Genomic DNA, 72,089 nt, shown 5'->3' with positions numbered 1-72,089 from the left:
GGAAAGGAGAAGAGGGAGGGAAGAGGAAACATGAGGGAATTGGATCTTCAAGAAGGGAGAAGTACGGAGAAGAAGAAAAAAAGTTACCATTTCATAATGAGAACATTTTAATACCCACTTTAAATAGTTTTAAAGAACACAATATATTGCTCTCTGTGGTTGTTCTCTGTAGTAGAGACTCATTCCTCCTCAATGAAATCTTCCAGCATCTCTGCAATCCAAGTACACCATCAGAGATGTTTTATGTGTGATGATTGTGAGCAAATCCAGGTCTCACACACCCTAGACAAGTTTTCTACCATTGAGCTATAACCCAGTCTCATTTTGACAGTTTAAAAACCTCCCTAATGTATATTTTATTGACCATTAATAGGTTAGATTTTTCTATTGTGTATTTGGAAAACTCCCATAAAATGCCATGGATGTTGTCTGAGATATGCAACATAAGGATGCTGTTTCTTATTAAATTAGCCAAAACTGGTCAGCTATCAGACTTAACCAAGGGCATCACTATCTCTGAACGTCCCCTAAGAAATAATTTTTATATTTATGAGGGAGAGACCTTGTGACTATGAATTCCTTGTTCAAATTCCCATTGTTTTAACATACAGTGCTCACTTGCCAATTTATCACATTAGTGTTCACAACCAGGTAAAAACAGAGCTGACTGGATGCTGGGTTTCAAGAAATGCAGTTAACAAAGTGTCTTTAGTATTTCACATCTCACTATAAATAAGATAATAAATAGAATGTACATTTATATATTATAATACAATATATATTTAAATTTTTAAATGAATTTTTATGTGTGTTGGGTGTTTTACCTCCATGTGATTCTGTGTACCACATGGATAAAGTGTCCACTGAAGCCAGAAGAGGACATTAGATCTCCTGGATCTCGAGTTACAGATGGTTGTGAGTCACCATAAGGGGGCTGGGAACTGAACTGGGGTCCTCTGGAAGAGAAGTCAGTGCTCTAACCACTTAACCACTTCTCCAGCCCCATATAAATAAAATTTTACTGGTTTGTATGAAAGTGTGGTTTTAAATCCTTGTTAACACTTGCCATTTTTGATCTTTTTTTCTAGCTCTTTTGATGAGTTGTAGTAGTATCTTCCAATGATTTCAATTTATATTTCCCCAATGAATAATAATATTGATGTTTTCACACACTTACTGTTGACCTAGGAATTGCTAGGGTTTGTTTATTTGTTTGTTTGTGGTTTTGAGACTGGATTTCTCTCTGTAACAGCCCTGACTCTCTTGAAACTCGCTTTGTACACACCAGGCTAGCCTTGAATTCACAGAGGTAAGATTCACTTACCTCTGCCTCCCAAGTAGTAGGATTAAAGGCATGTGCCACCACTCCCAGGAACCTAAGGACTTTTATTAGATATCAATTATTCCCTTCAATTGATTTCATGCCAGCTCTAATTGATTAGAAAGGAAAGTGAGTGGCAACCATTGGCTACTTGGGACATGACACAATGAGGGACATACATCCAACACTGATTGCCTTCTTTAATACATATTAGTTACTTATGTTTATCCATTGACAAAAGTCAATTTATCAAATCTGCCAGATTTGTGACTTATTAAATATGGCAGTTTTGAAAGGTTTTATTCCCCATCTTAATAAGCTTGTATTTAATCTTCATGTCTTCTATTAATATTGCCAGCTCCCCCAATGAGGAGATCCACACACAAACCATTGACTCACCCTCACTCTGCTCTCTTGTTTTAGGGAATCTTTCCTGGTTCCTGGAAAGATGCTTCTTTTCATCTTCTGCTTTTGCCCAGAAATTTTTGGGGTTCTTTTGTTTTGTTTTATCTACCAGTAAATTTTTCACTTATTCTGGTTTTTGAAGTTTGGGAAGTCAGAACTAAGAAAATTTACAGATTCTGTTTTTTAGCCTTGTCTGTATCCTGAAGCAGTGAATACAGAGATGATTGCCTGCCTCAGTCAGTAGTGGGAGGTGAAGAGAGAGGGGAAAGAATCATCCTCAAAGGGTTAATGTCTCAAGGTTATTCTCTACATTTTCACACATTCAGACAATGAAGGGATTGTGTTTGATTCCCTGATCCTCAAATTGGCTTATTAGTATTGTATACTCCATTGTGTCTAGTTCTTTGGGGCTCTTTTACCAAAGGGGCTCATTGCTTGCACTTGTGTTCTCTGAACAAGTGGAACTGGCTGTGCTGCTGGGTATTCCCTATGCAGCTTCCCTTACCCATCAGATGTGTGAATGAAAACAACGAGCATGTTCTCTGCTTCCCCGACTCATTTTTCTCTATTCTCATCTGTAAGGTTTTCTCCAGCTAGCATATACCAACCTGCCATGTGTATCATTCTCAGACATTGTCCTAGCTGAAGACAAGGCACTGAAGTAGGATTATCTGAATGTGACACCTAGGACTGTTGTTTAATATATGTGAGGTCTTGGGTGAATTGCTAAATGATTTTAAATGTCTGCTTCTTTATCTTAAAAATACTGAGTAGCATAGTAGTAGTCTATGTCATGAGGTTGCTGTGAAAAGTAAAGAGGGCTAGTGTTTCACGTGCGTATCCTGGCATTGGGAAGCAGCAAGCTTTGTTAGTTGTTGCTCTAGACTTAAGAACAGTACCATAGGCAACATTTTTACCACCACCATCACCGTGAAATCATTCCAGAGCGATAAGAATGATAAAATGTTTTCTGATTTGTGTATTATTTGTACCTATTTGCTCATCCAAATCCACTCATGGCACAATTATAAAACTTGTTTTTAAACCAGGGCCGAAGATTTAACAGTACATTGCACATGCTAAGCAAGTGTTCTATTGCTGAACTACACTCACAGCCTGTGCTGGTAGTTTATGCCAACTTAACAGCGGTTAGAGCCATTTGGGAGGAAGGAACCTCAATTAAGTAAATGTCTCCACCAGACTGACCTCTAGGCAAGCCTGTGGGCATTTTTTTTTTGATTGATGACTGATGTAGACATGCACAGCTCATTGTGAGTGGTGGTCTTTGCTACTCTAAGAAAGCCAATGGAACGATCCAGTAAGCAAAATTCTTCCATGGCTTCTGCATCAGTTTTTCCTCCAGGTTCCCGCCCTGCTTAAGCTCCTGCTCTGACTTCCTCTGTTGATGGCCTGTGATGTGTAAGTGTAAATGAAACAAATCCTTTCCTCCGTGAGTTGCTTTTGGTCATGGTGTTTTATCACAGCACTGGAAATTCTAAGTAAGCCTCAGCCTTTTTTAATTTTAGATTGAGATGGGTCTGATTAAGTTGCGAGGCTGGCCCCAAGCTCATCATGTGGTTCAAGCAGGCCTTGGACTTCAGATCCTCCTGCTTTGGTTTTCCAGGTAGCTGGGATAACAAATATACTTTCAGAAAAACATTCTTATAGAAGTCAGCATTATTGAGTTTACAATTTATTAGGTACTTGGAATAAAAAGTAATGACTAATGAAGTAATCTTGTATGATACACAGATGTTAAGTCTAGTTTTTGAAATGTCTTCCTAAAAGTTCTGCATTGTTTACATGTTTGTATATTCATTCAAATAATTCTTAAGTTTGAAAAGGTTAAGAAGTCAACATGGGAAGAAGAAATCAAACTGTTGTCTCAGAGTTCCTCCTCCTGGGCTTGCCCATCGAACCCCTCCAGCAAGACCTGTTCTATGCCCTGTTCCTGGCCGTGTACCTAACCACCGTCCTGGGGAACCTCATCATCATTGTCCTTATTCAACTGGGCTCACACCTCCACACACCCATGTACTTGTTTCTCAGTAATTTGTCCTTCTCTGACCTCTGCTCTTCCTCTGTCACCATTCCCAAACTGCTGCAGAACATGGAGAGCCAGGACCCATCCATCCCTTATGCTGCCTGCCTGACACAAATGTACTTTTTCCTACTCTTTGCAGGCCTCGAGAGCTTCCTCCTTGTGGTCATGGCCTATGACCGTTATGTGGCCATCTGCTTTCCCCTGCACTATGCATCATGAGCCCCAAGTTGTGTCTCTGCCTGGTGGCACTATCTTGGCTACTGACCACAGTCGTCTCTTGGTCACACACACTACTCATGGCTCGGCTTTCTTTCTGTGAGGACCATGTGATCCCTCACTTTTCCTGTGACATGTCTGCTCTTCTGGAGTTAGCCTGCTCTGATATTCAAGTCAATGAAATGGTGATATTTATCATGGGAGGTCTTGTCATTATCCTTCCATTCCTTTTGATATTTTTATCCTATGTACGAATAGTGTTCTCCACCCTCAAGGTCCCCTCTTCTAGAAGCATACGAAAGGCCTTCTCCTCCTGTGGTTCTCACCTCTCCATGGTGTCTCTCTTCTATGGGACAATCATTGGTCTCTACTTATATCCTTCAACTGATAACTCCACTGTGAAGGAGACTGTCACAACTGTGATGTACACAGTGGTGACCCCGATGCTGAACCCCTTCAGATATAGCTTCAGAAATCAGGATATAAAGGGGGCTTTAAGAAGGGTGTTTTCAAAGCAGATGACTAACTTTTCTCTGAGACAATGACTCTAATGATTAAAAATATGTTCTCAAATAGTAGGCACAATTTATTTCAAATAGTGACATGTGAAGAGGCTTCCTCAAGTTCCAGTAGCTAGAATCTATCATGAATCTTGTATTTACCGCTATACCTCATGTGTGGCATAACCTAAGACCTGACACACCCAGGGTGATCCTTGATTACCATTTAAGTTGTGTAAGCACTAACTTTGGCGTGTAGTGTTCAAAGAATATACAGTAGTTTCCAATTTCACGAAAACATCTCCAACTCCTCAGCCACCTTAGTACTTCGCTTCTGAGAAAAGTATCTATTCAATGAGGACTATTTCCAACTTAATATGCACTTGGTCTAAAAAATATGTTCTGTGGAGTCATTTTTCTTCCCTAAATTTTCTTCATAGCTTCTTCCTTGTGTTAAGAACTTATTTCATGGTCATATTATAAAATTATCATTGTTTGGCAATCACAGCACCAATTATTTCTCAGTTAATGATGAGCTACTTCTATTGATTATGTCTACATATTGTATGTTAATTCCTCATTTGAATGAAAGTTGTGCAATCTGGGATGAGTTATTCAGTCCTATTATATGTTGGTTAATTTACAGGTAGTAAAAGAGTGGCCCCGGGTATAGCCTAAAGAAATGGAACTAGTGATATGTCTAGAATCTATTTCTCATCCCTAGGTAAGTTCTTCCTCCCTTATATGTTAAAATAATGTGATGCTCCCCTTTATTTCTCTTTTTTAAACAAGGTATAAACATCCTGAAGATAGGTGATTGCTAATTCCTAAAATGAACAAGGCTTTGTATGTTTATTCAAGATGATTTCTTGAATTGAATGCATCTTTCATATTTTCTAAAATATGCCTAAAAGACTACCTTTGAAAGAAATCTTACAATAATGCCAATGTTGACTTTCTTTACTATTCTCAAAAACTCACTGACTACTAAACTAGTAGACAGCTACTTGAAGGCATCTAACTAACAAATGTGAAGATCTCCTGTGGTTCTGGACTCTTCTCTATCAAAGCAGTTAAAATTTGTTATTCTATATATTGTCTTTGTACAGCCTAGCTGTGGATATAATAAACAAGTGACCTGAACAGTTGCTTAATTGTTTTCATTTAAAATGTACTGTGGACTCAACATTTCACATAAGGACTTGTATTGCTTTTATATTTTCTATTTTGTTTTGAGGCAGGATCTCTCCATGTTGCTCAGTCTGGGTTTAGATTTGCAGTGATTCATCTGCCTCAACCCCCTGACAGGACTTGTAACACTTTTAGAATAATGTATTTCAATAACTTGCTTTTGATGGACATTGGATTGTTTTACGTTTATTCTTGATTTAAATAATACTGCCTCAATTTTACATCTTAATCCAAATAATTTGCAATGTTGTCCTATTTTCCTATGGATGCATTCTCAGAAATAACTATATTAGCTCAAATTATATCGTCATTTTATAATTGAGTGGAAACTGCCAAATTGCTGGAGACATTCTTCTACTCCAATCTCCCCAAAGAAAATGGGAAGATTGTTGCTTCTTTAGCATCCCCAATGTTGGAATTTTGCTTTCAGATGTTCATTGCTCTCCTAGGTAAAATATAAGATTTTACTGTTTTTAAATTGAATTACTGTTTTGGTGAAGAAAACCCTTTTTTATATTTATCAGTTACATTTCCTTTCATATGTTCTTTGAGCAACATCTTTGTCTTACGTTGCTTTCCTTCCTTTTTCCTCTTAGGGATGTTGTCATTTTATCTGGTTGATGGCATTTTCCTCCATTGGTTAGTTGTCTACTTTTCTCTTACTTAAGATTTTAAATTTGGGGTAGAGAAAGAAGTTGCTCACATTTTCCAATACATTTTTCTCTAGTAGTCCTTGAAAAAGGAGTTTTCTATTAAAATGTTGTATAGTGCCATTTTCACACTCTGTGTGAAGTCTTAGTTTCTTTAACTCTATTTCTGGTCCACTTGAAATTCGGCTTAGGAATAATTATCCTCTGCCAATCACTGGCAAACCAGCTGTCGCTATCTTCAAGTACTTAAGGAAACTACCTGTGCATGTGCTAAGTGATCATCTCAAATTTCTTTCTGTGGTCTATCATTTGCAGATGCCACTGTATTTCTCTCCTAGTACAGAAGGTAAGCTTTGACAGATATACATCTAAAATTGCTGTGTGACTTAAGGGCAGGACTCATAACCAGCAGTAGATGGTCAACAGAAAATAAACTTAATGGATATTTTTTGAGGTTTTTCATTTTTTGTTTTGTTTTTTACCTCACAGACTTTTTGCCTATATATCATGGTTTCTGTCTTTTTGTGGGATTTCTCTGTGTACAAATCTGTGTGTCTATGAGCCTCTGTATGTGGTTTTGTGCCTTTTCTTTGGCTTTTTTAATTTGTTTTGTCCTGTTTTAGTTTTTATTTCATTCTACCTTGTTTCTAGATGCCTATTGTTTTTCTAATGATAGAGAAGAAAGGGTGCGGATGTGGTTGAGTAAGGAGGATCTGAGACAAGTTGGAGAAGGGAAACCATGATCAGAATACATTGTATAAAGTATAATTTCAATAAAAATAAGTAAAATACCTGTGTGGAAAGCCATTAGTCTTCCCCAAGGAGATGTTTTCTAATTGCTCATTCAATAACAAGTAACCATACCTCAAATCATATACACACAACAACACTAAATGGACTCAGCAGGTTGAATTTATATATTTATGTGCATATGTATGTAACAGTAATAAATAAAAAGAGGCCATGAATTTGAGAGAGAGCATATAAGAGATATGGGGGAGTTGAAATAAGAGAGGGAGAAAGGAAATTATGTAATCATATTTTAATTAGAAAAATGGAAAAAATAAAAATACTCTGGATAAGAAAAAGAAAACATCCAAAAAAGTTCAGATATTGAAAGGGGATGGCAAGTCCCCTCTATATGTTCAGTGGTACCCTGGACATAGGAAGGTTTTTAGAAGAGTAACATCTTGGAAGCAATAGGTTAGGCACTAGTGTCTAAAGTACTCCACACACAAATGTGAATGTTCTTGACCACCCTAAGGCATGAAGATATAAAAGGTCCTTACACAAAATGGTGGAGCTCAAACAGTAGTAGGAGTTTAGAGCCTTAATTTCTAGAAGCTTTTAAGCCAAGAGACCCTGTTGTAACATCTAAGGCTGCAGTGCAGCAGAGCTATAGGACTCCTGAGATCTGAGGGGTCATCAACTCCACTCTCCAAGGACAACCACAGATTGTTAATACTAACAGATGAGATGTCAAGTCCCATCAACAATTATTATGATATAAGACACGCTTTCTGGAAGTCAAGATGATACATAAGCCTTAAGGAGGAACCTAGAAAAGAAACACAAAATTATTGAAAAAAGATGTCGAAATTAATAAATGTGAGTGTGAAGAGCATGGATAGAGTTGAAAGTCAAGAAACAATAGAGTTGATACCAGTTAAACTAAATGTCCATTCTTTGGGATAATTAATACAGCAGATAAACTTTGTCAAGTAAGACGACGCAAAGCTGAATAAAAGCATAAAGAAATCTAAGTAAAAAAGAAGTCAGATGAGCAGGAAAAGAGACAATAATGTAAAAGTAGAACAGGACAAGCAAAGGGAAGCTGACCTCCACCAGTGTGTGTGCTACACATACACTGAAGAAGCACACTACACAAAAATAACTAAATAACGAAATAGTAATAATAACTAAAGCAAACAAACGTAGACAGAAATGTGTTCAAGAAGTTTATATGTTAGCAATGTTATATGTTCAATAAGGTGGAAAAGGCAGAAGAACATTCAACAGAGAAAGTGAATTTTTCAGGCTTCTGACTTTGGCACAGTCGCTAGTTTCCACTCAGTCTGTTTCCTGTGCTGAACAGCATGAATTCCTCACGGACTCTCGAACTCAGTGAGAGTCACGTGCATGGTACACTTAGGCCAGCATTTGCCACAAGCAACTCACTGCTAAATGTCCATTCTATTCTGTAATGGTGAAATGGTGGGAAGACATATTTGTATGTGGGAAGTATTGCCAAGGCTGATTAAATATTCAGTGGAAGATATAGCTGGGGGTTCACATTACAGAATTAGGGGGCGATCTGGATTAATGCGACAAGCTCTTCTATATATATCATTTCAAGAAATAAAAGGAAATTGCACACTAGTGCACAGAGAAGCTGAGTCGGCACTCGAGGTTTATTTGAGTGAGTGGAAGAGAATTTTGTCTCTTTGAATGCTCACAATGCACATAGAGAAGAAAAATCGCTTTTAAAATATATAGAAGTACCCCAGAAGAGCCTGCATGGCTGTGACTGACATTGCAGTGCAGGCAGCAAGACCCCCTTACACCCAGTGCACATCCCCACCTTCCCCAGTTCCTCTGCATTTGCCCATTGATGTCACCTGCACTCTGTGTTTACGGTGCTGTATGACCCGGTGACCTTATCTTTACTTTCCGTTCTCGTCTTAGTTTTCCAAATTTGAAACTAAACTCTATATTGAGCACCCAGACAACATACAAAGGCATCCAATTTACTGTCATTCACTTAACTCTGTGTTATATTCTGCTATACAAACATGTGGTCATATTTTGCTTGGGATCTAATTTTTATTTTACTAGGCATAAGTCTGTGTAGGAACAAAATTAATAGAACTTGAAGGAAGGGGGAAATGAATGAGAATATACTGATTTTGGAGAGAGACGGTAGGAGACTATATTGATTTGGGGGTAGTACTATTTTTGACATGACAGTTAGCCCAGACCATCCATTACTTATCTTGAGGTGCGGCTTTCCATCTGAACCCCCTTTTTAGGGCGCCCTTGACTTCTTTGTTACGAAGACTGTAGATAAAAGGGTTCAAGGTCGGCGTGACTACTGCATAGACCACACTGGCCAGGCGGTCATAGCGAGCTGAGTAGGCAGAAGATGGCCGGAAGTAGACAGAAAGAACTGAGCCAAAGAAAAGTGATACCACCACCAGGTGGGCCCCGCAGGTGGAGAAGGCACGGCGCCGACCTCCTGTGGTCCTCACTCCAAGAACTGCCAGGAGGATGCGGGTATAGGAGAGGGACACAAGGAGCAGCGGAGTCAGCACCACTGCCAGGCCCTCTGAGAAAATGGCAGTCTCTGCCACTGACGTGTCCGAGGTTGCCAAGCTCAACATCACTGTCATGTCACAAAAAAAGTGGCGCACTGGGGCAGAGCGAGGGTAGGAGAGGGCGGAAATGAGCAGTGTGTGCAACAGCGAATGCAGATGGGCCACAGCCCAGGAAGCAGCCACCAGCGCAAGGCAGCGCCAGGGAGTCATGACCGCACCATAGTGCAGTGGTCGGCACACAGCCACTGCACGGTCGTAGGACATGGCTGCCAGCAGGTAGCTCTCGGTGATACCTAGCGCTACAAAGAAGTACATCTGGGCAAAGCAAGCCTGGAAGGACACAGCCTGGACAGGATGGAGTAGAGTAGTCAGCAGTCTGGGGACAGTGACTGTGGTAAAGCAGACATCCACCAGGCTCAGGTGACCCAGGAAGTAATACATGGGGGAGCACAGAGCCCCGTCTGACCTCACCAGTACCACCATGCTCAGGTTGCCCAGGGCGTTGAGCAGGTAGACGCTAAGGAAAAGCAGAAACAGAAGTGGGTGGGCATCTGCGCCATCCATCAAGCCAAGGAGCTGGAACTGTGGTTGATATGTGAGGTTGGCCACAGCCATGGAGGTCAGGTACCCGTGGGAATGCTGAAGGAAGAGATTAAACAGGAAGCTTAAGTTCCGGGAACCTCGAGTAGACTTTCTAGACTTTAAAAAATAATTTTTAAATTAAAAACAATATTTTAAATCCATTTGCTCTTTAATCTGCATGTTTGTGTGTACCACGGACATGCCTGAGGAGCCAGAAGAGGGTATCTGATCCCCTGGAATTGGAGTTAGAGATGATTGTAAGCTGCTGTATCGGTGCTGGAAACTGAACCGTGGTCCTCTGGAAGAGCAGCCAGGGCTCTTAACTGCTGAACCATCTCCAGATGATTTTTAATGTTGTATATTTACACACGTTTCTGCTTAGTAAAATGGATTGAAAATCACATTCCTCATCCAATAATGCTAATTTTATGAGGAAACAATTTTGGAAGTGTGCTCTCTAGGAGAGGGAATTAGGATCCTAACCTATGGAGCTAGTCAGACCTGATTCCCAGCCCTGGATGAACCTCTCTGTGCCAGGAAAGGCAGTGTGACCTCTCTGAGCCTTGATCTCTTCTTCTTAATGGGAAAAATATAATTGTTCAATCCTGGGGTTGATTGGGAGGATAAAGAGGTAAGTTTAAAATTCTTAGTAGGTGCCCAGTAGGTAATAAATGCTCACAACATATTTCTATAGTCTTAGAAACAATGCTCTCACTTGTCCCCATTCAACATTTCCTCTAAAACACGCTTTCTTCACATTGCTCCAAAGATGCTAAAATTGTCCTGTGACTGAACTGACCTGCACACCATCTGCCACGAGAAAAATCAAGCTTTTGTGTGGTCCTGGAGCATAAGGGGACAAGGAACTGTCAGGAAAGAGTGACATTGCACTGCCCTGTCCAGTGATCTGAGCACAGTTTATCCAATAAGAACATCTTGAATAAAGCTCTCTGCAGACCAGCAAGTGAACACAGAGGATGGACAGTGGAGGAGAAGGAATGATGACCAGTCCACTGGCAGGACAGGCTTTGGGCGTTTCCTATCTTTTTGTTTTCCTTCCTCTGTCATTGTTACTTATTAACCACCCTGGGGAACTTGCTTTCTAGGATCATGAAAACCAAGTCAGTACCTTGGCACTCCAACACTGGCATCAGTGCCAGGCCTGTCTTCCTAACCTCTCCCTTAGGTGTGTATATGGTGCTGCAAAAAGCATGGCTTTGAAATCAGAGGTGCATGGGTCTCTGCTGATTGGCTGTGTAACCACAGAGCCACTTTCATTTAGTCTCCATTCTTCTGGTCTATAAAGTGCGTATGTTGATTTCTCTCTTAGATTTTGATGTCAATATTAAATGAGACAGTGCACTGTGAGGATTAAGCAGGGAGCAGATGCTAACTGGTAGCTCTCTTTCCCAACTACCTGATAGCTTCTTCCTGTCCTCTGGTTGGTTCCTGGTGGCTTCTAGAGATAGATCAATCTGATACTGGAGGGCTATAGCTTTTTATTTATTTTAGTTTCTTTAATTGAGATGAACCAAGCTTTCATGTAAGTACTACAAATAGTTTCAATTTTAGCCTCTGAGGAGGTTGTGTATCAAGCTGACTTTCTCTATAGCTTTTTATCTGGCAGTTCAAACAATCTCTTCTATGCGTGATAAGTCATCCTTCTTCAATTCAAATGCCCATAGTGCCTGAGATCCAATCTTAAACTATTCTGTTTCCATGTCCTTTTCATTCTGATCATTCTTTGCTTTGAGCATTTCCTTAAGAGAAGCAGACAGAGTTCCTGTCGGGGAGTTTTCTGGGGCAGTATAGTGGCTCTACCATATAGTTCCTGTCTACTTCTTAGTGCTCCATCCAGTTCAAGCACTGGATTGAGCACAGGCACTACAGTTGAGCTAGCCAGTGACCTTAACATCAAGCAAGGCAGAATGTAGTGAACACCACCTTAACTGTGTGTATTAAGCAGGGGTGTGTTCTCCCTGACTGATTTAAGGGAGATTCCAACAGAGGTGTGAAGTTGGGATTTAGTTTGGAAGCATGAGTAAACCACTAGAAATAGACTCACAGGAGCGGGAAGAGCATCGACAATAAGGGAAGGAGATTGCAAGGGCACAGAAAGATGATTTGTGGGAGAACAGAAGCTCACATATGCCCTTTTCCCCAACTCCATGCAAAGTGGGTGGAGATGAGGCAGAGTAGGAGGTAGCGAGGACACAAGGCAAGCAACAGCAGGAACGTGTTGGGTTCTCTCACCTACAGGCTGTACGCCAGATCTCAACACTGTCTGAAGCATGTGAAGTGCAGTCCTCCTCCTGGTCGCAGCTCCCCAGTCCTGAGGGTAGACATATTGCCATCCATCCTGAGACGAAGTCCCAGTGACCTCAGTGAGTTTTCTGTGCTCTAGAGAGGGAGGCCGGAGCAGTAAGAGCCCTGGGCATTCCTCCCATCCAGCTTTCTTGCCTGACCAACTCTTGTGTCACCTACTGAAGACAGCGTGGGTTACCTTACTCAGAAAAGCTTTCCAACACGGCTCCCAGAATTCTAATCCAGTCTTGATGCCAACTGCTCCCAGAACTTTCTCCTTCCTCAGATGCCAGCCTGACTAGCCTTTTCAGTCTTCTTACATTTTCTCACAAGCCTTCCCAGCATACTCTTTCCCCACCTAAAACATTATTCCTACCCTCCTCCAACACCCAGACCTAGCTCCTACCACCCTTCAGAAGCCTCTCTGGAACTCCGCAGCTCCCTCTGCTGCCTCTCTCGCTCCTCTTCTATCTCTTATTTATACTCACACCTCAGTTGCTGATGATTTTTTTCTGTTGTGCTGTTTATCTTCCCCTAGATGATAAACTTTCTAAACATAAATATAAATTGTCTTTTCACATATGAACTTTCCAGGGCTTTGTCCTAATTCTCTTGGACATCTGGGAAGGCTCCACAGGGGAGGTGGCATTTGAGCAGGGTCAGCTTGAAACTATTTACCAAACAAACAAGGGTGGAGAGTTTTTAATAGGAAATTACAAGGGGAAGTTTAAGGAATTTACTTGATCTCTTTGATCTGCTTTTTTTTCTTTCCTCTTAAAGTAAAATAATTAAGTGCTGAGAATGGTGGCCAATAATGAGTTAGGAGCATCACCTTACTCCAAGAGTTCAAAATAAGTCTGTACAACATAGTAAGATACTTCATCTACAAATATATATATATATATATATATATATATATAATATTTCTTCCTCCTCATAAACATTTAACAGATAGTAGGTGCCTAATAAATGTTATACCTCCAGCTTCTAACTATTTCTGATTATGTGAGATACGTTGGCTGCTCCTGAATACCTGGCACAGGATTGGGTTGTAGGATACAGCCATACTTTAGTGCTCCAGTTAATGCAGGTACTGCTTTGAAATGGTTGGGAAGGACTTATTTAAGAGAACAGAATGAAGCAGAGGTGCATAAGATGTAGAACCAGTAACCTTGTTGCCCAGGCACCTGCTGCCCTAAACCTCAAGCAGAGTCAACTATGCACCAGCAGTTCAGGTATAGGAAGACTCAGAGCTTAATAAGCTTGGCTACATAATGACACAGGTATGTCCTGACACATGCAGACATGCAGACATACATACCAGAGACATACTCACACAGAGACAGTCTACACACTTCACAAAACATAGTCATGTGTGTCACATGCACCTGAACACAGGAACAAATGACAGAAAGATGAAGATTTCAATGGACTCTCCACATACAGGGTGACCCAACATATGATTCGATGTACATGACCACCTGCCAACTCTGCCCTCGCTCTCTCTGGCTGTAGGTCTGTCTTCCATAACAGCATGAGCAGGGGAAATGGTGCCTCCAGCACTCTTGGCCTGAGTGTTTTTGTTTACTCTCTTGAATCTCTCTTCTTCCCAAACAGCCCCAATTTTTCTCTCAAAAGCATCCACATGACTTTCATTTCAATGGAAAAGTTAGCTTTTCACCCAAGAAGAACCCTTTCTATTCCGAAGAGAACTATATCTCTTCTACTTTCCTGTCAACTCTACACTCATTTCTTCTCAACAATTTGTTCAACATTCTCCACTATTATATCTACTCCATGCCAGGCAGACACTTGGGCATGGGAAAGGAGGACATCCCCAGATGAAGAAGACATAGAGCACTAACCTTCCTGTTTTTTCATCAGGAAAAAAGGCAATGAGTTTTAGGTGTCTTTCCCAAAACCATGCTCCAAACTTGGGGATCAATGTCCAGAGAACAGTGCACCTGAAGTCATTGAGCAATCTAGGGACCAGAAAAAATTCCAGTCACAGACTTTGAACCCTGCCAATCATTCAACCCACTCCCACACTCTCTATCATTGGCGGGTACTTCTGCATCCTTCTCCCCTGAACACCGAATTATCCACATTACCATTCTATCCTTCTACCCTGTCCTCCTCCCTACCCCGTCTCTCTCCTGTGCGTGTGCCTGGGCTCAGCCCTGCGAAGCACAGACTGAGACTGCTCTGCTTGCAGCAGGGCAGTTACAGGAGATAGGCTCTGGAGAGACAGGATTGTTTCCACAGTGAATGGTAAAAGGACACGCTGGCTAGGGATGAAGGGGTCACCAACTGATTATCTGGGAAACACTATAGGAGCACTGTGTCCTCTGTAATCTTTTTTCCCATGAGGACTCTGGACTTCAGTCAGCCTAACGTCCCCTCTCTTACACCGCTTCAGAAATGGAGTGGGAAAAGAAATTGAAGTGTCTGAGAATCCAGAATTGAAATAGATGCCCCTTGACAGGATGGCGGCTATGCTGTCCCACGTTCAGTGTCTTGTGCTCTTAACTGCTTCCTTCTCTAAAAGATGGCTAGGAGAAGATCAACAGACAAAGGACACTGGCCTCCTCTTCCTGACTTTTCCAAACTAAATCTGCAAATTTGTTATGCCCTTGCCTGGTGAGGAGACTCTCCTGATCCTGCTGTGAGGAAATCAGGAAAGTGCCCCTAATGACCACCTAGACGCCAGTCACTCATTACAGAACTGGAAGGGCTTCCCAAGCCCCAGATGGTGGTGCTTCCCTCCACCATGGTGATGGGGTCTCACCTAGAAGTGGAGTGTAGAAGGAGAGGCTGGAGTTACTGGCAGCAGGATCTGGATCAGGACAGTGGGTCCCTGCACCCTGTGTGGAAGCCTTGTAGTCCTCTCACTCCATAGTGAGACTGGAGATGCCAGTATCACACCCCTGTCCTGCTGGAGCAAGATCAAGATAGTCTCTGCTCCTTGTTCCAAAGCCTTCTGAGTATCTCAAGCTCCTCACTGGCCTCACCAAAGTGCCCTGGATCTGGAAGAGCCACTTGATTTCCCAGTGGCCCAGTGCCTCCTGACGACATTGTCTGCCTTATCTACCTAGCTATCTCTAGAACTGATAGTCACATTCCACCTGCAAACTTCTCCAGCATGCCTTCATTCACTTGACATCTCCAGTCTCCATGAGGGATGTCCTGCTCTACTGATATCCCTCCCAGGGATGCCACAGAAGTATGGGAATAAGTGAGGCATTTAATTCACAATTCCTTCGACCTTGAAAAAAAATACCTTTCCCTCTGGGTCTCAGTGTCCATGTTGGCAAATAGAGAAGGGTAAAAATGATGGTGTTTGATGACCCCTTCATGTTTGAAGGTATGATATTGTGATCATGTGCCCCTGACATTAACATTCAGTTTGAGGAGAGAAGACTTAGGCACAAGTGGCTACAAGGCTGGACAGCAAGCACCCCGGGGGCTTAGAACAGAAGCTGCATTTGTTAATTGAGTGCTCAGGGACCACTTCTGGGAGAAATTAGGCTTTAAACCAAGTAGAATAATTGGAAGATTTAAACTTTTTAAATGTACATCATTGTGTTTTAAAGGGGACTGGAGTGATTTGCATCTGCTCTCAAAAAGAAGCCTCTTTGATGAGGGCTGAGAGTTACACTTGTCTGTGAGTACAAGGATAAATATTTGGGATACAGTCAGAAACTAGGGTTCATGACCTCATCAGCCATGAGTAGTGGGTTAGGCTTAAAGGGCCCAGGCAAGAATTCCTTCCTATTGAGTGGACCTCAAGTCCAATTAGATGACTATGTTTACCTTAGGATACAAGTGCCACTACTGAGCAACACTAGATGAACCCAGAATGATGTGTGTGTGTGTGTGTGTGTGTGTGTGTGTGTGTGTAACAATAATAATGAAAGAAAAAGAGGCCATGTGAGAAGGGTTATGGGGATGGGAGAAGTTACAGAGAAGCAAGGGAAGGGGATAATGTAAACATAGTACTCACCTTGAAATTAACAAAAAAATAAATCTCAAAAAATCATAAAGAGGGGATGGAGAGATTGTTAGTGGTTAAGAGCATCTGCAGCTCTTGCAGAGGATCTGGGTTCAGTTCCCAGCACCCATGCTGGGTTGCTCACAAACACTTACAACTTCAGCTCCAAAGGGATTCAAAGCCTCTGGCCTCTGTGTGCACTGTACACTACATACATATCACACACACACACACATGAACGCGTACACATGTACACACTCACAAACACAGTTTTTTAAAGACTGGAAGGTTTGGACACATGAGACATATCTAAGGACTCAGTCTGTGAAGAAGACATAGAAACCTATAAGGGAAGAAAGCTGTAGTGCACGCTTCTAATCTGGAAGAAGGTTTGAGTCTATGATAGTCTGACATTATTCTTCCCTTAATTTTGGCAAGATCCTGAAGAATCTATTGTATTTTCTGCAGTGTCTCACCTTCAGCTAAGGCAGAAGAGTGGGTAGTGAGAGGTGTTTTCACCAGAACTATCAAAGAAAATACCACCAGAAAACAATACTTTATGTGCTAATTTAAACTTTACAAAGAAAAAAAAAACAGAAAGGGAAGGAGATGTCTATGTGATTTGGAGACTATATAGATGAAAATGTTAAGAACACTAACTCATGTCCTATAGAGTGAAGAAACGTTAATATTTACAATTCAAAAGCCAAGAAAAATAGCATAGACCCACTCCTTCAGAAACAGATATGAGCACGCAAATGAATAACTCAAAGAGTCAAGAGTGGCTACGTAAGGACGGGCATAGGTGTTGGAGAACTGTGGGCTGGGAGGCCACTCTTTGTTGCATTTTATTCCTTAAACAAAGTACTTGTGGTGTTTTTACTGAAATAAAATTTAACTCTAAAACACTAAGTAAAATGAAATTTTGAAACACAGTTACTGAGTTTTAAGTCAATATATTATCTACCAAAATAAGTTATAGAAAATACCTGCATTCCTTTACTTCTCACATGTAGTCAAGAAATTTGAAAACACAGTTAAATGATACAGAATAAATATAAAAATATTAGTCAAAAGTATTTACTAAGGGGAAAAATAGGTGACTGCTTCTCCAAGTCACAACAGATGCGGACAAAAAAAAATCTATCAGTAAACAAACACTCACTAATTACCACTGGCAATAGTTGAATGTGCCTCCTCACTGCTGTAAAAGTATTCTTAAAGCTCTAATTATTCTTTTCTTGACTTGTTACACTTTGAAAAACAGAACTGTATTTTCATTTCATGTGATCATCAAATGAATTTCTTTGAGAGAATGTGAGGTTGTATGTATGCTCACCTGGCTTCACCAACTGACTTCTGGAGGCTACAGCCAACTAAGTCATGGTTGTCTGAACTTCAAGATATTCATCTTATTCACTTGTTTGAGAATTTTAACTATTCTAATTTTTTAGGACTTTTTATGTTCTAAGCAATTTGCATATATGTAATGAATATGATTGCCTACAGTTAGGACAAGACTTTGTATTGAATAATTTCCTATGCTAGAATAATTTTTAATAAAACTGGCAGGAGTGTTGTGTTTATACTGTAATATATTACTAAATTAAGAAGAAATCTTGTTATGAAAAATATAAAATTGCCTTGAGAAAGTACAAAAGATACATTGTGATTTAAAGCACTGGAAACTCTGTAATTTGAAAATCACACCCTCTTCTGAAGTTATCTTCACATTTTCTAGTCCAGATTATAAATGAGTTAATACCAACATTTTTAAATTATGTAAATCTGTTTCCTGAGATGCAATTTGTATAAGAGACATGCAAGACTACACAGTGGGGAATGCATATTGAGATCTCTGAAACTCATTTATGGTATTATGTACTGCTGGTGAGAATGTAAATAAATATAATCACTAGAGAAATCAGTTTGGATGTTTCTCAAAAATCTAAATTAGAACTACCATTTGACCAACCTATTCTACTCCTGGGCATATACCCGGAGAACTCCATACTCTACAATACAGATAGTTGTACATTTATGTTTACCACTGCACTATTTGCAATACCAACATAAGGCATAATGCCAGGTATAGTAAACATTAAAACATATACATAAAAACTTCTTACTAGATGATCCATAAAGAAATAACACTATAGACTAGGATCTACATATGAGGGGAAATGTGTGGTTTCTTTTTGTTCTGAGACTGGGCCACCTGCTTACTATTATACTTTGTAAGTTCATCTATTTTTCTGCAAATTTCATAGTTTTATTATCTTTAGAGCTGAAGAATATTTCATTTTATACATGTACCACATTTTCATTATCCATTCATCTGTTGAAGGACTGGGTTCATTTGCTTACTACTGCAAGTAGTGCAGTGGCAAACATAAATGTGTAAACATCTCTGTTGAAGACTATGGAGTTCTCTGGGTATATGCCTGGACTAGCAGGGTCAAATGGTAGTTCTATTTTAGATTTCTCTGAGAAACATGCAAACTGATCTATATAGTGACTGCATTTATTTACACTCTCACCAATAGTGTATGAGTTCTTTCCCCCCCCATACTCTTTTCAACTTTTATTGTCAAATGTCTGAAAGATAGTCACTCTGACAATGTTGATTTTAATGTGCCTTTAATATGGTAAATAAGGATGTTAAAAAATTTAAAAATAGTTAATAGTCATTTATTTTTCTTCTTTTCAAAATTAGCCTATTTGTTGCCTGGAGGTTTTATTTCATTGGTCTTTAATTTCTGCAATTCTTTGTAAATTCTGGTTCTTATCCCCTTGTTGCAGCAGGTAACAATTTTCTCCCATCCTGTGTGTTGTCTTTCTTCTGCTGTTAGCTTCTCTTGCTGTGTAGAAACTTTTTAATTTCATGTAGTCCTGTGTGTAGATACTTGGGTCTGGTTCTTGGTTGTTGAATTCTATTCAGAAAGTTCCACCCCAATCTTGAAGAGATTGTGGTTTTCCCTAGAACTTTCCATTTTTCCAGCTTTAAATTTAGATATTTTCTCTGTTTTGAATAGATTTTTGTACAAGGTGAAAGTTAAGAGTTTAATTTCATTCTCCTGCAGGTGGATGTCCAGTATTCCAGCACTATTCTTTGAATAAGATACCTTTCTCTGCAGCATGTTTATGCCTCACCTGTCAAAAATTAGGAGCTCATAGCTGTGTTTGTTTGAGATCTTGTATATTTCAAGGAAGAAGTTTTAATGTTTGTTTTTCTGTGTCCAAGTTAACTCAGTACTTTTTTTTAACTTTGATTCATTCTCATGAAAAGTGCATAACTTTGCGGCGAACTCCTCGACCAGCGAGAAAGAACGACCACGACACGAGGATTCTTCTCAGATCACGCTTTACTGGAGTGCACTTGGTTGAGAGATAACATGAAGCGAAGGGGCCCAAGAGCACTAAGGCAGCTGCTTATATATGGAATTGGCACATGGATTTCCCTGTGATTGGTTGCCAACATCAGCTGACACCAGACTGCATCGAGATAGGCCCAGGGACCCCCATTCACCGCGCATGCAGGAAGTGGGGGACAGGCAGCTCTCAAAGGCATCGCCAAATATGGAGTATAACCGGCAAGACAGGATGTGGTGCCATCTTGCAATGGCGGTCTTTTCTGGCTCCCTGCATAACTTCATCTTTTTTAGAGATGATTAAAATTTTCATCATGTATGTGCATAACACTCTCATTATCCATTCATCAATTAATGGACATCTAGATTGATTCTATTTCCTAGCCATTGTGTATAGAGCAGCAATAAATAGGGATGAGCAAGTGTCTAGATAGAAGGACATAAAGTACTCAGTGTATACATCTGGGAATGGGACATCTGAGTCATACAGTAGTTTTATTTCTAGCTCTTTCTGTATCCTTGATAATGTTTTTCATAGGAGTTACATCGATTTGCACTTCCACCAGTAATGGACCCACATGCTTGCTAGTATTTGTTGCTATTTGGTGGGTGTGGGAAGACCTTTTGTATATGTATTGGTTTTGTTGATTAATGAATAAAGAAACTGCTTGGCCTATTGATAGGGCAGAACTTAGGTAGGCGGAGAAGATGGAAATGAATGCTGGGAGAAAGAAGGGCAGAGTAAGAGAGACACCATGGAGCCACAAGAGATAGAGATATTGGTCACAACTTTAGCTGGTAAGCCACAGCTATGTGGCAATAAACAAATTAATAGAAATAGGTTAAATTAATATGTAAGAGCTAGCCAATAAGAAGCTAGAGCTAATGGGCCAAGCAGGATTTAATTAACAGTTTCTGTGTGGTTACCTCAGGTCTAAGCTAGCTGGGCAGTTGAAAACAAACAAGCAGCCCCTCCTTCCAACGTTTAATTTCTTACTGATGGTCATTCTGAGCAGGGTGAGGTACAATCTCAAAATAGTTTTAGTTTGCATTTCTATGGTGGCTAATGATGTTAAATACTTTTAAAGTGTAGTAACCATTCATATTCTTTCTTTTCCCATTTTCCTTTTTCTTTATTGTTTTTATTACCCTATACATTTTTCTCTGTTCCTCTCCCTTCCTCCCCTGTCCATTTCTACCCTCTCCTGTGCCCCCCATGCTCCCAATTTACTCAGGAGATCTTGTCTTTTTCTCCTTCCTATTTAGATCCAAGTGTGTCTCTCTTAGGGTCCTCTTTGTTGTCTAGGTTCTCTGGAGTTGTGAATTGTAGGCTGGATTTTCTTTGCTTTATGTCTAAAAGCCACTTATGAGTGAGTACATATTATGTTTGTCTTTCTGGGTCTGAGTTACCTCACACAATTGATTTTTTTCTAGATCCATCCATTTGCCTGTACATTTCAAGATGTCATTATTTTTCACCATTAAGTGATACTCATTGTGTAAATGTACCCCATTTTCTTTATCCTTTCTTCAGTTGAAGGGCAGCCAAGTTGTTTACAGGTTATGGCTATTACAAATAATGCTTCTATGAACATAATTTAACCTATGTCCTTGTGGTATGAATAAGCTTCCTTTGGGTATATACCCAAAAGTGGCATCGTTGGGTCTTGAGGTAGATTGTTTCCTAATCTCCTGAAAATTTGAAATATTGATTTCCAAAGTGGCTGTACAAGTTTGCACCTCCACCAGCAATGAAGGAATGTTCCACTTACCCCAATCCTCTTATCCAGCATAAGCTGTCATCAGAGTTTTTTACCTTGGCCATTCTTACAGGTGTAAGATGAAATCTCAGAGTTGTTTCGATTTTCATTTCTCTGATGGCTAAAGATATTGAACATTTTCTTAAGTTTCTTTCAGCCATTTGATATTTATCTATTAAGAGTTCTCTCTTTAGATCTGTACCCCATTTTTTATTGAATTATTTGTTGTTTTTGACGTCAAGTTTATTGAGTTCTCTGTCCTTTGCCTGAAGTGGGGTTAGTGAAGATTTTTTTCCCATTCTATAGGTTGCTGGGTCACAACTGCAGAATAGAACTTCCTTCTTCCCAGAATTCTCCTGTTCTCATTAATCCACCTCTACTTTCTATCTGGCTGTCCCATCTATACTTCCTGCCTGGCTACTGGCCAATCAACATTTATTTAAAATATAATTGACAGGATACAGACCAATGTCCCACAGCACTTCCCCCTCTTTTTTTTTTAAAAAAAGCAAGTACTCTGAATCCAATATCCTTTGTTTAGCTTTTCTCCTGACCATTATCCATAACAACTTGTAACCAGCATTATAAACAAAGGAAAATATCCATAGTCCATTTTTTGGGAATGTGGGCCAAGTTTTCCAGGCTACTTCCTGCAGGTTGGAGGCTCTGATAATCTTATAGGGACCTAAAAAAAATTTAGAATTATGATTAAGTCATGACTGGAGTATCCTGTGAGGCTTGATCATCTCAGGCAGCAGTCTTGAATATGTTCATTTTTGGCTATTGTAAATGAGATGAGTAAAAATGAGATTTCTTTATCAGTGTATTGGCATATAGAAATCTATAGGCTTTTCATGTCACATTAACTTTATATCCTTCCACTTAATGAACATTTGATAACACCTAAGAGTGTTCTGGTGGAATCTATAGGGACTCTTATTTGAAGTAGCATTTCATCCATAAACAAGTCTTCAATTCATATATTTATTCATTTTATTTCCTTCTCTTGACCATTGCTCTAGCTAATTTCAAATGCTGTATTGAATAAGAGTGGAGATAATAGAGAGAACTCTCTTCTTTTTTCTTATTTTAACCTGTCAAGTTGTCTTAACTGGCAAGTTCTTGCCTGAGTTCTTGGGTTTAAAATTTTTCATTGAGAAATCCATTGTTGTTCTGATGGGACTGTCATTGTACATGACTAGGGCTTTCTCTCTGAAAACTTTTCAAACTTCTTCTTTATTCTGTGAATACACATACTATGACAGAAGTGTATTATTTTATGGTCCTGTCTATCTAGTGTCCTGTGTGTCTCTTTTACCTGAATGAGCATCTCTTTCCCTATGTTTGTGACCTTTTCCCCTATCAAGTTATGCCAGCACCATTTGTTAAATATGCTTTCTTTTTTCCATTTGATATTTTTTTTGCTTCTTTGTCAAAAGTCAGGTGTTCAAATGTGTGTGGATTAATATCCAGGTCTTTGATTAAGTTCCATTGGTTCTCCTGTCTGTTTTATGCCGATACCAGTCTGTTGTCAGTATTGCAGCTCTGTAGTAAAGTCTGAAGTCAGAAATTGTGATGCCTTCAGAAATTCTTGTGGCTACTCTTGGTTTTTTACTCTTCCATATGGAGTTGAGTACAGTTCTTTCAAGGTCTGTGAAGAATTTTGGTGGGATTTTGATGAGCATTGCATTGAATTTGTAGATTGCTTTTGGTAAGATTGCCATTTTTACTATGCTAGTTCTACCTATCCAAGAGCATGGGAGATCATTCCATTTTCTGGTGTCTTCTTCAATTCCTTTCTTCAAAGATTTAAAGTTCTTGACATACAAGTCTTCCACTTGTTTGGCTAGAGATACTCCAAGATATTTTATGCCATATATGGCTATTGCGAAAGGTGATGTTTCTGTGATTTCTTTCTCAGCCCATTTATCATCTGTGTACAGGAGGGATACTGATTCTTTTTTGAGTTAATTTTGTATCCTGCTATATTACTTAAAGTGTTTATGAGTTGTGAAGTTCCTTGATAGAATTTTTGGGGTTGCTTATGTAAGCTATCATATCATCAGCAAATAGTAAGAGTTTGACTTCTTATGTTCTGATTTGTATCCCCCTGATCTCCGTCTGGTATCTTATTGCTCTAGCTAGGACCTCAAGAACTCTATTGATTAGATATGGAGAGAGTAGACTGAAGAAAGATGCTTAAAAGAAATCCCACAAGCATTCACTCTATTTCTCACTATTACTATTAATGTGAGTAAGCTCATACTAATCTATTATCCCATCCAATTTTCCCTTTTTTTTCAAAGAGATCCCTGAGCCTATAAAATTCCCCCCAACACCCTACCATATACCAATTATAATCAACCCCTAAATGATGTCCCTAACCCTAAGAACAAACTTTGTTAGGAGAGGAAACATTGTCTTCTAGAATTACTTCCAGCTGTCATGGGGGCAATGTTCTTTCTATGGGATCCTGTGAAAATAAAATGATGGTTTAGTTCCAAGATTACTTTCTGGCATAATTGCAAATAGTCTCTGAGTATTTGGTAGGGTTTTTCTGAGCTTCCTATTTGCGTTCTGGCCAGAATATTGGGGAAAAAAGTACACCATTTCAGCTAATGAAGTTGGAACCATCTTGAGCAGCTGGTACCCAAAACAGGTCTTGTAGTAGCATTATGAGTATCATGACATCATATCAACCAGATGGAGTTGTTGTTGTGGGGCCCCATCTTCTTCCTGGAAACTTCAAAGATTACTGCAAAAAAAAAAATCATTGTTCAGTAGAAAACTTAAAATTTATTTATCTAGACATATACAGACATATATATTCAATGAAAGGTACGATACAGACAAAAATAGATATTAAGAAAAGTAAAGTTTTTTCTTAATTCTTTTTTCTTTCTGTCCCATATTATGGCTCCTGACATGAGATAGAAACTCTGAATTTTTATTTTAACAGTATGCTTGGATTTAGAGAGGGACAGAGCCAGTGTCCATATCCAAAGGAAGCACTATATATTCATAAATATACATATATGTATATGTTTTACCACCTGTACTTATTAGTCTTAATCGCTTTTCTTGATGATACTTATTGGATAGTTATTCTTCCATCTGCAGAATTCAAACATCTAGGGTTTCTTGAATTTTTGAAGATAAGAGTTTGGCTTCTTCTTTTCCAATTTGTATCCCCTTGATCTCCTTTTGGTGTCTTATTTCTGTAGCTAGGACCTCAAGAACTATATTTAATAGATATGGAGAGAGTGGACAACCTTGTCTTGTTCCTGATTTTAGTGGAATTGCTGGGAGTTTCTCTTCATTTAGTTTGACGTTTGCTGTTAACTTGCTGTATATTACCTTCATTGTGTTTAGGTATGTTTCTTGTATCTCTGCTCTCTCCAAGACTTTTATCATGAAGGGATGTTGTATTTTGTAGAAAGCTTTTTCGGCATCTAATGAGATGATCATGTGGTTTTTATTTTTCAGTTTGTTTATATGGTGGATTATGCTGACAGATTTCCATATGTTGAACCATCCCTGTATCTCTGGGATTAATCCAATTTAATCATGGTGATGATGGTTCTGATATGTCCTTGGATTCAATTTATCAGTATTTTATTAAGTATTTTTGCATCAATGTTCATGAGTGAGATTTGTCTGTAAATTCTCTTTCTTAGTAATGTCTTTCTGTGGTCTGAGATTTTTGGGACCAAATGCCCTGGATCAATGTTTAAAATCTGAATAGGCAAGAATTCCAATAAGAACACATAGTACTCAAACAGATTTAAGAAACTTTTATGGCCATTTGTGACAGGCGTTTGAATGGACAATCGGTATGTATAAGGATGGGAATGAGCGTATTGGTTTTATCTTTTTCAATGAAAAAATATAATTCTGTGGCCAGGCATGGTTTTCTCACTGAGTATAACATGTGAAGTCAATAGACAGAACAACATTGGATTAAAAGACTTTTACATTGCAGGCACACTGTCTGTATCTGGACTACATTCTTTTAATTTTTCCTATTTGTTTTTGCCATATTACTACAAAACTAGCAGAAAGCATTATGAAAGGCCTGATGGATCCCACAACTCCTTGGTCTTAAAGGCCATGCAAAATATATACACAATAGAACTGCTCCAACTTCACTGCCTCAGCATCTTCTGCACTGTGGACATGAAACAGGAAACACAGAGCCAGGGAACACAGGCTGCATGAGGACCCATCTATCTTACATCATGGTGGGGATCCTCAGCTTATACTTCTTAAATTTCAAGATTACTGAAGCTCAATTCTTGCTTTACATATATGAAACTTCCAAAGTATCTGCTGACCTTCCTAGAACAGATTTTCTGCTGGAAACCTGCAGCTTTTCTAATTAATTGGAACTAGGACGAGTGATACAGACTTAGCTGTGTGTGAGTGGTGCCATACAACTCCAGTGCTTTGGTGTATTTACTTATGCTTTTTAACATATTACCATGATATACTTAGAACGCTTATCTTTGGTTGCTAATTTTTATTTGACTTTCATTTTTTAAATAGTTTAATAGATACATAATCTCATCACTTTCCATCCTTCTCTACCTCCAGCCCCTCTCAGATACTATCCCTCCAACTTCTCCTATGCCTCCTATTCTCAAGTTATTAGCTCCTTTTATTTGATTATTATTGTTTTCTAATAGAGTCTTGAGGGTTTTTTTGCATAAAGGATTATACAATCTTAAAACAGAGTCAATTCTTTTTATTTTTCTATTTTTAACTCTTTCATTTCTTTTTCTTGTCTTATTGCTCCAGCTAAGACCCCAAGGACTATATTGAATGAGAGCAGAAAAAGTGACGCTCTGATCTCATTCCTATTAGTGGAAAGGCTTTGAGTTTTTCCCCCACTTAGTTTAATGTTATTAGAAAGCTGATGCATATAGCCTTCATCATTTCAAGTTATTTGCCTTCTGCTTTTAGTTTTATTCAATGCTTTAGCAAGTATGGGAATGTCAGACTTTTCAAAGTCATTTTTACCTCTATTGTGGTGGCCTAATCATGTGATTTCTACCTTTGAGTCTATTAATATGATGAATTATATTTACTGATTTGCATATGTTGAATCATTCTGCCATCCATTGAATGAAACCCACTTAGTCATCTCTGATGAGCTGTTGAATTTAGCTTCCAAGTATTTTATTGAGAATTTCTATGTTCATCAAAGATACCTGCTACAGTTTTATTGCGGTAGTGGCATCCTTATCCTCTTTTGCATCAGGGTGATACTAGTCTCATTAAATGTAATTTTCCTCACTTCTTCCTTTTCTATCTTATGAAATAACTGTGGGCATCAGTGTTAGTTTGTTTGAGGTCTTGAAGAAGTCAACAGTGACTATCTTGGACTATGATTTTCTTAGTTGGGAAATATTACTTATTTAATTCCATTGCCTTTTAAAGCTATATGAGTTTTTGAGTGTCCCTTTTATTTAATTTTTGTAGGTCAACATGTGTCTAGAAATTTATTCATTTCCCAGCCTACTGGAATAAATAGGTTTTTAAAGGATGCCCCAATTATCCTTTGGATTCTCTGACTATTATAATGTCTTCCTTTTAACTCTAATTTTATTAAATTTGGCCTTCCTTCTAGTTAATTTGACTAAATATTAGTCAATCTTATTTGTCTTTTCAAAGAAACTAATTTTTTATTTCACTGATTCTTCATATTGTTCTTTTCCCCCCATCTAGGTAACTTCTGCCCTGATTTCATTATTATTTATTATTATTTCCACCTTATTGATCTGGCCATAAATACAAGTAAAATTTTGGAATATGCAAAAAACTAGATAAAAGTTAAAAAATAGTATACTAAGCAAAGTAGTCAAGACTCAAAAAGACAACCATCCTGTGTTCTCTACTACCTGTGAATCCTAACTTCCAATTCTTTATATATAGATATCTATCTGGGAGTGAGAGAGGGAAGCTAACATAAAATAAAAAGAGGCTCATGAGATGGGAAAGCTTATTTTTAACAGAAAAAGTCATGATTGCTTGGCCTAGCATTTTATTGTATGAGAAATTTTAAATTAAGAACTCATAATTATGTTTTATTAGACCTTGCTATTCAAATTTATTGCCAGTTATACTTCTTCTTGGTAATGCTACTGAAAATGTTTTGATATTCTGTTTTCCACACTTGATTTAAGTATTCCTACTGTTTCATTTCTATGTTAATCTTGATACCTTTCATATTTCTTCAGTTTCCATTATGTTAATTTAAAAATATGTTCCATATTTCTGTGTTTTAGGTCTCTACTGTTTATTAGGTGACAGCAAATCATGCAAAAAATTAATAAAATAAGAAGATAAATATATGCAAAAGAGTCTAAAATACTCATATTTCATTCTGAAATTTTTATTTCACAACAGCAAAGTAATATTGATAAAGTATATTAAAAAGTAAAGACTTGCCTGCTGTAGTGGTGCATGTCTTTAGCCCCAGCACTCAGGAGACAGGGAAAAATAGATATCCTTGTGTTAAGGCCAATCAGATCTATGTATCAAGTTTCAAGCCACTGAGGGTACATAATGAGAACCTATATAAAAAGGGAGACCTCTAATTCCAGGTTGGGGGCATACCTGTAATTCTACAACATAGTAGGAAGGAGCAAGAGTGTTGAGAGCTTAAGGGCAGCCTAGGCAGAATAAGAATTTCTTTTTTAAAATGCCGTAAGATGGGTGTCTTCATCAAACCTCTCCCCTCAAGGCTCGGGGATTGAAAAAGGAAGCAAAAAGACTGTAAGAGCAAGATATGATGGATGGCTACAACAGGAATGGTGCACATGTGAACTCACAGAAACTATGACAGCATGTAATAGAACCCATACAGGTTCAAACCTGATGAAGTCCCAGCCCTGACGGGGGAAAGGACACAAAGTCCTACCTCAAGAAGCTCTTTGCAATTGATACTTGCTGTGAAGGGGGGGGATCAATTTTCTCTGAAGGAATACAACTGAGTATAGCAATCACACTCCAGGGCAGGTCTAATGCCCAGGAGTAGCTGCCAACACAAAAAATACTCAGTTTTTTGGGGGGGTTTTGGTGTGTGTGTGTGTGTGTGTATGTGTGTGTGTGTGTGTGTGTGTGTGTGATATTTGTGTGCACTTTTGATTTTGTTTTGGTATTTTAACTTTATTGATTTTCTTCTTTCTTCTCTTTTAGTTTGTCTGTTTTGATTTTCATATTTTATTGTTTTTTATTGTTTTGTTGTTTTTTCTCTTCTTGGAGAGAGAGAGAGAAAGAACATGGAGTTGGGTGGGCAAGGATGTGAATAGGGGCTGGGGGGAGTTGTGGGAGGGGAAAGACTATGATCAAAATATGTTATATAAAAAAGGGTTTAAGTAAAACAATTTAAAAGGCCATAATGTGTCTCTAAAAGTGACATGTGAATATATAGATAGACTATTCCATGGCCCTCATCTGAAAGGATCGCTATTGCTACACTGTCATTGTTGGAGCCCACAAGACTATACAGTAAATGTACAGCTGACAGATCAAGGCCCCTGATATGTCACTCCCCTAAAAGTCAACCTATAAATTTAGCATTGTTCTAAGTAAAGTTGCAATGGGAGAAAATTCCAATTGGCAAAATGAAGCTGCAGTTAAAGTGGAGAAGAAAATTTGAGTCTGAGAGATGAAAGTCATGATGGAGCCTTTCCAGAATGAGATGTGGGAGCTAGTGTGAAATGGTAGATGATGTCACAGAACACAAAGTTCAGAAGCAGATGTAAATACACATGCACAGTCAATACTTGATAAAGGGCCATTTCAAATCACCAGGCATGTTCCCAGATCACAGAGTACATTAAAAGTCATGAAAGAAGGAATGAAAAGTGTTGATTATATTTCAAGTATACCAGCAAAGGCAGAAGTTATAACATAAATGTTTGCATGATTAGATACATAAAAAAAATTCCTCACAAAGAGCACCACTGGGCAGGCGAGATGGCTCAGAAGATAGAAGTGCTTCCTGTGTGAGCCTACAGACCTGAGTTTGAGCATAAGAACACAGTAGAGATGGAAGGAGAGAACAAACTCCACATATTGCCCCCTGACCTTCACGTGTGTATGTACGTGCACACACACTCACTTACACACACACACACACACCATAATTCTTAAAGCACAGTTATCATTAAAGAGAGGGGAGGATAATGTTTTCAATGTCTGAGATGCAGTGCTGATATTTGTGCTAATATAAAAAGAATCTCTTAGTCTTAACTTATAAGAACCATAAACTAAAGCAGAAAGGGAAAAGTGGTTTTCACTCTGTTGTAAAGATTCCAACAACTGACCATCTCAAAGAGTTATCTAGTAATAGGAAAGCATTCTTCTCACGCCAGAATGTCAAACAAGCCAAGTGCCACAATCTGTCCAATTAAAAACTTGTCATAATTCAAAAATGAAATACTTTCAGACGGCAATAGATGAACTGAAATATATCTATTAAGTGAGGTCATCTGAGTTCAGAAAGAGAAACACCACATATGATCTCTTCACCTGTAGATCAGAGTTGTGCAAAGGCCTGTCAAGCCACAGCTAGGGTTGAGGTCTGGCTGAGTAAGGAAATCATGATGCAGCTATCAGACGATGTACCCAGTACAAACTGTGAAACAATACACACATCCATATGAAAAATAAAAAATAAGATGGCAAGAAGACACAGCAAACAGAATTAAGGAGGAAGCTGCAATGCCAGTAACCAGACAAAAGTGAAAGAAACATGGTGCCTTATGTTTGCAAGGGGATTGGTTGGCTTAAACCCAGATAGCTTCATTGCTTAAATTATTTTTAATATGTCTGATTAACACATTAATACAAAATAAGTTTTGTTGTTACATTTTCACACGTGCATAGAACAGGCACCCCCTCCCTTCCACCTAGAGCATGACTAACGAGTCTTGCTAACAACTACTGTAACCACCTGTGGCTAATTAGCCTCTCCAGTCTCTGAAGAACTGGTTTCCTGCAGCCTAAGGACCAAAAAGAAAGTAAATCTTGTCTGGATATCCCTTCCCTCTGGCCTTATTAGCAGAGATACAAAAGACATCACACTTCCCCAGTCTTCTCTCAGCCTTTGGGCTGTAGTATCCTGAACCCTCACTAGGGAGCTAATTAAAGGATTCTGCTTGTAAACTTTCAGGACTTCAGTCCCCAGTCCTGGCTCTTTCTGTCTCTGGGGGAACCATTGCCAGTTGGATGCCTTCCAAGTCCCTGCAGAGCTAAAGAAGTTAGTGAAGCCTTTCAATTAGTCTCTTCTTGTCTAACACATCACAATATGTTAGAGTTAGAGACTCAGGAGATTAGCCAATGCTCCTTCCCATGTGTATGTTCGATGGCTGGCTAGTTTCTACAGACCTGTGCCTTCTACTAGTTCATTCAAAGAAATGAAGTTAAGTTTGGTACAAAGACCATAGCACCATCTGGGAGGGCTGGAGTGGGTATCTGGTGAGAGATGCTTCATGGGTAAGTCCCTGCCCTGATCTTCATTAAAGAAAGAATCACAGACTCTAAAAAAATAGCTACTCTCTCAATTCAAACCCAATGGAATCTTCACATCTACACTACTCCAAACATCAACTCAATAATTCTGCCACTCAAGTCATTGAATCCTATGAATGATCATTTGAAGGACTCATTATGAATCCTACTTCATAGTTGAGAAAACTAAAGCCTAGAGAATTGTCAGTATTGTCAGATGAGTAGTAAGGAGCAGTGTTTAGCCAGCACCCACTTCTCCCAATTCCTCATCCAATGCTGAGGGACCCAAGAGCATCAGGGACCAGAGTCTTCAAGCTAACTCCCTGCCACATGGAAGATGCCACATTCACAGTAGCCTTCCCTTCCTAAATATTATATTCTAAAATGGATGATACGTAGATACCAAATAAAGGTCTGCACTCTGTAGGATCGCAGAAGCTTTATTTCCCCTAATTCTGTAAGCAGAGCTAAGCACCTTCAACTAGCATTCCAATCCCTTCTTGCCCTTGCTTCTTTGTTATGGTTATGGCTGCCTCCCAGGCCTCCACATCTCTGCCTGGCTCACTGTAAGCACCTCCAATCAGAGAATCTGTTAGGGTGATTATTCTGCCAGCCCCTATCCATCAGAGATCCACTGTGCATGAACAGTTCCTGGGTTTACACACGGCTCTTAATATCATTTCCTGAGTATTCAGTTTCCCATAGCACTCTATGTGGGTCTAAGCATTTACCATGGATAAAAATAAATAAATAAATACAGATAGATAGATAGATAGATAGATAGATAGATAGATAGATAGATAGATAGATAGATAGATAGACCTAAGATCTAAGCCTTGGGAGAGACTAAGGCTTAAAGAGGCTGAACTAGAATTGAGGTCTCCATGTGTCATGTTAAGGCTTTCTTCATTCTTATTTACTACCTTTTATATTTCTGAAGCTCCTTGTACCTCTTAAAGGTATAACATTTTTGCAGTTCTTCAGTGGTTTTCTCAATTCAAGGAAGGAGGCAGTCTTGATGAACTGGAAGGCATTCCTCCAGGATATTTTTCACTTGTTTGTGTGTTATATTTCTATCACTTTCTGAACGTAGCACTATGCCTTATTGGTGCGGGAGAATTGTCTGTATTCTGTCAATCATGTTATAAATAAACACTGATTGGCCAGGCAGGAAATATAGGTGGGAAAACCAGACAGGAAGTAGAAATGATGTAATGAGAACAGGAGAATTCTGGGAAGGAGGAAGTTGATTCCTCCCACTCCTGCCCAGACCACAGAAGCAGGAGGATGTGAGCTGCCCCACTGAAAAAAGGTATTGAACCACATGGCTAACACAGATCAGAAAAAATGGGTTAATCAAGATGTAAGAATTAGCCAGTGGGAGGTTAGAGCTAATGGGCCAACCAGCTTTATAACTTATAGAGACCTATGTGTAATTTTCTCTGGGACTAAATAGCTGGGGGTACCAGGCGGGACAGAAAACCCCAACAAACAAACCAGCCCCCTCATATTAATCCTTATAATCTTCTCTTATTACTATACACCTATTATGACTCATTATTATCATACCTTACTATAATAATCATTTATCATTATCCCCTTTCACTAATATGATGCATCATTATGCCATATGTGAATATGACCATTCACAATTACTATCCCATTAGTAAAATAAGATGTGATCTCTCCTGTTAAATGTCACCAAACACTTTCTTATTGATTCAAGGCCTACTTGATAGAATGGAACTCATATCTGGTACTATAAACCTAGCCTAAACTAGTGGTCAGATATGTCATCAGCTTGAGGGGAAATCTACTATTATTATTTTGAGACATGGTATCAAATTGCTTTCTCATACCTAATCATTATACACATACATTAGTACAGTTCTCAGAAGAAGAGGTGGAAAGATTGTAAGAGTCTAAGGCTGGGAAAGACTACTGGAAAGTAAGGTCTTCTGGGGATGACAGGGTAATTGCATTCACGAACACACAGCAGCTGTGGCTGCCTACACAAGGCCTGCAGAAAAAGAAGAGTCAAAACTCCAGCATGGACTGGTGAGGAGCTCATGAAGTTCCATCCCTAGCTGAGGTAGGCAGAGTCAGTTTCTCCTGGGATGTGGCTCCTGGTAGACTGTCCATCTGTCAGGGCATGGTCCTATACCCATGAGCATAAAGGAGGCACTAATTTAACTCAGGCAGGGGTGTGTGTGTGTGTGTGTGTGTGTGTGTGTGTGTGTGTGTGTGTAGAAGGAAAGACCATCTGAATTTAGAAAGATAAGTGAATATCATCCAGTGTGCAATGTAGCAGAGGAGGAATTAAGGAGTGGTAAATGAATATCATCAAAATACACATATACATGTATGAAATAATACATTCAAATACATTTTTAAAAATTACCATTTATGCCAAAGTCAAGAATCTTGTCCCTATTATACCAAATTCAATAGTTGCTTTTACAACTTCAGAAGAAATTTTCTTTCTAAAAATGTCCCTCTCAGAATCTTCAAGTTGACTTAGTTGGACCAGAACCTCTGCTGTGAAATTATGTCTTCTAAATATAATGGGGAAGCTGTACCCATGAACTTACAACAATATGGTCATCGAAACAAGACCTGCATATTGATATCACCAGTCAACATGCCAACACAGGTGGAGGAAATCTCACAAGGCCCTACCCCTAGATGAGGAGCTACAGGCAATTAATGTTTGCTCAGGGAGGGAGAATCAGTTTTTCTCATGAATGAGCCCCTAATTGGTTATCCAATACCAAGTGGTCAGCCCTAAAAACAAACAAATGTCAGCACTAAATAAACTCAGATAGTTGTATTTATGTATTTACTCATTTATAAGAATATGTATAAAAATAATAATTAAAGAAAAGTAAGTCATGAATTTGAGAGAGGAATGGCAATACAAAAGGGACTGGATGGAGGAAAGGGGGAAAGTGATGTAGATACAGTACACATATATGAAATTTTAAAAGCATTTTTTAAGCTGGTTCAGTGGATAAAAGCACTTGCCTCCTACCTAATGACTTGAATTCAATCCCTGGGAACCACATGGTAGGACAGAACCAACTTTACAAGTTATCTTTTGGCCCCCACACATGAGTCATGGCACATGTGGACACGTGCATACACACATAAATGAACAAGTATATTTATAAATTTTAATTTCTTTGCATCTTCATTTTCTCCTGATATTGGACCCAGTAAGGTACTTTGAAAACATCAAATGGTTTTGGTTTCACTGGAGTCCTAGGTAAAAGGCAAATTTCTTTTCATAAGTAGTGCTTTCCATTGTCAGTTCATCTACAAACTGCATGAATTTCAACTATCTACCAGCATTCTTCTGTGTGTTTGGAAGACACACTATTATGGTAAAATTTAGATCCTGACCTTTAGGGCTATATCATCATGTTGAAGAGAGCAAAAATGTGCTACAATAAATATAGACATTATTGCCGTGCCATCTTGCTGTGTGAGCCTGCTCCCAGCAAATGGGTCACCAGAGTCACTTCTGGGAGACTGTGGTTGAGAGATAAAGACTGAGTGGAGAAGCACTGAAGGAAGGAGACCTTGCACATCTTACAAAAGTCTAGAATTTAAGTGATAGAAATAAATTGGTAGCTTTGGAGGATAAAGTGCAATGGGGCATATATTACTTTGTGAGCAACAGCAGTGAGTCAGGGTTGGGGAGCACAGGGTTCGGGAGCTATTGCAAGAGCCCTGAGAAGACATCTCAAGACAGACTGGGAAGGCCCATGGAGGGTTTCAGCTTCTCTGGAACTGGAATTCTCAATAGCTGTTGGCTACCATGTGGAATATCATGTGCTCTTAACTACTGAGCCATCTCTTTAGCTCTTAATACTATGTCTATTTAGCATAATAATAATAGGTTCTCCCATAGAACCTATGACCTATCTAACCAGGTACATGGCTCAGTTAACAATGGTAGAAATGTGTTCCATCTTAAGGAGGAGGCCTTATGTGACAGCATGGATAAGACTTGCATAAGCTCAAGTTACCCAAAATCCCAACCTGAATGTGGAAGTGGGGTGGGGCAGACACAAAATCTCACCACTAGCTGAGGAGCTATTGGCATTTTATACTTGCTGGGAGAGGCAGAGTCGGCTTTCTGTTATCACCAGACCCTTGGTAGGTCAACCACGCTCCAGGGTCGCTCCCGAGATTATGTTGAGCAACATAAACTGGACTTGATAAGGAGAAAATAAAAAAAGGAAACTCAAAGTTGGGTGGATAGGGAGGTGAGGAAAGAGAGTGAACATAAAAGGAGTTGGGAGAGGGGGTGAATGTAATGAAAATACATTGTGTGAAATTCTCTAAGACTTAAAAATATTTTAAGTATGAGTGTAAAGGAATCCAGCCAAATACTCAGCAGAACCCATTAGATATCTGACTTTTAAAAATAGCAGTAGATACCGTTTGATTGAAATCCATTTGACTGGGAAATATCCTCAGATTTCCAGACAGTTAGTAAACATGCCAGTAAGATTAGTCACACTTGGCTTCTTGGCCAGAAAGTGGCTAACAGAATAAGTGTGAAAGATGACACACTACAATTCAGGTTCACTGACAGCACCTTCCTTGGTTTCAACCAGCTACAAGAGTCCCAAATTGTAGTGCTTAGCCCCTAATAGAGGGAAATCAATGACTCCTCTGAGTTTCCCTTAATAATAACCCCATATTTACAAATTATATATGCAGATATATTAGAGAGTTCACTATATGTCAATATATTTTGTTATTAAAAATAAGAGCTACTACTTCTTAAAGATGCTTTTCACAAAATGAAAATGTGTCACTCTTTAGTAGATGGGCTGTGAGAATGTGTTCATTATTGGTTTCATTCATGAGTTAGGAGGTGAGTGTGGTTAGGAGAGAAAGTCTCTAATAATGTTGTTCTGCAATGGCAGGATGCTCTGACTGCTTATAGGATATCAAACACCAATTTGACTTTACCCTTAACCTATTTTAACATGATTCTTTTAAGAAATATATTAGAACAGTTATAGATTATTGATTAAGGCAACCAATTATTTTTATTTATTAACATTTTAAGTAAAGGTATTTGAACAATCATCAAGTATTTCATCTATAAAACAAATCACACTTATTATCCTTACCCTCTTAGATTGATAGTGTTGTCTTGAAGTCCAAATATGATAGAAAATAAAAAGTGTTGTTTGTGAATTAGGAACTCTACATAGAATAGGCCTGGCCATTTGGGATACTAGTAAGCATTAGGTGAATGAATAACTGAAATGAATAGATAAATAGATGATAGATATAGAAATGGTTAGGTATATAATTGATGCATAGAGATAAATGATAGATAGATAGATAGATAGATAGATAGATAGATAGATAGATAGATGATAGACAGATAGATAGATTTAAACCTTACAATTGGGTAACCCTGGCTTTCAGGGATTAAAATTATCCTTGATTCAGTAAGTGTTTAATCCATAGGATTTATAATGAAGTTATAAATACTATTGTTGTGATTAAACTGTTTTATTATAATTTTCTTCATGAGTTTCTGGAGGGCAGGAACAGTACGTCAATTTTTTTTATTTTTATTTTTTATTGAGAAAAGGAAAAAAAGTTTCCAGCCTCCTATTTCCCTCCCCCTCCTCCCACTCTTCTCCCCCTCCCCCCCCTCCTCTCCCCCTCCCTCTCCAGTCCAAAGAGCAGTCAGGGTTCCCTGCCCTGTGGAAAGTCCAAGGTCCTCCCACCTCCGTCCACATCTAGGAAGGTGAACATCCAAACTGGCTAGGCTCCCACAAAGCCAGAACATTAAGTAGGATCAAAACCCAGTGCCATTGTCCTTGGCTTCTCATCAGCCCTCATTGTTCGCCGTGTTCAGAGAGTCCGGTTTTATCCCATGCTTTTTCAGTCACAGTACGTCAAATTTTTAAACAATGCAGTGAATCAGCTTTTCCACAAGGTTGTTGACAAGGAAAATGATGGCATAGTAACAGTGACAGATATGTTACACTAGCCCTATTCCTTCAGTAAACACTTCAGTGGCTGCTTTTTCTTAGTAAACACATATATCACTATATAGGAAATCAAGCATCTCTCTTATCGCTGTGGCAATTTTCTTGGTCTTGTGTCTCACTCTATGGAGAATCTCTTCATTATTAAGCATATTAACCACAGTCCTCTATTGTCGGTGTTTGCCCAGCAGCACCATAACACATATTCCTCTTATATTCAAAAAAAATTATTAAAAATCTTAGTCTTTCTTAACAATATGTTTCTCCTTTGGACCCCTCCTTGCATAGTCTGTGGTCTTCTCTGGGAAGCCATCCTCATCTACAATCTTCACTTTCAGACTTCCATTCCCTGGATCTTCCCTCTGTCTCCATCTCCTTTCCACCAGGGCTTCAAAACTCACCTGATACCCAAAATGACTTCCTTCCTAATAGGACGGCAGGTGCCCACTTGTCTTTAACATGTGACTCAATAGCCATCTTCATCGTTAAGAAGGTTATAAGCAGTTTTGAATTTATAAGAATAAAGATGAGCTTCTTTATATTTTCTCTTATAAAAATATTTTCTAATATTATTCTTAAGACAGCATATTTAATTTTGCTAATGCTTAATTTCAAATAAGGGAGTAATGGATTATAATATTTAGCATCTAAATAGGTAAAAAAAAAACGAATAATCAACTAGAAATATCAGTTACTTCAATCTTTTCTGAGCCTCAATCTAGCCAAATGTTTTTAAGTGTCCTAGAGTTCATGTCCTTTGACTCAGAGCCCCTCCTCATAGGTTTCTGTCTTCTTAGAGTTCATACCATTTGCCCCAAGGACCCTCATTGTGGGTTTCTGTCTTCAGTCATTGAAAGAGTGTGCACAGATGAACAGCATGCCATGTAGCCCAGATTATTTAAACCAGAAGATTCACTAATGACAGATGATTAAATACATTTCATCCCATCTACTGAAAGAAATATGCTGCCGCTGGAAAAGCTCACAATTAACCACCTGTGTTATCAAGTTTGCCTACATTAGTGAAGTTGTGGAGTGTTAGGTATAAAACAATTCCAATCTTTATAAATATATATCATGCGTAAAAGCATTTTAATAATTATATATCAACGTCCATATGGCTATCTGTAAATGGTGAATCTAAGGGTGACTTCTATTTTACTCTTTCTATATTTTTTATTTATGTATTGCTCATTCTTAATTCGTAGTTTTAATTGTTGGGATCGTTTCTTTTCAATCACACTGACATTTCTTTTCTTACTCTTTGTTGCTCACTCCACCGCCTCACCTTAGGGTACCCCACCTCCTTGCAATAATTACTTATACAGCTTTGCTCTAGGAGCAAAGCCTTGCTCTGGCATTCAGTAGTTCTGTGGCTTTGAGAAATTACTCAATCTCTCTGAAGTTAAGTTTCTTGATCTACAATTTGCAAACGCCACACACCTTACATAAGATTAGAAGAATTAACTTCGTCCTGGCACTAGTCACTTAGTACCTTGTTCATGGCAGTGATCACATAAATGATAGAGAGCTATTACTATTTTAGGGAACTTCCCTTCCTAAGCAAGAACATACCCCATTTTATCATAGCCTCACTCCATTTACATTAGTCAGCATCACTTAGAAGCAGTGAGTGGAATTGTGTCATCAGTTAAAGCCAGAAGAAAGGTGTATCCATTGGGGGCTACCTCCCTGTGAGCACCTTTCGTAGTGCACCCTGCACATCGGGGTTACGAAGGCTGTAAATAAGTGGGTTTAGCATGGGACTGATGACAGTATTGAGGATGCCAATACCCTTATCCTTATCGGAGGACTCCACCGACCCCAGCCTCATGTAGCTGAAGACACCTGTCCCATAGAAGATGCCCACGACAGTGAGATGGGAACTGCATGTGGAGAAGGCTTTCTTTCTGCCCTCAGCAGACCGGATACGAAGAACTGCAGCTGCCACGTGGCCATATGACACTGTGATGAGGGCCAAAGGGACCACACCCATGAAGGCTGCTGCTACAAAGAGCAGCTGCTCATTGAGTTGGATGCTGGAACACGAGAGCTGGAAGAGCTGAGGGAGGTCACAGTAGAAGTGATTGATTATGTTGGGGCCACAGAATTTAAGAGTAGATAAGGCAACAGTTTGGGTCAATGCATTGCTAAAGGAAAATACACATGACAAGCACACTGAAGCCTTCTGAATCCTCCAACTCATGTGTGTGTTATAGGTGAGGGGGTGACAGATGGCCAGATAGCGATCATAGGCCATGACAGTCAACAGGAAGCAGTCTGCCCCAGCCAGGAGGTGGAAGAAGAAGAGCTGTGAAAGGCAGGCACCATAGGGGATATGTCTGTCATTGGAGAGGAAATGCTTCAACATGGCAGGAACAGTGACACTGATGCATCCAACATCTAACATAGATAAGTTCCCCAAAAAGAAGTACATGGGGGTGTGGAGTTTAGGTTCAATAAGGATAGCGGCCAGGATGCTGAAATTGCCACCGATAGTAACTACATAAGCAAGAAGGAAGATGACAAAAAGGATAGGTCGCAGAGCTGGAGTCTCTGTGAGCCCCAGCAGGACAAATGTGGTCACACAGGAATCATTTGCCGAGGCTCCTGGACCCATGACTCTCTTTCTCCAGTTATCAGCTGAATGAAGTTCAAAGGTGATAAAAGGATGGTGGCATCTTAGTAATCAACATCAAGCATTGTGATGTCCAGGAGCAGCCAGGATGCGAGGCCATAGCATACACAAGGGAAAAAATGTTAAAGACAAATGCTTAATAAAAAGGTATGATACATCCAGCACTTGCTGATAAAAAGCAATGGCATCAGACAGACTCAGACACACACACACTGAAATAACAAGGGGAAGGAATGTAATGTTTAGAAGTTAGAGGGAAAGACTGTTTACTTGAGGCCACAATTCTATGAAGGAAACCACTCTCTTCAGATGGTAACCTGAACAGTTTGGCTACACAAGATCTCGTAGCATAAAAGGGAAGCTTCCAGAGGAGAGGGGACATGGTCCTCTTCCCCAAACTCTAAACTGCCCATGTCATCTACAGTGGTCCCCAATATCTTACGGAGATACCAAGATCTGAGGGTGCTCACATCTCTTGTAGAAGATGAAAGAGTATTTGCATATAGCCTATGCACACCCTCCCATATATTATAAGTCATTTCTAGATGACATACAATACCTTACCCTGTGTCCATGCCACCTAAGTTTTTGTTATTTTATACTGTTTAAGATAGTGACATGGGGGAGGGATAACTCCTCTATTTATCAGAATAGACATAATTTTTCCACTTATTCTTGATACATAGCTGAATTCACAGATGTGGAACTTACAGGCAGATGACCAGTTGTAAGGGATGTTAGTAATAACAAGATACCCAGACCCTCCTATTTTACTACCAAAAAAAAGCTGTTTGTCTTTCGTCTCCTGAATTCAATTTCACACCATCTAGCCTGCTTGCCATCACAAGGCCACATCCTGCTATAGAGCCCTAGAGCCATAGATGGTTCCAATACATACAGTCACTTACATGGCGTCCCCTGAGCCTCACAAGATCTTGCCTCACACAGTGATTTGCCTCAGTGAAGAGAAGATAATCATCACTTGGGTGCATCCAGATTCACATAGAAAATGGTTAGAGTTGGAGATCCTCAATGGCAATTGGCATGATCGGAGGAAGATGCCTCCTGATGAATAAGATCCGCAGGTCCCAATAGGTCAAATGCTATCAGAGGTGCTGAGCTTTTCTATGTGAGCTTGATCAGACCAATACCTCCAAGTCAGTATCTCTAAAACTCAGATGCCTATCATTCCTCTCCATCAACTACAGAACAAACTCTTTTGAGAAGAATCTGGTTATCCTGGCAGCTAGTATCTCCTGCATCCTTTATCTCCTCTCAGCCAAATACCAGAACCTCCAAGGTGGCAAGAGGTGCCATTCCAAAGGCCAAGAATGAAATAACTTGTATGGAAGTATAGTTGAGAGCAAGGAGTGAGGGCTCTTGGAATGACACTCACCCAGGGAAGGGGGCAGACACTTCTTGGGCAGAGAGGATGCCAAATAGTCTTCACACATGGAAGTTTATCAAAGACAGAGAAACAAAGAGACAAACAACTTGGCTGACATCATCTTCCCAATGGGATTCCTCTTTTTCACATTCTCCCTGTGGAGGCTTCTGAAATTAGAACATTCCAGGGGCTGTCAGGGCACCATGAACACCTACCTTCCCAAGACACAAGAATCCCCAGTGCCTTGGAAATGACTTAAACTTTCTCCATGTTTTAAATATGACCTTCATGGATGTGACCAAATTTCACACATTTATTGAACAAATGTGTCTGCAAACTCACTTTTGTTACAGTTAAGATGACTCTCCAAAAATCTCCACAGCATGCATTAATTGAACATATTAATGGGGCTTGGTGCAATATTCCCAGCATGCACTGATCAAATTCTGCCTTACTACATGTATACATACAAGCATGCAAGCATGCATGTACTCAAGTATCCACACACACTCTTCCCAATCACTATTCAACCTTAGGAAGATTTTGTAACTCATCTATAAAAGAGAGTGTGCTTATCTCACGACATCTCCTGTTTCATTCCTGTTTCTACAAATGACAGAATTTCCTTCTTCACAACTCCCCAATCCACTGTGCTCCTGTACCACATGTTTTACCATTTGCAGATTTTCTACCACAACGTGAAGGGCTGAGGACTTGATCAATTTACAAAAGATCTCAGCAACAAACTTTCAGAGTAACTATGAACAGAAACATATTATCCCTCCTTGTTGTGATCCTCACCTCACCAGCACCACTTGCAGGTGGATGTCAGGGTTCTGCAAAATTCTTGGTGGGGTTTTTGAATCTCATACTTATTTCTGATGGTTTCTTAACACTAGAAATAGGATGCAGATCTCTTCCTCCAATCGGTGCAGATGTTGCCTGTCAATAAACATTTTTTCTTACTAAAACACACTAACTTAGTTCGATCAATTGGATGACTGTTTCCATTTATATTGAAAATGTACAGATATAGCAAATTAAAGGCTCTAAAATGTCCTATAATGATGTGGGAGTGTCATATCAATCTGTTGCTTTCGTTGGTTAATTAATAAAGAAACTGGTTGGCCTGATAGGTTAGAACATAGGTGGGTGGAGTAAACAGAACAGAATGCTGGGAGGAAGAGGAAGTGAGGCAGATGCCATGCCGCTCCTCTCCAGGGCAGACATGATGAAGCTCTGACCCAAGATGGACGTAGGCTAGAATCTTCCTGGTAAGTCACCAGCTGGTGGTGTTATACACATTAATAGAAAGGGTTAATCAAGATGTGAGAGTTAACCAAGAAGAGGCTAGATATAATGGGCCAGGCAGTGTTTAAAAGAATACAGTTTCCATGTTGTTATTTCGGGGCATAAGCTAACCAGGCGGATGGGAGCCAGGCAGCAGGAACCCAGCCAACAGCTCCTACTACACTATAACATACTCAAATACTTCACAGCTCAAAGTAACTTAAATTATATCTACAATGATTAGAGACCCAGGAAGAATAATACAATCAGCACCTTATCCAATCATCATCAGAGAGGCTTCCTCTGCCCCATATGGAAACAGATGCAGAGACCCACAACTAGACATTATACAGAGAAAGAATCTAAATTGGATGTCGCCTTCAAATTCTTCTCCTCAGAGCTCAGAGAACCATGTGAAAGAGAAGACAAAAAGATTTAAAAGTCAATAGGGATGGGGGAACCAAGAGAATGTGACCTTGTAAATCAACTAAGCAAGGAACATATAAATTCACAGAGACTGAAGCAGCAAGTGCAGCACCTACATGGGTTTACACCAGGTCCTCTTCATAAATATTATAGTTATTAACTCCAGACAGGGTTTCTCTGTGTAGCCTTGACTGTCCTAGAACTCACACTGTAGACCAGGCTGGCCTTGAACTCAGAGATCTGTTGGTCCCTGCCTCTTGGGTGCTAAGTAAGATTAGAGACCTGTGCCACCACCAGTAGCTTAGTATTTCTATAGGACCCTTGACTATAGGAAAAAGTGTTGTGCCCAGTCTGTGGGGACCCCAAAAGACACCAGGGAGACCAAATCACGGAAATGCAAAAGCAAGGTTTATGTGTGCACAATATAAGCTGGCAGGGACCTCGTCAAAGCAACTGGTGCAGCAGTGGCAAGAGGAGGTACCCCGCCTATAATGGATTAAGTAAAATGCTTCAGATACCCGAGTGGCTGCAGCAGCAGAAACACTGCAGGTCCCCAAGCAGCAGCAGTGGGCAGCAGGTCCCAAGAACAGCCAGTCCCAGGTAGGGACAGCACAGTTCCCAAGTGGCTGCAGTGGGCCACAAAGGGCACTGAGTCCCACGAGGAGAGACAGACAGATGGGCACACCACAAGACCACACCACAGGTCCAGAAGGTGGCTGGTCCCAGGCAAGGAGCCACGCTACGGGCAAGAGACAGAGGCATGTATAGGCATGCCATGCAGAGTGAGGTTGGATATTTATTTAGTGGGTTAATGAAGGGAAGAGAAGTGGGGCTAAGGGGAGAAAGAGGAAGAGCAGAGAAAAACAGAGACAGAGAGAAAGGGAAGAGGGGGAGAAGTGGGGAGAATGGAGCTAGGCAAAAGCTGCCTCTTCAGGAGAGAGACAGAAAAAAAGAGGGAACTCAAGCTGGAAGCTGAAGATCAGCTTGCTTCAGCAGATGTCAGGGAGGGAGTGGGTGTGGCTTGTCTCTTAAAGGGACAGAGCATTACACCGCCCTTCTAGAGGGTGTTATTTAAAGGCAAAAACCAAAAAAGTTACATTAGCAGGATGAGGGGTTACAGATTTCTAGGGTTTAAGACCCCTGATTGGCTGACATTTGTCTAGGGATGTCCTGGTGAAAAGCAATGGGTGCATTCTGGCAGGTGATCCTATCTAATTTACAACAGTTAGAACGCTAGGAATTTCCTTTGGATGGTCTGTTCCTGGGTGGTACCTGGATAGTCTCAGTTTGTGATCTTTACAGAACCATGTATTGCCTCAGGATAAATTACTCAGGCCTCTATTGGGCTTGCCAAGGCTAGGTCCTACACAAGTGGGTCTCTGACTCTATTGCCTGGTCATGGCACAAATTAGTGCCTCCTGTTTGATTGCCATGTCCAACTTTAATATGAAAGTTTTGCTTCATCTTATTATATTTTATTTTGTCATGTTTGTTTGTTATCTCCTAGAACCCTGTACTTTTCTAATGAAAGGCAGAAAGGGAGTAGAACTATAGGGATATTGAGGTGGAGAGAAAATAGGAGGAATAGAGGGAAAGGAAACTATAATCAGGAAATATTACATGAGGAAAGAATCTATTTTCAATTAAAAATGTTAAGAGACAACAAATTAAATGCTCTAAAATGCCCTATAACATACTCAAATACTTAACAACTTAAAGTAAATTTAATTCTATTTATAATGATTAGAGATGCCAAATGATTTCATTTGGTAAGCTCTTATTTTCCAAATAATACAAAACACATCAATCTCTAATAATGTCAATACTCATGATATTTCATACTTTAAAAGTTGATAAATCTTGATCATAAAAGTATGTATGGTATCTTATAGTACTATTAATTAAACAAGATATTTTATTTTATATAAAAATACTACTTTTACTCTTACTAGAGTCCTGTTTCCCTATCAAAACATTAAAATGAAAAATAAGATGTGGTTAGGCCTACAAGACCTATAAAATTCTGATTGCCTAAAAAATAAAAATAAAGCCGGGCGGTGGTGGCGCACGCCTTTAATCCCAGCACTCGGGAGGCAGAGGCAGGAGGATCTCTGTGAGTTCGAGACCAGCCTAGTCTACAAGAGCTAGTCCCAGGACAGGCTCCAAAACCACAGAGAAACCCTGTCTCGAAAAACCAAAAAAAATAAAATAAAAAATAAAAATAAAAAGGTAGCTGTATCCAATGATTCCCTGCATGTTGCCTCTCTATCCTATATAGAGGGTAACTGAATGGAACATACAGTGGAATCTGAATCAGAAGACAGGGTTCTGTCCCTTCCCCTGACATATTCAGGCACAACTATTTATTGCAACAGGAAGGGAGGTGGGATAGGAGTGTGGAATCAATGCATATTCCTTGATGAGAAAATACCCATCAAAACAAAGAACCTCCATTAGAGCTCAGCCACTGTCTCACTGTTCTTCCACTGAACTGCTGAACCATGCCTTGTAAACTATTAAGATGGAAGAGGCAGTGAACTCCTCAACCCCCTGTCCAGATGATCTTCCTGGTCTTGCTTAAGCACTTGTGCATAAATCATTAAGTAATTACTGAGTCAGAAATAAGCAAATGTAAAGTAACAGACCACTATGCCAGGATGTGACCAGAACCCAGCTTTCTCAGGTTCCCCCCACCAAAGACGACACCCATAAATGTGCAGGAAGCAGTCTTGAGAACCCACCACCCCAATTCCCTTAACCTGTGGTGTCTAACCTCCTGCCTTTTTATTATAAAAAAGAGGTGGGAATGTAATGATCTGTTCTGTCTCTTTAAGAGACAAGCCACACCCACTCCCCCTACACTGAGGCTAGCAGGTCTTCCTTCCTGCTTGCAGCATGAGTCCCTTCCTTTTCTGTCTCCCACTCAAAGAGGCAGCTTCTGTCTCTCCTCTCTCTCTCTCTCTCTCTCTCTCTCTCTCTCTCTCTCTTTCTCTGCCTCTCTGCTCTTCTCCCCTTCTCCCTTCCCCCTCCATAACCCACTAAATAAATATCCAAGAGGGTGCCTGAACTGGCCTTTTCCCATAGCCACACTAATGAATATCTTGCATATCACCATAGAACCTTCATCTGGCAATGGATAGAGATAGAGACAGAGACCCACAATGGGGCACTGGACTGAGCTCCCAAGGTCCATATGAGGAGCAGAAGGAGGGAGAAAATGAGCAAAGAAGTCAGGACCATGAGGGGTGTGTCCACCCACTGAGATGGTGGAGCTGATCTAATGGGAGCTCACCAAAGCCGGCTGGACTAGGACTGATGGAGCATGTGATCAAACTGAACTCTCTGAATGTGGCTGACAATGAGGGTTGACTGAGAAGCCAAGGACAATGGCACAAGGTTTTGATTCTACTGCATGGATGGGTTTTGTGGGAGCCTAGTCTGTTTGGATGCTCACCTTCCTAGACCTGGATGGAGGGGGGAGGACCTTGGACTTCCCACAGGGCAGGGATCCCTGACTGCTCTTAGGACTGGAGAGGAAGAGGGAGAGGGGGAGGAGAAGGGAAATAGGAGGAGGGGAGGAGGTGAAAATTTAAAAAAAAAATGAAATAAATAACCCTTTCTTGTACTCAGAAAAAAATTAAATTAAATTAAATAAATAAATATCCAAGCTCACTCTGCAGTCCTAGCTTCTATGGAGACTTGTGGACACAAGGACCTTTGTGCTATGCTCCCAATATCCTCTGTTCCTTCTCTTCTTATAGAAAGTCCATAATATAAGTATTGGCTCCTTGAATGATGCCCCAAAGTCCCATAGGTATTCATGCCCTTTCATTCTTTCACATTTGCTCCTCCAACAGGGTAATTCTAAATGACCCGCTTTCACACAGTCCATTCTTCCTTGTGCCTGATCAGGTCTGCTCTTGAAGCTCTTTATTGGTTAATTTCATTTCAGTTTTTCTGTGACTCAACTTCAAAATTACTGTTCTTTTTCATAGATTCTGTTGGGTGAACTTCACATTTTATTTCTGTATCTGCTTCTTGGTTTTGCTAGGTTGTTTATCTGTGCCCTTGTGTAGGTCACTGAACCATCTCCCCAGGGGTAGGACGTTAGTCAGCTTTGTGCCACTGTGGCAGAATATCTGAAATAGAAACTTACAGGAAAAACATATTTATATTGGCTCATGGTTTCAGAGGGTTGTTACCTGAAGATGTGGTCTAGGCCAAGTGTTTCAGGTTCTTGGCTCCTTATTTAAAGAGCTTACACATACTGGCAGAAGCAGAAAGGTTATTCAAAGCAAAATGATAGAACAGGCCAGACACACCCTTGAGGTGTCAGTAGGCACCTGTGTGTTAGTATCAAGTGCTTCAAGTTATTGTTTGGGATTTCCTTTTATAGAGTTTAAGAGAAGGAAGAATTTGATTACTAAGATGAAGAGTGTTTCAAAAATTCATTTCTTTTATCGTTGAGTTAACTATATAATCACATCACTTCTCCCTCCCTTTCCTTCCTCCAAATACTCCCAAATACACTTCCTTGCTCTTGCGATTGCCATACTTCAATTATGCCAGCCTTGGCCCATTGTGCATGTTCCTTCCTGTAACACACCTGATCTTAATGTATAATGTATGGTCATAAGATGGGAAATAGAGGATTCTCCTTAAAAGTTCCCTTTGAGGACACACTTTGCCCTATTGTGCATGCACCCAAGACCAGCTTAGGTCAGATCATCCCATGGCTCTTGGTTCTTGGACAGTGTTCTAGAAAGAGTTTGAATGCCCATTGTCAGGGGACTGTTAAGGAAAGTAACATGTTCCCATCCTGCAGAAGATTCAGGTGCAGGTCAAAGCAGATGGGTCCCTACACTGCTAAGGGTTGCAGGGTGCTCAGCGAGAGGTATGTGCATAGCACATGCTAAGTGGCACCCCAGGTTTCTAAGCAATGTTGGTGCTTACCTGGCCCAGTTTCAGCCCTGGTCACTTGGCTGAGCTTCTTAGGTAGAGGAGGAGGAGGGAGAAAACTTCTCAGTTCAGAGTGACTTCAAAGCAGGGGAGCCTGATTTTGTAACAGGGTCTTTCCTCATTATCCGTCAATGACACATCTACGAATGGGTGAATCTCTTCATGAGGGCTGCGTCCTCATGACCCAGCTAGCTCCCTGAGGCTGAACACTGCTGAATTGGGGGCCAAGTGATCTTCTGGAGGGACATTTAAGGGCTAAACAAGCATAAAGATGGTTAATGAAACCTTATTTCATTCTGTCTGTTACCATGTTTCCTTGGTTCTTTGAGATCTCCATGGCCTTACATTGGTGAAGGCAACATAAAGGAGGAGTCAATTCTGTCTGTCTTTATAGACTGACTGCAGGGAGTGTGTCTGGTAGTTGACAGGTTCAAAAGAGGAGGCAAGGAGTAAAAGGAAGAAGCAAGCCACACCATGGTGGAGGCCACTATCTTGTAGCCTGAATGAGTAGCAGCTAGAGTGTTGTTTTATTTATACAGAATCCAGTAATCTGGAATAGATTCATGATGTTCCAAATCTGATGTGGGAATCCCCTCTGTGTGCTGTGATTACCGTTAATGAATAAAGAAACTGCTTTGGACCTATAGCAGGTAAAGCTAGGCTGAATGCTGGGAGAAAGTAGGCAGAGTCAGAGAGATGCCATGGAGCCGCCAGACATAGACAGTGGCCGGGAAGAACAATAGGCTCTCCTCCAACACAAATCATTGATCATATCATTTTTGTTTTCAGACATATGTTTAACTTTTTCTCTTGTATATCTGGGGTAGTAAGTTTAGTCATCACTGATAGACCATGTCAAAACAGAGCTATCTTTTACAATCATTTCCCCTCAATTTTAGTCATCATTGATTAACAGAGTGGTCTTTCATAATCATTTTTTCTCATTAACCCCATAGCTGAATTTTTAAGAATCTAGAGGCATATGACAGCCAGGCTGCCAGCTTTTGCAGCTTCAAAAACTGCCAGACAGAAAAAAACCTTTTAAGCCAGCTCAGGCAGAATGCCTTGCCCTGAGCAGTGTATTATTAATTCTTAATGGTCAGGGTGCCCAAGAAGAATCCTCAGGCCAAGGCTGCTTCAGTTATATTACTCAATTTCTGGCGTAATACAATGTTCATATATTATATATTTATAGAATTTGTTTATATTCTAATCCTGGCATTTTTTTCTCCTTGGTCATATATCACCACAGAACCTCTGCATGTGCTAACTTTTCTAACAAAGGGGGGGGGGGTCTGACCTTGATTCTTTCGTCATCTTCGCACACCAACTTTTTCCACCAACATAAGTCCCTGTGTAAAGCAGAGGTAGCTTCAGATAATCTAATTTTGTTGCTGTACATGCTACATAATTGCCTGAGTATCTAGTAGGAAGAGGCTTATAATCTTATCTGAGGCCAACTCTTCTAGCCCACCGAACCTTGCTGACCATTTTAAGTTACTTGTTTGTCTTCTTCCTGAGAAAGTACAGGGGCAGACATTTTAAGATTATTTCATAGCATCATAAAGAGGCCTCTGGCTTCTTTTTGTGTGTCACAATCTCCAAGGCATAGGGAAGATCTTCAGGTTGATAAGAATATCTCCCTAAAAGCAGGAGGGGTAGTACATTCTAATTTGAGCTTCAGAGTCAGCTATAACATCTTTCTTTTTTTCATTTCTTTATCTAATTTTTAAAAGATAGATTTATTTTAATTGTATGTGTTTGAATGTCTTGCCTGCATGTATATCTGTGCGTGGTTCCCACAAAAGCCAGAAGGGGGTGTTGGATTCCCTGAAACTGGAGCTGCAGATAGTTGTAAGTTATACAGGAACCGAACCTGGTTTCTCTGAAAGAAGAGCAAGTGCTCTTAACTGCTGTCACCTCTTCAGACCTAGAATTTTTTTAATAGACAGATACACATCTTTTTAAAAAACAATCTTATTTTACATACCATCTTTAAATCAGCATGGTAAACATCGCATTAAAACTGATGAATTAGATTCATTTACATGCATTTTTACACATTGATTACAGTTGACTGTGAACTCCACATTCATGCTTACAACCTAGTTTGAAGGTATTAAGAGACACTCAGCCAGTCACAATAGAATGTATTGTTGAATAACAAAGTAACTACCATGTCAATTGAACATTGCTTTCTACAGTCTTAAGCCCTGCTGGATATGTGGATTCATTTCTAATGAATATTTTTCTAAATCACCATAGCCCAACATCCAACTTTCTAACAAGTCAATAATTCCTATTTGTACATTTGATGTATTTGAGACATAAAAGATGTCTCTATGTCATAACTGGATATATCTGGATAAGGTTGAGAATGTGCTCCTATGGTCAGGCACATTTTAAAATCAAGCCTATAATGGTCTAGTATTGGTATTAGTGCGACCTTATTTATTACCAAAGCTGATGAGATGCAAGGGATGCAGTGAGGTACTTACATGTCTTCCCATCACCACATAGCCAGAGCCAGAGATATGTCCAAACACCCATGCATAACCCATAGGATGATGCTTTGAACATGTTGAAGGATATACACAGTCTGCTTCATTCCTTTTTTCCAAAACAACACTCATGTTAACCTCTGAATCGGCTTCCTTAGAAGTCTTCCCAGAGCCCCGTGCATATCCTTGTTCCTCAGGCTGTAGATGAAAGGGTTCATCATGGGGGTCACAACTGCATACATCACTGTGGCTACCGAGTCTTTCATGGAGTAGGTGTGTAGGGGCTGCAGATATACCATACAAAGTGTCCCATAGAAGAGGGCCACCACAGCCAGATGGGATGCACAGGTGGAAAAGGCTTTGTACTTGCTAGAGGCTGAGGGAATTCTGAAGATAGCTCTGACAATCCAGATATAAGATAGGATCATGAATCCAAAAGGAGCAAGGAAGACGAAGCAGCCTGTGACAATCAGCACAATGTGATTGATGCGGGTGTCAGAGCATGCAAGCCTGAGCAGGACGTACATTTCACAGAAGATGTAGTGGATTTTCCGAGACCCACAGAAGGTTACCTTGGTCATGAGGATGGTGTGGATGAGGCCATAGAGGATAGATAGGGCCCAGCACAAGATGAGGAGCAAGATACAGAGCTTAGGGCTCATGGCAGTTGTATAATGGAGGGGACGGCAGATGGCCACGTACCGATCATAAGCCATTACAGCGAGGATGAGGTTGTCCAAGGCTACCAGAGACACCAGGAAGTAGAGCTGAGTCAGGCATCCTGTGTAGGAGATGGCTTTGTTCTGGGACTGAAGGTTCACCAGCGTCTTGGGGATTGTGTTGGTGACAAAGAAGAGGTCAGTGAAGGAGAGGTTGGCCAGGAAGAAATACATGGGAGTGTGCAGGTATGAGTCAGAGCCAATGGCCAGGATGATGAGCACATTCCCCACCACTGTGACCAGGTACATGGACAGGAAAGTCCCAAACAGGATGCGCTGATGCTCGGGAACCTCTGAGAGTCCCAGGAGTAGGAACTCAGAGTCTCCACTCTGGTTGCTTCCATCCATTTTCCAATTTTCTGCAATGTGAGCACCAAGAAAGATTTACCAAAGATTTACTCTTTAGTAGATGGAGAATGAGCATAAATAAATACCAACTTCTTTCTTAGTATTACAGGTGTCTTAGAGCTAGGTGTGATGGCACTTGCCCAGAATCTCAGCTACTCAGAGGATAATTACTTGAGCCTAAAAGGCTAAAGGCCCTTTTAACAACATAACAAGGCCTTGTCAACCCCGTCCCTAAAAATAATCTCAGACCCAGGTTGAATTCAGGGCTTTGTGTGTGCTTGGGTAGAGCTTCACTCATGAGTTCCATCCCCAGTTGTATAACGACCCCCTATACACACACACACAATGCAGAAAAGTGTATTGAAAGAGAAAATCATACCAAAATTTACCCCAAGCAAATACAACCTCCTGGAACATTTGCTGTTCATAATTTCATTTTGTATCCAGTTATTCTTATTCAGTTAATATGATGGAGAAACATTCCTTAAGTTACTATTACAACTTACTGTATTTTTTAAATAGCAAGTGACTTAATTTTTATACCTCAAGCCTTTCTTCCTTCTTTCTTTCCTTCCTTTCTTTATTTTTATTTATTTAATTTTTTGGAAGCAGGATCTCAGTTTATAACTCTGACTGGCCTGAAACTCATTCTACATACAGGGCTGGTCTTGAACTCAGAGATATGCCTGCCTCTGCCTCTTAAGTGCTGGGGTTGAAGGTGTGGACCACCACTCCTGCCTCTTTATTCTTAAAAATTATTTCCATCAGGCAATACTTCTCCTTTATTGATTTTGCTGATATCCAATGTTTTTGCATCTAAAAATCATGTCTTCTCTCATTTTAGAACAAATTTATTTCATTCTTTCTGTATTTACTTACTTTGTGGCATTGGGGTTTGTGCTTAGCTCCTCATTCATGTATGCTAGGAAAATGCTCTATGCTGAGATGTATCCCAAGCCTCTTTCCTTTGTTGAGTATAATTCATACTGTAATTCTAATACCTTATAATTAGCATATAATTTTGGTGAGTCTAATATCCCTACTGTACAGAATTCACAGCAAATATTGACCTTTCCTTGGAATAAAAAGATTAAACTACTCATGGGAACAGACTCAACAGTTTAAAATAAAAATATTCTAAGTAATCAGCTTAATGTTCCTTTAATGCAAAAGTCTTTCTTTGTATAAAAAAGAAAAGTTGAACTACAAATGAATGAGAGCCGTGGCAGGGATGTGGTGTATCTGCCTCTGCCAAAGGGCAGCTCCACTGTCAAGGAATCCAGCCTCTGCGTGAACATAGGACCATTAAAGTTGGAAATAGATGGGTGTGTGTAGTTGACTTCCGACATGGTGATGTGCAGAGTCCATGAACACTCTTCAGGGAGACTGGTGAAAAGTGTAAATGAAGAATGGAAAGACCTGGGAATGATCCTAAGCAACTACTTCAGTAGACAGATGGGGAATAAGGAAGAAGATGAGGGTGGATGTTAAGAGCAGGACTTCCCCTCTACCACCCTAGCCTTGGAAGATAGTCCACTGGAGATATAGCAGCCTGGGACTCACTGTTCCCTCTTCCATGGCGTGTGTGTGTGTGTGTGTGTGTGTGTGTGTGTGTGTGTGTGTGTGTTTCTTTCCTCCCATTCAGTTACCTCCTACTGGAGTTAAGCCTCAGTCTTTGGCAGTAGAAGAGAGGCAGCTGCCTTCTGTTCTGTTCCCTGTGGAATAGAGGCTCTGCCTCAGTGTGGAGTGCTGAGGATTGAGGGGTCTGTTCCTCTTTAATTAGGCTTGAGCCGCTGGTATTGCAGAAGGAAGATAAACTACAGAGCCCAAGATTGTTGTCTCCACACTCTAAATGCTCTGTCCTGGGAGGAGGGTCTATAAGAGAGAAGACAGGCTGCTTCTTTCACAGCCAGTTCTAGCCTTTTACATAGGAGTTTTGTTTTGCCAAAAACAGACAGTTGTTAATTCTTTCCCAAAGGAACTGGCTTCACATGCAATAGAGCATGGTGACCTTGAAGCCCTGTGCTGTTAAGAACAGTGGAGGTTGTGGTAAAAGGCAGGTGCAGGGAGGTTCATGGAATTGGGATGATGCAATCTAGACGGCAGGAATCTAGAGTGCAGAAAGGCCACAAAACTCTACCACAGTCAGGACAGGACCATCTATGGCAGCAAACATCCTTTCAAAGATTCAGATTGGATTGGTTTGTTTTTCAGCATCTCAGAGGGTTCTTAAAACAATTGTCAGTTGCAATGAGTGGAAATTGGTTACATGTGTGGTCAGAGAAGGAGAACAAAGCCCTTCTGGTGTCACTAGTGGCAGTTCATATAACTTTGGACGTTAAACAAATAAGTAAATAACAATGACTATCCCAGAAGAGGAGACTGGAACCTTAAATTTCTACAATAAGTTACCTATAATGTCAATATTCTAACAGAAATTATGAGGTGGGAAAAGAAACAGGCAAGGGGCTGGGGATGTGAATCCCTAGTGGAAGGAACACTTGCCTAGTATGTGGGACGGATGCTCTGGGTCTGATCTCCACCCTACCAGAACAAAGCAGTATGCTGCAGCCTTGGCACTGAGGAGGCAGACACAGTAGGATCTTTGCTATTTGAGGCCTGTCTGGTTGACATAGCAAGTTTTAGACCAACCAGGGATACATGGAAAGATCATTTCTCAAAAACCAAACCAACAAAACCGAAACATCTCCCTCCTAAACAAAACCCAAAAATCAGAAAGAGAAACAGTTAACAAGACAAAATTAATAAAACAAAACACAAAAAATCCAAATGAATTTGTTCTTTTGGTTTTTAATCCCAGCACTGAGGAGACAGAGAGAGTGTTTGAGTCCAGTCAGTTCTACATGCCAAGTTGTAGACAGAATTACACAGTGGGACCCTATTTCAAACAACAAACTAACAAACAAGAAAGCAGACAAAAATGAAAGCCAAGATCAAACAAAGTCTAGAAGTATTAGTTCTGTGTTTTGTTTTGTTAATTTTGTTTTGTGGACCCCTGTACTTTGAGAAACACCACTCAGAGTCTACAAGAGTTTTAGACCCTGGTGTGGGTGTGGTTAGATGGTCTCAGAGATTTAAGCCCCTCTATTCTGTGCTTGGCTGTGTTGTGTATGGAAAGAATGTAGGGTGAGCTAAACAAGAACTCTAGGCTTGCAGAAGGAAACAGGCTTCGGCACATCCTCTGTTCTCCCGAGCGGTGTGATGGTGAGTGGGGAGCACGTGGTTCTGAGCTTCCTTCTCTCACCTGTGCGGCCCTTCTTGTGGATGGAGAACAGCAGGGAGGGCAGGTGATAGCACTTTGAAGTGAGAGATTTGTGAGGGAGAAGATGGTGATGAGAGAGAGAGAGAGAGAGAGAGAGAGAGAGAGAGAGAGAGAGAGAGAGAGAGAGAGAGAGAGAGACTATTTAGATCTTACCCACTGCTCTGTGTGACTCTGGTCTGCTGCCTTCACTTTTCTCATATGTAGGATAAAAATTCAGCCCATTTAAAAAAAGAAAAAGAAAAAAAACAGAACTTTGTGATTTGTCGTATTGGCTATAACTGGGGAGTAGGGGCTTGTTCCTTGGGTCTGCAGTCCAACAAATCAGAAGGCAAAATTTAAGGCTCTTTGTGCTGTGGTTGCTCCAGGGAATCCAAGAACTGATGCTTGAATCTCAGATTCATGAAGGGGCTGAAAAGGGTTATTTATTAGTTTTGGAGAGGCCTTGGGGAGACAGGCCCAAGATAACTACTTGAGATAAACACGGATAATTAATTGCTCCAATGTTAATATCTGCCAGCAAAGGAATTAGGAAATGAATCTTGTTTGCAGGAAGTGAAGCAAATAATTATTACACAGAAACCAAGTTTTCTTAGGAGTAAAGCTAAGTCAAAAATAAATGGCTCACAAGTTCTGAAATTTCTTGAGCCCTTGAGTTTAGAAAAATCTCAAACACTAGTGACTTCAGGTACTAAGTTAAGGCAGTTTTTAAAAATTAAGGGCATGACTGTAGCTCAGTGGTAGAGTGCTCACCCAACATGTGTGGAGCCCTCGGTTTATTCTAAGAAATTTGAAAAACTTGTTGAGTCTTCACTAGATATGGTGGTGCATGCTCCTCATCTCAGCTCTGATGAAGCAGGAGGATCGTGTACAAGGCTTGTGAATGTCACATAATGAGACCTCATAAACAATATCGGGGAAAAATATTACACAAAGAGGTGATAAAACCACCTAGACCTCTGATTATTTCTGATAAACATAGTATTCAGAGTGCATTAAAAAGAAGTAAACAGATAAGAAAGTAAGATCACAAAAGCATGAACCAGCGCTGGAAGGTAAATAGGGAATCAAGATGATGTAACTGTGAAATACAGACTGGAAAGCAATGTTTATGAAATATAACGAATCTGAAAAATCAGTGAGGAAGTTTTGTAAAGCAAACAGTCATGAACACTTAGAGAATAAAGCTACAGTGTTAGCATTCTTGTCCTTCCTGGTCACTTCCTTACTCACTGAAGGACCAATCATACCAGCCAAGAATTGAAATAGTCTAAGATTTCGTCAGCTGATGAGTCAATAAAGAAGGTGTAGCCCATATTCACTGTCGGATATATTAGACTGTAAAGAAAGCTAAAATCCAGCCCCTTGCAGCAATGTGGATGGAACTGGAGTTACATTAAACGAAACAAACAAGGCATGGCCAGACAAGTACTGAGTGACCTCATGTGTGGAACGAATATAAACAATCAGGACTTTGTCTTGGCTGTTTTCCTGCCCTAAATCTCTTGCCTAAACTTTTTGAATGGTTGGTTCTTCCTTAGACTTAACTAAAACTCAGCTCAACTACTCGGTTGCAAACATTATGGACAGATTTTGGCAATACTACATGTGGTGGTTTGAAGGAGATGTTCCTCATAGTCTTGGACATTTAAACACTTGATCCCCATTTAATGGTGCTGTTTGGGGGGTTTAGGGGATGTTGCTTTGTTGATGGTAGTATACTACTGGAGCCAGACTTTGAGAGTTTAAAGATTTGTGCCATTTCAAGTTCAGTCTTTCTGCTTCATGGTTGTGGTTCAAGAGTGAGCCCTTAGCTTCCTGCTCCTGGTGCCATGGCTACTGCTTACTGTTCTTCCATCATAAGCTTTTGTCCCTTTGGAACTGTAAACTCAGTTGAATTCTGTTTCCATGAATTATCATGGTTATTTAAGCATAGTGTTTCCTGGGAGCGAAGGAGAAACTAGGTATTGAAGAATGGATGCTCTCAGAAGACAGAATAAGAAGTATGTGGGCTCAACACACCTGGTTTTGAGAGTAGCAGTCAGGTAAAGAGCACATGTATAGAGTCAGACCCACCTAGAGGCAAGAAGCCATTCTTTGAACTCAATGTTGGTTCTTGGCTATGGATTTCTCAACTGCCTTTTGGGAGCAGTGGGTACAGGAAGAGTTGTTCAGCTTCTCTGGCCAGAAAAATGAAAATCATAAGCTATTCTCAGTCAACACTCAGAGAATGTGAGGGTGGAGGCAGGTGAAACAGACAGAGAAAGGTACCCACAGCATCCACTAGTAAGATCTGAAATGTATATAGCCTTCTTTCCAACAATCCATTCTGAGCTATGTGTTCTGAAGCACCCTTACTCATGTCTCCAAAGAGAAATATACAAAAAAAGCCATTTAAGTATTGTATAAGATGATAGAAACTAGAAAGTACTGATTAAGACTTTTTCCTAGTGAATATATGGATGGATTCAGACCCATGTGTATAATCTTTCCTTAGAACTCCCTTCATTGTGTCATATAGGTTTTGATGTTATTCTATTTTAGAAAGTTTGATTCCTTTCTTGTTTTTATTTGTGATCCCATTCATCATTCAACCATTGTAAGTTCATAGGCTATCCTCTGGATCATGGTCTATCTACCAGTGGTTAAATCCCCACAGAAAAGTGACTCTCCATCTCCCAGACACTGTCAACTGCCAATAGAGCTTCAGTCAAGTTTAGTCTTCTGAGCCTCTCCTCATCCATGCTGTAATTGACTGGCTTGATCTCACATAGATCCTGTGCAGGTAACAACAACTATCATAAGTTTTAGTGAAACATCCATGTCATGACCAGAAGATAGCATTTCACAGTACTATACACCCCTCTTTCTTCATACTTTTGCACACTCTTTCATGATATTTCTTGAGAGTTGTGGAGGGCTGTTGATACTGACTTCCTATTTAGGGGTAAGCACCCATAATTACTTGTTCATAGCATTTTGATCAGTTCTGTATCTCTCTATGAATCACTAATCACTGCAAAAGAAAGCCTTTCTACCAGGACTGAAAAAAATATCTAATCTATAGATATAAACACATTTTAGGAGGTTATTCGACAACACACTTATTTTGCAAAATAATAATAGTAGATTCCTACCTTAGATCTTTGACATCCCAATACATGGACTTTTGATCAGGTTTATAATGCCAGGAATAAAATTTCATTATATGGAGAAGGCCCCAAGTCCAATCAGAAAGAGATTGATTCCCCTGTAACAGTTATGCCACTATTAAACAATTGAAAACATCTTGCCTTACAGGGTGGTATTGTAGTATGCAGGGGCTAGAACAGGGTAAGAATCATTAAATTTTTTTCTTCTAGCAGCTTTAATAGCTCTTTCAAGCATCACAAAATCTGGTTATCAGAGAGGAAATTTCTTAGTTGTTTTGACATTGAGTCCTCCCTGTACTGCAAGCAAAGTGTGTGGTACCTTCAGGAGTCTTGCCATCTAGTTATGGCAGGCAATCAAGAACAATGTCAGTATCTTGTGTTATTTCAGTTATTCCTGAGGTTTCCCTGACCAAGTACTTGGAGAGAAATGCCCTATGCCTGGTATTGAGATTTTGGTTTGAGAATCCCTGTGTTCTGGAAACAATGCCTGCCTACACAGAGTATCTCTGTTCACATTCAGTTTTTTAAAAGAAATTATGCTTTATAACTAACTTTCAAACTAGTGGGTTTCAATAAGGGATTTGTGTGGATGAATACAATCTCTTACTCCTTCGTCTTCTCCGCTCTTCATCCTTTGACTCCCAGGATTCCCCATTCTTCTTCCACATGCCTGTGCTCTACTATCTTCTCTAATTAAAATTTTTTGAGTACTTTCTCTATTGGAAGTGACATTCTTTATCCCTTCTGTTACTTTTGGTTTGATTTTTTTTCAAATATTAGAATCATGAATCATGATAAATATTTGGTTTTGGTTCCATTTGCTTGAGACATATTCCCCCACAATTTACCTTAAGGTTGTACCTATCTTTGACAGTGAACTCTGTCTCTTATAGACAAAAACCATATGGATCAATCTGTATGGCTTTTGGTGACAACATGGGTCATGGACATCAACCCAGACCCCAGCTACAGTAGGTCCAAAGACACAGATATAGCTCTCAGTGGCAGCAGACCTGAGCATCACCATAACCCCAGGTGGTTGTGAAGACTCCTCATATCCACCTGTTCCTCATTGACATCATGTCTCTAGTTAGATCTGTGGGTAAAAGGGTTAGTCAAAGAAACCCACCCTGGCCCTAAAACCAGAGCCAGCCAAAAAAAAAAAAACCTTGACCCTGAAACCTGCTCTGCTGCCATTGAAAATTTCCAGTATAGTATTTTTGGCTTTATATTTGGAAAAAAAATGTTGCTGAACAATGAAAAACATCTGCATTCATATACAACATGCTTAAGCTGGAGACTTGGGGACTATCATGGTTTGAAAAAAAATGGCCCCTATAGATTCATGTGTTTAAATATTTAGTTCCTAGTTGGTGAAACTTCTTGGAAAGGATTAGGAGGTGAAACCTTGCTAGAGGAGGTATGTCACTAGGGCAGGCTTTGAGGTTTCAAAAGTACACATCATGTCCAGTTATCTCTGTTTTTCCCTGCTCCATTCTTGTGGATCAGATGTAAGTTCTCAGCTACTACTCCAGTACCATGCTTGCCTGCCTGCTGTTATGCTCCTTGCCCTGATGGTCATGGACCCTAATTGTCAGTAGTTGTAAGATCCTAATTAAATGCTTTTTTATGTACAAGTTGCCTTGGCCAAGGTGTTTTGTCATGGTACTAGAAAAGCAACTAAGACAGGGGGCCAAGAATCTAACATTAATATCACTCCCACTACAATTTCCCCGTCCTTAAACTCCCCTTGGGGCCTCCCATTCCATCTCAAATTCATGACCTCTTTCTTAACTATTATTATTATTATCTGTATATATAAATACAACCTACTGATCCCATTTAGTGTTGCTTGTATAAGTGTGTACTTTAGGGCTGATCACTGGTACTGGATAATCAATTAGGGGATCATCACTGTGGGAGACTGATTTTCTCCCTCTCTTAGCCTGCAGCTATTTGTCTAGATTTAGGCCTTTGTGAGATTTCCCTCAGCATGCTAGGATGTCAACTGCTGGTATTGTCATCATGTAGGTCTTGTTTAGGTAGCCATATTGTTAAGATTTGGTGTAACTCCCTGTCATCTAAAGAGGACACTTCCTCACAGCAGACATCCTGGTCCTGTAGCTCTTTCTGATCCTCTTCCCTGAGCCTCAGATATAGGAATTGCATTGTAGATACAACACCCTTGGAGATTCGCACCCTAAATTTACTTGTTCTCTGAATTTCAATCAGCTGTAGGTTTTTGTGATGGTTTCTGTTTGTTTCTCTGATGGGGGAAGGGTAAAAGCTAAAGGTATTTGTGGATATAAGAATACGAATTTAGAATGCAGTTGGGAATTCTATTGATTTAGGAACTGGTCAGTAGGAGAGTCTCCTCTAGAGTTCATGACATCACCAGCTATGAGTGCACTACCTCTAGGGTTTCAGCAGCTCATCAGTTGAGAGAGTTAAAGAGTTTGAAGGTTGTTTTGCACAGCTGCTGTAATTCCCTCTTCCATCATCTATATCACTAAGGCTCCCAGCCTCAAAGGGCCTGGCCTGAACCCCACACTAGGGAACAACTTTGCCTCCCCCCACTTCCTGTTTTTCCCAGTATAGTGCTTCAAAGGCCTCTCCCAGGATCATTACAGGAATCCCAAAACACAGTCCCTCAGGCCCTCACTAACAAGGTTCTAGGTGGGAACACATTTTATCCTTGAGGATTTGGTTTGGTTGCCATGAGTATCTTCTGATTCTCCTCCTTTCTTGGGTTTTGCCTTCACCTGCAGACCCAAAGAAGATTCTCTCCTCAATCACAAGATTGAAGATAGCCCTGCTCAGTTCTCAAATCCTGTTTGTGGCAAGTATGAAGTGAGCTGTTTTCTTAGCCTATAAGACCCCCATTGAGTCCTAGTTCCTCCTCTAATTCCATGAGTGACTTTGGGACAGCAGACAGCTCTTATGCCCATCTGCTAAACTGAGCTTTTGTCCTAACTCTTCTGTGTGCTGCAGACAATATGAGGTGAGAACAAAGACAGGAAACATTCTGGGTCCCCAGTGTGACGTGATGCTCTATTGCCTCACCACGGTGACATTTATTAGGGCTTGTATCTTTGACCTGGCCTTGCCTGTATGCATACCCTCCTCTCATTTCTTGTGACTAATTTTGAGGTCCCAAGAGGCTGACACTATGATGGAAAATTCCCAGGATAGAAATATATATCCTCGCTGCCTTCACTGAATTAATGAAGGTGAATGAGTTTGTGTTTCTTGTCCCCGTACATACCCTTCCACTACACTGGTTCCCTACAATCACCAGGTGAGTTTTCATTGCTCTTTCTCTGTCCTTAAGTCACCTGAAGGGGGACTTCAGCTGTTTTTCAGCAAGTTGACCTTCCTAGCTTTACAGATAAGTTGATCAGTGTCTCAAAAGCAAAAAGGAGACTTGCACCAGATGACAAGTCTTCCCCAAATGAGTGTGAGAGCTGGTTCAGTGTCAGCAATGGTCATCACCAGTGATGGTCCTCCCCAGGGAATATCCTCGACAGGAATGGTCCTCTGAAGAATTCCATCAAGAACAGACACCTGGATGATAGTGTTAGGAAATTTAAATCTTGCTTATTATCTTCTTGGTTGAAAATGAGGCAGCAGCTACAATTCTGTACCATGGTATGACCAGGTTTTCTTCTTTTTTTATTAGCAAAAAAAAAATTTTTAGTATGTTCGCAAGTTCTTTCTACATAAAGTTGACCACCCACAGGAAAAGTGACCAATCTCAACTTGGTAGGACAGAAGACTTGAGTGCTCTACCTGCCAACTTTTAGAAATTAAAAACTGTGGAAGCTGAGGACATGCCTCAGTAGGTTTTCTTTTTTAAGGAATGACTATTTTTACTGTAAAAATAATTTGTAAAGTTTATATTACAAGGTATCCGTGAGCCTGTGGGTTAGTAGAGCTGCATGTTCCATCTAAAATCCTGCCAACCACAGGAAAACCCATGCTTCTCACTCATTTCTAACCATCCTCCTTTCAATGTCCTTCAAAGTCTAATTTATCCAAATTCATACTGGCCCCCTAAAGAAAATCTTCTCATAATTCTCACCAATGCTCTTAAAAAAAAAAACTGTATCTGTCAATAAGAGTAGCAATTCATTAGTTTGTTAGCTGGTGCACAGATACAATGGACCCATGCATGTAGGCTCCAGCAAGAGTGCCAGCCTTCTTTGAGCCCCTTCTCCCAGGAAAATCAGATGCTGCCCTCTAGTAAATCTTACTATTCCACAATAGCAAAAATGGGGATATTTTTTCATTAGAATGAACAGTGAATTTGACATGTGATTTGTAAGTGCATTGATCTGATACATGTTATAAACACACTGACACGTAGTCAATCCCAATTCCTCAACAACAGGTTACATTTTTAAAATTATTTCTTATATTTTTTCAGATTATTATATAATTACATCATTTGGAGGGAGGAATGGGAAGGGAGGGAATGATATAAGCTTCTCTTTTAAGCTTCTAATTGGTGAGCTTTCCAGCAGCTATGATTTACATTTCCTCAATTCATTAAGAGATCTGATTGCTTTCCTACTTGGTTGTTTCTTTAGAGGAACTCATGCAGCCAAAGCCGAGAGCCAATGGAACAACGGTTACTGAATTCATCCTGCTGGGTTTGGTGGAGACACCAGAGCTGTGCCCACTTGTCTTCCTACTCTTCCTCTTGGCTTACATGACCACGGTTGGGGGCAACCTTAGCATCCTAGCAGCTGTCTTAGTGGAACCCAAGCTCCACACTCCCATGTATTTCTTCCTGGGGAATCTGTCAGTGATGGACGTGGGGTGCATCAGCGTCACCATTCCCTGCATGTTGGTTCGGCTCTTGGCCCACAAACGTACAATTCCATATGGGGACTGCCTCACACAGCTCTTCTTTTTCCACCTGCTGGCTGGGGTTGACTGCTTCCTGTTGACAGCCATGGCTTATGACCGGTTCCTGGCCATCTGCTGGCCCCTCACCTACAGCACCCGCATGAACCATACAGTCCAGAGGATCTTGGTGGCCATGTCCTGGGCTTGTGCCTTCAGCAATGCACTAACACACACTGTGGCCATATCCACACTCAACTTCTGTGGCCCCAACGTGATCAATCACTTCTACTGTGACCTGCCCCAGCTCTTCCAGCTCTCCTGCTCCAACACCCAGCTCAATGAGCTGCTGCTCTTTGCAGTGGGTTTCATAATGGCAGGAACCCCCATGGCACTCATTTTCATGTCCTACATCCACGTGGCAGCCGCAGTTCTGCGAATCCGCTCTGCTGAAGGCAGGAAGAAAGCCTTCTCCACATGCAGCTCTCACCTTACTGTGGTTGCCATATTCTATGGCACAGGCATCTTCAACTACATGAGACTTGGGTCCATCAAACTTTCAGATAAGGATAAAGCTATCGGGATTTTCAACACGGTCATCAACCCCATGGTAAACCCACTCATCTACAGCCTCAGGAACCCTGATGTGCAGGCTGCACTCTGGAGGGTATTCACAGGGAGGAGAGCAGCAGCTTAGGATGGTCTCAAGGCTCCTTCCATCTATTATTTTCAAAGCTAAGTGGAGCTAGGGATGTCCTGTATTGTCAAACTCTACAACAAATTGTTCATAACTTTGTCTATTATAGAACTTAATTTAAGGGATAACAATTATTATTCCCCAAAGAAGTTGTACCCAGGTAGACTATGGTGTGTACACAAATCCTCTCTGATCTTCCCTTTGATGAGTTCTACCTTTAATCACTGGAGTTCCCAACATGTCTCAGAAAGCATCTTCCTGAGGAGTCTTACATTTTCTTCAAGTTAGAGTATAGTTGGTCTGTCTATGCACCCTAAGCCTAGATGTGGAAAAGTTTATTCCTCTTATAAAATGTTTATAAGATTCAGAGGAAATAAGGAATTTTGCTCTTTGCCTTCATATTCCTTAGTCATTCTAGAGAATTTGGTATCTGGGTACAGCTCGCAGACCTGATTGTGAATATTAAAGTTCTATGCACACGTAAGAAAAGTTATGATGTAAAATGAGCTTCCCTCAATTACCATTCTTGTATGTTTCTAACCTTTAAAAGAAAAAATTTGTATTCTAAACATTTCAACCCCCTATAACTCAATATTAAAATCCTCTCTAAATTCTCACTTTTCACCACTAAACTTCTAAAAGCTGTAAATCCACATGTGAATGCAGACCGCACTGTGATGCCTCACCCTGTCAGGGAAAGTGATTCTAACCTAAAGTGTTCTCTCATCCTGTTTTCTGTTTACCAGCCATTAATCTAGTCATCACTTAGGTACATCTTCCTCCTCGCATGATTTTTAGACTAATCACTTCTTCTTGACAGTGTTACTATCTAGTTGATGTTTCTCCTAAAATGAGTGTTTTTTCTAACACTCTTTTCTGACCTAAATCTATGGCTTAATTCTCCATGATATTTGATGTGGGTAGGCAGATGGGAGGGATGGCTAAGATAGAGATGGAAAGAAAGTGTGTGGAAAAGGGACATACAGCAACATTGGAGGTACAGCATTTGTGAAAAAATTCAAGTAATTGATGAGGAAATAAGGAGAAATCAGGATAAAAGATCAAGTAAAGGGCTTAAGAAGAAATAATAGAAGCATTAGAGAGGTGACATGGACTACAGGGATAGAATACAAGAAGGAAAAAACTCAAAAATGATAAGATAACAAGAGGCTATTAAAAGAGTTGAGAAGGATAACATTTATATGTCAGAGATAGATGATTTGGACTTTGCATTCTGTGTGGTCCAGCCATAACCAGTTCCTTACAGCCCTGAATCCATTGCTATAGTCCATCATCTATCTTAAGTTTTCATCAAGTTTTGATGAATGTGCTAGAGTGCCTAGGGTCTCCACTGCATCTCTCTACCCAGAGAGGCTCCTATAAAGTCAGGAAGAATGTCTGCCAGATGAGGAAATACAGCAGGGATGAGGAGATGTTGGGTATGAACCCAACAAAGATTGTAAGTAACACCTGGTTTACATTCCTGCCTTTTGATTCGTTTCTACTAATGTTGTCAAAAGACAGATAGAAAGATGGATCTTTCTTGATCCTTTTTTACTCATAAGACAAACTAGGACACAAACAATGAGCCTTTTACAAGGGTCTAGGAAAACGTCAAGAGTTCTCAGCTCATATCCTCTGCTGTCTGTGATGGCCTTGGCCTCGAGCAAACTCCTTAACATCTCTTGATGTACTTGGAAGGAGGGACAAAGCAATCATCAAGGCTCCCTCACCACTAATGTTGTCTGGTTCTGTTATTCTAAGTATCTAGAAAGATTCTCATCCTACTAGTGCAGGGAGTGGTCACTTCTTCCACCATAGCTTCTCACCATCAACAATTAACACCACAATGAAACAAGGTTACTTTGTCTCCCGAGCATCTGGCCATTCATGACAGGCTTCAAGGGTGAGTTTCCTACTGACTTGCCATGGCACTGTCACTAAAAGAAACAGAGCAACTAACACCAGTATCACAAGAAGCACTTCAGGCGATGACTGCCCAAAAAAGTCACACAGTTTCTTAAAAGTTTGCAAAGCCTCCTTCTCCTCTTAAATCTCTCTTGTTATTTTTCTTCCAAACTAGAAACGTCTTCACAATTTAAATTTGTCATTAGCCCTGAAATACGTCATGTCTGAAATGTTCAAATGGTGCAGAATGTTACCACTGCCTTTCTACACCAGCACCACAACAGTGCCCCACACACCCGCACACACACATCAAAACATCACATTGCTTTGTAACTAACTAACTTTCCTCATTTACATTATAGAATTACTGAAATCAACCTAAAAACCCATCTTATTCATTTTTAAAGCTATAAAATGTTGCACTTTATTTATTAACGATGATATGCTTTGCCAACTCATTTATATTTTTTGCTTTTTTAATTGTTAATAATTCTTAGATTGCTATTTATCTCTGCTCCCATATATATGCAATTATCTACACTGGTTACATTCCTACAAGTAATATTTAAGTTTCGGTGTCTGTGCACTAAAGGAAATAGAAATTTAAACTTTGGAAGTATTCTTCTTTCTTTTACCAGAAGAAAAAATGCAGCATTTTGAATCTTTATTGGCACTGTGTGAGAAATGCTTATTACTGCACACCTGTGTGCAGTATTTTAAATGTATTTTTTATCTTAAACAGGTAAATACAACATTGTATTGTTCTTTAATTTTAATTCCTCTACAAATGTGGTTAGTTATTTCTAGACAGACAGACAGACAGACAGACAGATAGACAGATGTTGATTTATTAGTTATTTTCATTTCCTTTCAGTAAGTTGTCTGTTCTGGTCTAAATGCGGACTCAGTAAAGAAACAACCAAACTGACCATTCCATGGTTATAGAGAGGATTTTATTAAAGGTTAAAGAGAAAGAGAACAGCCAGAGGCATCTGGAAGAATCCAGAGCAGAAAGATAAAAAAGCAGACTGAACATGGACAGGTCTAGAGAAGTGGGGCATGGAAAAACCAGGTGAGTTATAAGGAGGACAAGTAGCTGAGGGAAGGGAAGACTATGAACTGGAGCAGCCCAGAAGTTAATGGTAGAAGAGACGGTGAGAAGAGCCAGGATGCTAGTGTGGACTTTGAAATGCATTATAGCTACACATGAACAGGGACCAAAGGTGTCTGGAGACTAGCATGGACTTTGACCTTTTGGGAAAATGTCCTGTCTGGCAAGCAGAAACCAGTTCCACAGGCTGTTGAGGAATGCTGTTTCTTGTACAGCGCTACTCAAGCTGAACCAAGACTCTCATTTGGGGGTTATTCACTGTCTTTGGGGAATTGGGGTTCCCTTTGGACTTGACCTCATTTTTCTGGGGAATAAGGTGCTTGTCCCTTTGGTTAGTTTGCTTGCCATTTTAAATTTTACTTCCTTCATTATTAAGTAAAACTTACCTGTTAAGTGAAAATTGTACATATTCATGGGATAGCATGAATGAATATTGTATAACCTGTGCTGTGATTTGAAGACACTGTTCATGTTCCAAGATGGCACTTTTGCCATGTACCCCGCACACATAACCGCCCAGTCCCCATCTATCTGTACCTTTCAGAGCCTCCACTGCCCAAACTGAGTTTCGCATTTTCATGAAATTTATCATTTTGTTTGTGACAAGCACATAATTAAAGGAATTTCCATTAAATGTTGTATCAATGTAGTACCTCTCTGGGTCATCTTTTAGGACTTCCTGGTTTCCCTTCAAGCCAATGATTTGATGTATTTAGTGCTTATTTTTGTGTTCACACTAACTTTTTTCTCAATTGGTTACAAGTGTCCCATCACAATTAAAGGTAATCTTAGTCACCTGTAAAATGTGTGTGATAAACAGGAAAAGACAAAGCACAGCATAAGATCAGAGCTGTCATCCCAGGGAGAATTTTGTCAGATTCTCCTGAAAACAAACTCGTACTGGGGGGCGGGGGGGGGAGAACCTGTAGGAATTTTACAACTCAGTGACCCCAGAGGGAAACTTTGTACCTCTTACAATTCTAGCAAGAGTCCAAAAGCTGGAGTTCAGATAGACAAAAGAGGCCTGCAGACACTATACAAATGAAGGTATAAAAATACAGGCTCGATATGCAGCACCATTTTCCATCATAGAAAAGCAGATTAAAGCTATAAGGCCACTGATGTTGACCTTCTAGAAGATTCTGTTCCCTACAGCCCTTAGCCTATTTCCTCACTACAGGAATGTCCTCTGAAGTGTACCAGAGAACTTAAGCAATGACTCCTCTGGTCCCTTGTAAGGTCTCTGCTCCCAGAGTCTTCTGGCCCTGTCCTGAGTGCTCCTCTAACGTGTCTACCATCATCCTGCCTGAGCTTCCACACACATCTCAGGGGTTCATTTGGACGAACTTCAAGCATCTTTGCAAGAACATCCAGTTCTGCAGTGGGGAAAGTTCTTCTATAACAAGTAAATCTCTCTATGTCATCTTGTCTAGCCCCACTTCTTGGTCATAACTGTGCTCCCACTTTCTCCAGAAACCGGAGGACTTCTCAAGTCTGGACAAGATGCCTAGACAGTGAATCAAAAGCCTATTGCTACTGAAACACATTTCTGTAAACTGAATGCCTTAAAAGCACAGGGATCTATTATTTCATTTTTCTAGGCATCAAAAGTCTGAAATAATCTGGTAACGCTAGTGTAAAGGTATTAGTGGATACAGTTCATCCTGGATGCCCCTGGAAAAAGTTAAGTCACAACTCCAATTCTATTGGCTCCTGGAATTCCTTGACTTACTGCCACATCCCTTAAACACTCATTTCCAATGACTTCCATCAGCCTGTTCATCTTCCAGGTTGCAAATATACCAGAAAGCCTAAATCCTGCCTGGACATTTGAACACCTCAAAAGCACCCTTTCTGGGCATCATTAATTCAGTCAGACTTTTTGGTGAAAGCTTTGAGCATTTGTGTTTTCTTCTTAAAGCATCCCATGGGGAATGAAACTCTAGCCCAATGGAGCAGTCAGAATTGAAGCTGCAAGTACAGACCACTACAGCTTTCTAAGATATCAACTGTTTCCTTTGCATCTTCTTTTAAATTATTTTCTCTTCCCAGTTCAAGACCATCAGTCAGAGTAACATGAGGCAGAACTACATATGCCTTAAAAACTAAGGAGATGGCAAGAAAGAACTCATGGCTGGAAGAATCATTCAGAGGAATCCTAAGTCAACAGTGATGGGGACCTCTGAAAAGCACTAAAGCCTGGCTGTCACCTCCCTTGACTCCTGGGAAAGTTTGAACATCGAGCCTCTATTACAGCTCCTATATAATTTTAATGTGGAACCAATCTAGAGGCTTGCTGCATTGCCGTGCTTGTTACTAAATGCTTTTTGCCTGTTCTGCAGTCCATGCTAATGGGTGGCTTTCTGGTTTGCTAAAGACTGCATACTCAGCCTGTCTGTGGGGACTTGTAGATGGAGACTGTTCTTTTGTTCCCAGCTGCCCAGACCTGAAATAATCACACAGAAACTATATTAATTGCAACACTGCTTGACCAATGACTCTAGTGTATTCCTAGCTAGCTCTTACATCTTGAATTAACCCATTTCTATTAATCTGTGTATTTCGATATGGCTGTGGCTTACCAGGTAAAGTTCTGGTGCATCTGTCTCCTTTGATGGCTACATGGCGTCTCCTTGACTCCACCTACTTTCTCCTCAATCTCTGCTTGGAATTCCTTCCTTGCTCTATTTCACCATGCTATAGGCCAAAAGCAGCTTCTTAATTAACCAATGGTAAATAAAACATATTCATAGAAGGGAATTCCACATCAGGGACTTCTCATTCATCCCTATCTCCTCTACATTTCAGGTCACAGCTAAGACCAGAGACACCCATGTATCAACCACTGAGCTCATTTACCATTTTTATAAAGGATTTTGAGCATGGTTTTTGTTCCAATTACAATGAGAGATCATGGGGAATTTCAAGCTGTGGGTGGGGTATGTTTCCAGAGCTAAAAGAAAGCTAAGACTCCTCCCCAAAAAAGTCAGGAAAACTTCCCAAGAACAAAGAGTGGCCTTTACCAGTGTTTTCCCAGGGTCTGTTCTTCAGCTAGTCTTTGTATTTTCTGTTCCCTTTTTTTCAACCTTTCATTATTTCATTGCATGAACTTCATAGAGTGTACTGACATAAACAGCAATGGGCAGATCAACCACTCAATATCCTCTTGATTAGGTCAGAGACTTCATAGACACAAGATATGAGTCTACTGATAACAGAACAAAGAACATGGTTTGAAACAATCCCCACCATCAGTGCTGCGTTGTCTATGACCTCAGGAGCTTGACTGTCACACTCCAGCTCTGCAGTGGGTTTGTTCACACCAGTGTCACCACAAGCAGGAGAGCAACATGTTTGTCATGGCAAAGAAAAACAAGGTCACGAGAGGGTAACAATCATGGTGAAAGAGAGAACAGAAAAGGAATAAGGGCCAGAGATCCTAGAGAACTACAGCAAAATAATGTCTTCTGCATGAGACAGGGTTGTTATGTTCATTAACCTTCAGCAGCTATACTTGCCAGCACACGGCCATACAAGCCCACTCCCAGCTGAGGCAGCCAGCTGCTGCGTGAGGAGGGAGAGCAGTTTCCACATGCACAAACTCTGTGATAGGTTTCTCATGTCCCGGTATTCAACCTTCCACGCATGTCCATGTAGGGGACACAAGTTTGACTCAGAAGGAGAGATATACATGTGAGCTCATTGTGGGGCGCATACCATAGATGAAGAGGAAATGAATTTGATAGTGAAATGTGACCGAGCATAGGAGAAGCTGGATGAGGGAACAATCTGATATTGACAGGGAGGGTGGGGATTATAAAAATACACAGTACTCATGGTTGATATTCTCCAAAGAGTGCATTTTCTTTTGGGCAAAAAAAAAAATGAATTTTCAGCTCCAGAATAATTGTGCACACAGAAACAATTGTCTATTATGCTGTCTTTTATTGAGTAAATCATCCTTCTGAGAATGAGATCACAAAATAAATGAACAAAGAAACATTTCATAACAAGTCCACAACTAGAGAATCTTTCATTTCCTCAAATCTAAGAAACTTGAGTGAGGAGTAAGTGAGCAGGGCTATGATAGAGCATATGTAGGATTCAGAAGGAGACACTTGAGGTAGAAAATTCTGGAAGATCCTCAGAAGAGGGAATAGAGGACACATTTTATTCCTTTGCAAAAGTCACTGGCCTCAAGAGAAGGAGATTTTGCCCCTGAGAATTCTGACCAGTGCCTCCTTCATGTCTTTGTTCCGAAGGCTATAAATGAAGGGGTTCAGTAAGGGAGTCACCACTGTGTACATGACAGTAGCTGCTATGTCCTCTACCACTGAGTTGGAGGATGAGGATGAGGGGCACAGATAAGCCTTTATCACTGTTACAAAGCACAGGGACACCACAGCAAGGTGGGACCCACAGGTAGAAAAGGCCTTGCGCCTCCCTTGGGCAGAAGGGACTCTGAGGATAGCTGACACAATGCGGATATAAGACACAAGGATGAGCAAAAAGGGGATTAATATGACAGCACCCCCCAAAAAGAGAAGCACAAGCTCATTAATTCTGGTGTCAGAGCAAGCAATCTTCATCAGGGGTCCCAGGTCACAGTAGAAATCTTGGATGACTTTCTTGAAGCAGAAGGAGAGATGGAACATGAGAAAGGTGTGTGTCATGGCAACAAGATTTGTAAGGGTCCAGCAGGCTGTCACCAAGAGTGAGCAACGCCTCAAACTCATTATCATCGTGTAGTGGAGAGGGTGACAAATGGCCACAAATCGGTCATAGGCCATTGTGGCCAGGAGGAAGATGTCCATGTCTCCAAAAGTTAAGAAGAAGTAGAGCTGGACCAGGCATCCTGCATAGGAGATGGTCCTACTCTGGGAGTGGATGTTCACCAGGGCCTTGGGTACCGTGGTGGAGGTGAAAAGGATGTCATCACAAGACAGGCTGGCAAGGAAGAAGTACATGGGGGTGTGGAGTCGTACATGAGTAACAATGGCCAGGACAATGAGCAGATTGCCAGTCACGGTGACCAGGTACATCCACAGGAAGAGCAGGAAGAGGATGCGCTGTTGCTCTGGCTGCTCTGAGAGTCCCCAGAGGAGGAACTCAAAGGTGCTGGTCTGGTTCCCTCTTGCCATGAGCACAGAGGTCAATGCGGGAAATCCTGAGCTTGCTTTCTGAGATGTTTCACTCTAGAAGATTGCTGCACACACCCTTCTAGAGAAGAATCACAGAGTTTGCATAGTAACCATCTGGTATATTCATAGGCCACTTAATGCAGACTGTCCAAGATGCTCTTCCAGAAAGTTCTGCATGATGCAAATGATAAGAAGATAAAAGGGGAGGGAGAGGAAGAGGGGAGTAGAGAAAAATACATAGCTCAATAAAAACAATTTTAAAAATGATGAATATGGAATGATATGGTGGAATCATTCCATAACTTGTTGTATTTGCTTTTAATACATAGTATGAAAATTTCAAATTAAAACAAAAAATCCATTAAAATTATTTACAAAACTTAGAGAAGACAGTAACAATGTTAGAAAATAAAAATGCCTCAGAAACCTGGAAAGGGGTTAAATGTCTTTAGTAGAGAATTACTAATAACAAAAACATATTTTACAATCT

At 40.3% G+C, this 72,089-nt stretch overlaps 5 protein-coding genes and 1 pseudogene across 5 annotated transcripts; 2 read left to right on the top strand and 4 right to left on the bottom strand.

Moving 5' to 3' along the window:
• Positions 1-3,584: 3,584 nt before the first annotated feature.
• On the top strand, positions 3,585-4,531 carry LOC101999500 (annotated as a pseudogene).
• Positions 4,532-9,311: 4,780 nt separating this feature from the next.
• LOC101999239 (olfactory receptor 1L4-like) lies at positions 9,312-10,256 on the bottom strand. The gene has a single exon (XM_005349577.1). The coding sequence runs from the start codon at positions 10,254-10,256 to the stop codon at positions 9,312-9,314; it is 945 nt and encodes a 314-aa protein (XP_005349634.1).
• A 28,622-nt stretch (positions 10,257-38,878) lies between these two features.
• On the bottom strand, positions 38,879-39,814 carry LOC101998954 (putative olfactory receptor 3A4). Its single transcript, XM_005349576.2, has one exon. It carries the CDS (start codon positions 39,812-39,814, stop codon positions 38,879-38,881), a length of 936 nt encoding a protein of 311 aa, XP_005349633.1.
• Positions 39,815-50,523: 10,709 nt separating this feature from the next.
• On the bottom strand, positions 50,524-51,462 carry LOC101998669 (olfactory receptor 1D2). Its single transcript, XM_005349575.1, has one exon. The coding sequence runs from the start codon at positions 51,460-51,462 to the stop codon at positions 50,524-50,526; it is 939 nt and encodes a 312-aa protein (XP_005349632.1).
• An 11,017-nt stretch (positions 51,463-62,479) lies between these two features.
• Positions 62,480-63,439, top strand: LOC101995734 (olfactory receptor 3A1-like). The gene has a single exon (XM_005350260.2). The coding sequence runs from the start codon at positions 62,492-62,494 to the stop codon at positions 63,437-63,439; it is 948 nt and encodes a 315-aa protein (XP_005350317.1). The 5' UTR covers positions 62,480-62,491.
• A 7,215-nt stretch (positions 63,440-70,654) lies between these two features.
• Positions 70,655-71,599, bottom strand: LOC101995432 (olfactory receptor 1P1-like). The gene has a single exon (XM_013347165.1). The coding sequence runs from the start codon at positions 71,597-71,599 to the stop codon at positions 70,655-70,657; it is 945 nt and encodes a 314-aa protein (XP_013202619.1).
• Positions 71,600-72,089: the final 490 nt, after the last annotated feature.

Source organism: Microtus ochrogaster, chromosome 7, assembly GCF_000317375.1.
Source record: "Microtus ochrogaster isolate Prairie Vole_2 chromosome 7, MicOch1.0, whole genome shotgun sequence".
Taxonomy (NCBI): Eukaryota; Metazoa; Chordata; class Mammalia; order Rodentia; family Cricetidae; genus Microtus; species Microtus ochrogaster.
Note: the sequence above shows the minus strand (reverse complement) of the source record. Positions and strands in the feature narration are given on the sequence as shown.

Bases quoted from the DNA above. Each gene is read 5' to 3' on its own strand.
- LOC101999239 (XM_005349577.1), bottom strand. From the start codon at position 10,256: ATGGCTGTGGCCAACCTCACATATCAACCACAGTTCCAGCTCCTTGGC.
- LOC101998954 (XM_005349576.2), bottom strand. From the start codon at position 39,814: ATGGGTCCAGGAGCCTCGGCAAATGATTCCTGTGTGACCACATTTGTC.
- LOC101998669 (XM_005349575.1), bottom strand. From the start codon at position 51,462: ATGGATGGAAGCAACCAGAGTGGAGACTCTGAGTTCCTACTCCTGGGA.
- LOC101995734 (XM_005350260.2), top strand. From the start codon at position 62,492: ATGCAGCCAAAGCCGAGAGCCAATGGAACAACGGTTACTGAATTCATC.
- LOC101995432 (XM_013347165.1), bottom strand. From the start codon at position 71,599: ATGGCAAGAGGGAACCAGACCAGCACCTTTGAGTTCCTCCTCTGGGGA.